The following is a 70299-nucleotide window of genomic DNA, read 5'->3' as shown; positions in this document are numbered from 1 at the left end:
CATACATCATGGTGGGGCCCATAGAGCACCGACCACCAGCTCCGGGGCTGGTGTCAGGGGGAGTAGCCAATCCGTTTCCCTTTTATATTTTAAACTCAGTTGGGCCCACATTGAATTTACTATTCATGCTATCCATCCACTAACGGAAAATTTTAAGGGGTTGAGCCCCATATTGAAGCAGATCAAAAGATCAAATGCGTCATACCACGGGAAACAGTGGGCATAATGATTTCCACCGCCGAAACCACAGTCGGCCCAACAGTGATGTTTGTTTGTTATCAAACCTATTCATAAGATCATACATATATGGATTAATAGAAAACACAATTATAAGCTTGATCCAAAACTTCTGTGGCCCCTAAGAAACGATCACCATTAGAAGTTCAATTCAAAATTTCATGTGGTGTGGTCAATTTCAACATTCCATTTCAACATTGGATATGTTTAAAATTTTCAGCTCCAGCCACGAAATTATTTGTTAAGTTTGCCCCGTTGATTTTCAAAAATCTCCCGTTGATTTTTCTCTTTGCCCCGCTGATTTTCTAGTTTGCCCCGCTAATTTTTCAATTTGCCCTGCTGATCTTCTAGTTTGCCCCGCTGATCTTCTAGTTTGCCCCGCTGATCTTCTAGTCTCCCCCGCTGATCTTCTAGTTTGCCCCGCTGATCTTCTAGTCTCCCCCGCTGATCTTCTAGTTTGCCCCGCTGATCTTCTAGTCTCCCCCGCTGATCTTCTAGTTTGCCCCGTTCAATTTCAGGTTTGTCCCGCTGAATGTCTAGGTGTTCATCCTCAATGTTCAGGTTCCCTTCCACATATGGGGCTTTGGTGTATACATATTGCGATGAAAACGGATGGACATTACATAATCTGATGAACATGATGTATTACAAATGAAACACCATCATAGGGCGTAGCAAGCGTAATCGAATTGCGTACTGAGTTAGTAGTACGTTCCCATTGTACTATGTAAACTCAGTTGGGCCCACAATGAATGTATGTAATATATCCACACCGTCCATCCAATTTTTCATTTATTTTGAGGGGTCTAGCCCCCAAATTGAAGCATATCAAAAGATCAAGTGGATCATACCATGGGAAACAGTGGGCATAATGATTTCTACCACTGAAACCATAGCCGGCCCAACAGTGATGTTTGTTTGTTATCAAACCTATTCACAAGATCATACATATATGGATTAACAGAAAACACAACTGTAAGCTTGAACGGCCTGGCTGTGGCCCCTAAGAAATGATCAACTTCATGTGGTGTGGTCCATTTGAACATTGGATATGTTTAGATTTTTCGGCGCAAGCTACGAAATTATTTGTTAAGTTTGCCCCGCTGATCTTCTAGTTTGCCCCGCTGATCTTCTAGTCTCCCCCGCCGATCTTCTAGTTTGCCCCGTTCAATTTCAGGTTTGTCCCGCTGAATGTCTAGGTTCCCTTCCACATATGGGGCTTTGGTGTATACATATTGCGATGAAAATGGATGGGAATTACATAATCCGATGAACATGATGTATTACAAATAAAACACCATCATGGGGCGTAGCAAGCGTAATCGGATTGCGTACTGAGTTAGTAGTACGTTCCCATTGTATTATGTAAACTCAGTTGGGCCCACAATGAATGTATGTAATATATTCACACCGTCCATCCGTTTTTTCATTTATTTTGAGGGGTCTAGCCCCTAAATCGAAGCATATCAAAAGATCAAGTGGATCATACCATGGGAAAGAGAGCTCGAATTTGTTACCTTTTATCAGCCACACTTCGCATCCACTACAGTAGGACCGAGGTCTCCGACGAATACACCCACACACACTTCGTCCATGTTGCTGGAATTGTTGTAGGAGTGAGTGAAAGAGAGGGGTTAAAGGGTTTTATACCCTGGTTTTGGGTCAGTTGGCCCCGGCTTTCGCTAATTCACCCAAATGGCCTTGTTGGACTTTATTCCGGTCACCATTTCTCAATCACGGGTCAGATTTGACTGCCCCACTGCAAGGACATATCTTCAATATTCAGAGCGGAAATTGAGGTGAAATCTGAAGGCCGAAATGCCCCAGTTGACTGTCCTAATTGGCAGGGCCATTTGTTTAAAAAACACAGTATTTTATTTCATGGCTATAACGATATGCACTTTACAAGTGCCCACTGGTCGATGCGATTCCTTCATTTACGGGTGCGGTCCGGATCTATCGTCCGTGATGTACCACAAGCCCAGTGAGCCCAAAGACCTCCCACGCAGTTAGATTTTTTTGCCCTTCACTGGGCGATGCATAGCCCGATAAGACAGTCGCCAAGTACAATTTGCACCGACACCAGGGATATAGCAATCCCATGGGTCTCAAGACAATCCACTGACAACACCATCATTACCTCGAAATCCATGCCATCAGTGGGGGAAACTATAAGGGCCCGTTTGGCCGGGTGGATTGGAAGGGACTGGATGGTATTGGAAGGGATTGGAAGTTAAATCCCGGGATTGGCCGGGCGTGCCAAACAGAGACGGTGATCTGACCCCAATCCCATAGATCTTAAGACAACCCACTGACAACATCATCATTACCTTTAAATCCCATCCAATCCACGCTAATCCGTTCAAATTTGCCCCGGACGTGTTTGGTTGGAGGGATTGGAAGGGATGGGAAGGCTTAATCTTGGGATTGGCCGGGCGTGCCAAACAGACGGGATATGGCAATTCAGGGATATAGCAATCCCATGGGGCTCAAGACAATCCACTGACAACACCATCATTACCTCGAAATCCATGCCATCCACCGTAATACCATTCAATCCCTTCCAAACCACCCGGCCAAACGGGCCCTAAAATCAGCGGGGGAAACTATAAGGGCCCGTTTGGCCGGGTGGATTGGAAGGGACTGGATGGTATTGGAAGGGATTGGAAGTTAAATCCCGGGATTAGCCGGGCGTGCCAAACAGAGACGGTGATCTGACCCCAATCCCATAGATCTTAAGACAACCCACTGACAACATCATCATTACCTTTAAATCCCATCCAATCCACGATAATCCGTTCAAATTTGCCCGGACGTGTTTGGTTACATGCATAGAAGGGATGGGAAGGCTTAATCTTGGGATTGGCCGGGCGTGCCAAACAGACGGGATATGGCAATTCAGGGATATAGCAATCCCATGGATCTCAAGACAATCCACTGACAACACCAACATTACCTAGAAATCCATGCCATCCACCTTAATACCATTCAATCCCTTCCAATCCACCCGGCCAAACGGGCCCTAAAATTTGCCAGGGACGTATTTGGTTCGAGGGATTGGAAGGGATGGGGAGGTTTAATCCCGGGATTGGCCGGGCGTGCCAAACAGACGGGATATGGCAATTTAGGGATATAGCAATCCCATGGATCTCAAGACAATCCACTGACAACACCAACATTACCTAGAAATCCATGCCATCCACCTTAATACCATTCAATCCCTTCCAATCCACCCAGCCAAACGGGCCCTAAAATTTGTCAGGGACGTGTTTGGTTCGAGGGATTGGAAGGGATGGGGAGGTTTAATCCCGGGATTGGCCGGGCGTGCCAAACAGACTGGATGTAGCATTCCAGTCTAATAGCAATCCCATGGGTCTCAAGACAATCCACTGCCAACACCATCATTACCTCGAAATCCATGCCATCCACCGTAATACCATTCAATCCCTTCCAAACCACCCTGCCAAACGGGCCCTAAATTCAGCGGGGGAAACTATAAGGGCCCGTTTGGCCGGGTGGATTGGAAGGGACTGGATGGTGTTGGAAGGGATGGGGAGGTTTAATCCCGGGATTGGCCGGGCGTGCCAAACAGACTGGATGTAGCATTCCAGTCTAATAGCAATCCCATGGGTCTCAAGACAATCCACTGACAACACCATCATTACCTCGAAATCCATGCCATCCACCGTAATACCATTCAATCCCTTCCAAACCACCCGGCCAGTGGGGGAAACTATAAGGGCCCGTTTGGCCGGGTGGGTTGGAAGGGACTGGATGGTATTGGAAGGGATTGGAAGTTAAATCCCGGGATTGGCCGGGCGTGCCAAACAGAGACGGTGATCTGACCCCAATCCCATAGATCTTAAGACAACCCACTGACAACATCATCATTACCTTTAAATCCCATCCAATCCACGCTAATCCGTTCAAATTTGCCCCGGACGTGTTTGGTTGGAGGGATTGGAAGGGATGGGAAGGCTTAATCTTGGGATTGGCCGGGCGTGCCAAACAGACGGGATATGGCAATTCAGGGATATAGCAATCCCATGGATCTCAAGACAATCCACTGACAACACCAACATTACCTAGAAATCCATGCCATCCACCTTAATACCATTCAATCCCTTCCAATCCACCCGGCCAAACGGGCCCTAAAATTTGCCAAGGACGTGTTTGGTTCGAATGATTGGAAGGGATGGGGAGGTTTAATCCCGGGATTGGCCGGGCGTGCCAAACAGACTGGATGTAGCATTCCAATCTAATAGCAATCCCATGGGTCTCAAGACAATCCACTGCCAACACCATCATTACCTCGAAATCCATGCCATCCACCGTAATACCATTCAATCCCTTCCAAACCACCCGGACAAATGAGCCCTAAAATTAGCGGGGCAAACTAGAATATCAGCGGGGGACACTACAAAAACAGCGGGGCTAACTACAAAATCAGCAGGGAAACTGTAGAATCAGCGGGGTAAACTACAAAATCAGCAGGCCAAACAGAAAAATCAACGGGGCAAACATGAAAATGAGCGGGGCAAACATGAAAATGAGCGGGGGAAACATGAAAATCAGCGGGGCAAACTACTAAATCAGCGAGGCAAGCATGAAAATGAGCGGGGCAAGCATGAAAATGAGCGGGTCAAGCATGAAGATGAGCCGGCCAATCTCAAGCACTGAGTCACAGCAACAACATACTTGATCGATAAGCATAGCGAGGCAAACGAAAAATATAGTGGGACAAAGTATAAAGTTCATTTCATCATCCACCAAAATTACAAGGTATGCTATACATCATAACTTACAATTCCGACGAATATGCCAAAATTTTCTAAAGTATGCTATCTACCAAAATTACAAAGTATGCTATACATCAAAACTCACAAAGTATGCTATACATCATAACTTACAATGTACATTCAACGATGTATATAGTACAATGTATACAACATATTTCAAAAATTCATCCCATGCCCTAAACAAATATCATCTACAAACTAGAGACAAGCAATCATATGCTATTGACTTCCTCCAAACGGCGGTGAATTTTTGCATGTCTATTCCCGCCAAGGTGAGACCGCTACACAAAATGTCGATGTATTTCATTACGAATATACCACAGTCATAACCATTGTCCTGCTTCGGCGCATATTCATCGACTCTGACGGTCCACTTCTTCCCTTCAAGCGCAGTGCTGTCTCCAGTAGCATGGAAGAGGATGGGGAGTGCATCAGTCATCATCTTCATCTTTTGCTTGTACTTCGGCAATAAACGGGTGCACAAGCTATCCACAATAACAATTTCTCTTGCTCTAGGATAGATGACTAGCAGAAACCAATGTGAATTATCGTGATTTATGGGCGCATAGACCTGTTCGTGATTCACAGGATAATATATTAGTCAAACATGATAGAAGACATAACAGTAAGAGATGATGTTCTGCGACAAGTGCATTACCCGTTTATAACACCAAATTGCTTTGGCAAATGGTCTATCTCGCTGTTTGGCAACTGCGTAGGCCTTACCCATCTGACCTATTAGCTCGGCCCGCTCTGACGCTGATATGGAGGCCTGGTATGCAGTCAAAATAGGCAAACACCCCTCAAGGCTTTGCTGTTACAAACATGATGAACGTTCACGTCATGTAAGAAAATCAAATTTTCAAACAGATTATGGATTAGCGCAATAAACAGTTACCGTAAAATACGTAGGACAGAATTTGCAATCTTGAGGATATGCTATTGTAAGGTCGTTATGCCTTCTCTCAAGGAACTCGATGTATGTGTCGATAGCCTAATCAATAGGATAGTACGATTTAGTCATAGATAAATATAACACATAATTATATGTCAAGATTGCATAATATAGAATAAATTAGTAATACTTACCTCGCTATCAACCCACGCATCCTTCATCCATATCGTACCGAACCATTTTTCCGCTGCCCTGGCTTTGTTTGCTTCATACCAGTCCTCTACCTCTTTAACCTCATGTGCGGATAGTATCCTGAAAGGATCCATCTGTAGAGGAAATGGTATCAGAGATGTTGCAAAAGCTGTTACTTGCTCGGGTTTGGGAACCGCCGCAGGGGTTGTTTCGAATGCAGATAGGGACAAGTATGGAGAAATCTTGTAATATGACGGCTTCGGTATCCTTTTGGTTCTCCTTTCATAAACAGGATGAGAAGTGGATGCATTCAATACATTACCTTTGACATTACTATATGACTGCACATCTAGGTCCCCATGTCCATGCTCTTTATCTTCAATATCATTTACTTCCCCTCTCTTCCTCAACTCCTCACCCTCCTTCGTCACAAAACATTCCCTCCGTGTACGACTACATTCTTTTTCCTTAATAAACTCCTCCCTCTCATTCACTAACTTTTCCTTGTCCTCAAAAAACAAATCCTTCTCCCTCTTCAATTGTTCTTTCTCATTCAGCAATCTCTCCCTCTCGGCAAACATTGCTTCTTTCCTTCTCATCTCTTCCCTCTCTTTTCTCAATTCTTCCCTCTCCTTCTTCAATTCCTCTCTCTCCTTCTTCAACTCTTCCCTCTTAATTCGAAATTCCTCCATAAAAACAACATTCTTCATAATACCCCCCCTCGGTCCCTCTCCCTCCACGCCTTTCTCATCGTTATCATCTGACTCATCCTCCTCATGATCAGTCTCATTACCCTCATCATCATTATCTTCCTGGGTCTCGGTAAGCTACAAGATGTATAGATGGATATGTAAGAGTAAGGATAAATTTACAATGACAGAAATTTATAGTTCATTTTTCATGACATCTCACCTGGAAACTGTCACGCACCGAGCGTACGGCATCCGTTTCCCATTCTCGTAGAGTTGGTTCTAATTTCGTAGCTACTAATGTCTGGAAAAGAACAAAGAGTAATGGTAAATAATTAAGCGTATACGTCAACTCAAGCAAAGTAAATACTGTTGATATATAAACTTACCGCTTTACTCTCGAAAATAGCATTTATTCTGTTGTACCTCCAACATTTCCAGCCTCTGTATTGAATGAACCGTGGAATTTGATGGGGAACATATGAAATAATACACTCTTGTAGGGCCGGATATGTCTCTACTGCCCATACCTGTTAGAATGAAATTAATATATGGTTAAAAATCTATAATTGAATATAGAGGGAAAATATAGGAAAGAAAATGTGGTCTTACTTGTAAGGGAAGGACGCAACCACATACAGTGTACCGACGGGACATTGATGCGGCAACGGCAGATTCGATTCCTTGCAACATTGTATAGTATCCCAGGCTACCCCAGGGATATATATAGAAATCATCTAGCGAGTCCACCAGGTGAATATAATCCAAGTTGTACATGGTTTTCGGTTCGGTTCCCCTAAGAAAGCACTCTACAACTAGAAGTAGGGCAACCTTCACGACGTCCTCATGTTTATTGGTATCAACTAATCTCTCAAACACATCCATCAGGTGCTTCTTTAAGATTGGATATTCTTTGAAGTATTTATCTCTTAGTGTACTCGTAGTGCAACGATTCTTTGGTACAGTAAGATCTCCAATCTTAAGACCAGTAATGAGGGCGAAGTCCATCTCCGAAAACTGCAATCGCCTCCCCCTGATCTCAAATACTGAATCACCTTTGTATTTTAATAAAAAAACGTGAAATATAGCCCCTATAAATCTAAAGGATGTAACATGCAATAGAAACGAGAAGGGGGATTGCCTAAACAGATTTAGGCGACTATTGTGTTTTTCCACTCCACCCTTCACCTTCTCAAACCACCATGTCAGTGTACACCTAGATGTTGGGTTGGAGATTACGGCAGAATATTCGTCACCTACAGAAATGAATTGAAAAACATATCAAACAAACAATTCACAAGATAAACATAGTGTACAAACTTGGAATCATTTCTGAAAACAATGTAGCATTTCATTAATTTGAACAAGTTTCATATGAAATATAAATATCAAATGAGCAAGGAAATACCAAAAATTGGACAGAGACAAACAATCAACATAAAGTATACATTGATCGGAGCTAACAAGAAATTGGAAATTGAACAGGGCAAGCTGGACATTTTACCAAGTTCAACGTTTTGGCCAGTTTATTCTCTTTTTTATAGTGGTAGTGTCAACAACAAGATGTTATTTGCAACTACCTTTATAGTTGGTTCATTGGTCATATTTTCTTCTTGAAGAGAGTTGTTCATATTCAAAGAAGCAGGCCGAAATCATTATGCCCACTGTTTTCATCGCAAAATGTATACACCAAAGCCCCATATGTGGAAGGGAACCTAGACATTGAGGGTGGACACCTAGACATTCAGCGGGACAAACCTGAAATTGAACGGGGCAAATTAGAAGATGAGCGGGACAAACCTGAAATTGAACGGGGCAAACTAGAAGATGAGCGGGGGAGACTAGAAGATGAGCGGGGGAGACTAGAAGATCAGCGGAGACTAGAAGATCAGCGGGGGAAACTAGAAGATCAGCGGGGCAAACTTAGCAAATAATTTCGTAGCTTGAGCCGAAAAATCTAAACATATCCAATGTTCAAATGGACTACACCACATGAAATTTTGAGTTGAACTTCTAATGTTGATCATTTCTTAGGGGCCACAGAAGTTTTGGTTCAAGCTTACAGTTGTGTTTTCTGTTAATCCATATATGTATGATCTTGTGGTAGAAATCATTATGCCCACTATTTCCCACGGTATGATCCACTTGATCTTTTGATATGCTTCAATTTGGGGGCTAGACATTACAAAATAAATGAAGAATCGGATGGACTGTGTGGATATATTACATGCATTCATTGTGGGCCCAACTGAGTTTACATAGTACAATGGGAACGTACTACTAACTCAGTACGCAATCCGATTACGCTGGCTACGCCCCATGATGGTGTTTTATTTGTAATACATCATGTTCATCGGATTATGTAATTCCCATCCGTTTTCATCGCAAAATGTATACACCAAAGCCCCATATGTGGAAGGGAACCTAGACATTGAGGGTGGACACCTAGACATTCAGCGGGACAAACCTGAAATTGAACGGGGCAAACTAGAAGATGAGCGGGGGAGACTAGAAGATCAGCGGGGGAAACTAGAAGATCAGCGGGGCAAACTAGAAGATCAGCGGGGGAGACTAGAAGATCAGCGGGGGAGACTAGAAGATCAGCGGGGCACACTAGAAGATCAGCGGGGGAGACTAGAAGATCAGCGGGGCAAACTAGAAGATCAGCGGGGCAAACTTAGCAAATAATTTCGTAGCTTGAGCCGAAAAATCTAAACATATCCAATGTTCAAATGGACTACACCACATGAAATTTTGAGTTGAACTTCTAATGTTGATCATTTCTTAGGGGCCACAGAAGTTTTGGTTCAAGCTTACAGTTGTGTTTTCTGTTAATCCATATATGTATGATCTTGTGGTAGAAATCATTATGTCCACTATTTCCCACGGTATGATCCACTTGATCTTTTGATATGCTTCAATTTGGGGGCTAGACATTACAAAATAAATGAAGAATCGGATGGACTGTGTGGATATATTACATGCATTCATTGTGGGCCCAACTGAGTTTACATAGTACAATGGGAACGTACTACTAACTCAGTACGCAATCCGATTACGCTGGCTACGCCCCATGATGGTGTTTTATTTGTAATACATCATGTTCATCGGATTATGTAATTCCCATCCGTTTTCATCGCAAAATGTATACACCAAAGCCCCATATGTGGAAGGGAACCCAGACATTGAGGGTGGACACCTAGACATTCAGCGGGACAAACCTGAAATTGAACAGGGCAAACTAGAAGATCAGCGGGGGAGACTAGAAGATCAGCGGGGCAAACTAGAAGATCAGCGGGGGAGACTAGAAGATCAGCGGGGGAAACTAGAAGATCAGCGGGGCAAACTAGAAGATCAGCGGGGGAGACTGGAAGATCAGCGGGGCAAACTAGAAGATCAGCGGGGGAGACTAGAAGATCAGCGGGGCAAACTAGAAGATCAGCGGGGCAAACTAGAAGTTCAGCGGGGCAAACTCAACAAATAATTTCGTAGTTTGAGCCGAAAAATCTAAACATATCCAATGTTCAAATGGACCACACCACATGAAATTTTGAGTTGAACTTCTAATGTTGATCATTTCTTAGGGGCCACAGAAGTTTTGGTTCAAGCTTACAATTGTGTTTTCTGTTAATCCATATATGTATGATCTTGTGGTAGAAATCATTATGCCCACTATTTCCCACGATATGATCCACTTGATCTTTTGATATGCTTCAATTTGGGGGCTAGACATTACAAAATAAATGAAGAATCGGATGGACTGTGTGGATATATTACATGCATTCATTGTGGGCCCAACTGAGTTTACATAGTACAATGGGAACGTACTACTAACTCAGTACGCAATCCGATTACGCTTGCTACGCCCCATGATGGTGTTTTATTTGTAATACATCATGTTCATCGGATTATGTAATTTCCATCCGTTTTCATCGCAATATGTATACACCAAAGCCCCATATGTGGAAGGGAACCTAGACATTGAGGGTGGACACCTAGACATTCAGCGGGACAAACCTGAAATTGAACGGGGCAAACTAGAAGATCAGCGGGGCAAACTAGAAGATCAGTGGGGGATACTAGAAGATCAGCGGGGCAAACTAGAAGATCAGCGGGGCAAACTTAACAAATAATTTCGTAGCTTGCGCCGAAAAATCTAAACATATCCAATGTTCAAATGGACCACACCACATGAAGTTGATCATTTCTTAGGGGCCACAGCCAGGCCGTTCAAGCTTACAGTTGTGTTTTCTGTTAATCCATATATGTATGATCTCGTAAATAGGTTTGATAACAAACAAACATCACTGTTGGGCCGGCTATGGTTTCGGTGGTAGAAATCATTATGCCCACTGTTTCCCATGGTATGATCCACTTGATCTTTTGATATGCTTCGATTTGGGGGCTAGACCCCTCAAAATAAATGAAAAAATGGATGGACGGTGTGGATATATTACATACATTCATTGTGGGCCCAACTGAGTTTACATAGTACAATGGGAACGTACTACTAACTCAGTACGCAATCCGATTACGCTTGCTACGCCCCATGATGGTGTTTTATTTGTAATACATCATGTTCATCGGATTATGTAATTCCCATCCGTTTTCATCGCAATATGTATACACCAAAGCCCCATATGTGGAAGGGAACCTAGACATTCAGCGGGACAAACCTGAAATTGAACGGGGCAAACTAGAAGATCGGCGGGGGAGACTAGAAGATCAGCGGGGCAAACTAGAAGATCAGCGGGGGAGACTAGAAGATCAGCGGGGCAAACTAGAAGATCAGCGGGGCAAACTTAACAAATAATTTCGTAGCTTGCGCCGAAAAATCTAAACATATCCAATGTTCAAATGGACCACACCACATGAAGTTGATCATTTCTTAGGGGTCATAGCCAGGCCATTCAAGCTTACAGTTGTGTTTTCTGTTAATCTATATATGTATGATCTTGTGAATAGGTTTGATAACAAACAAACATCACTGTTGGGCCGGCTATGGTTTCGGTGGTAGAAATCATTATGCCCACTGTTTCCCATGGTATGATCCTCTTGATCTTTTGATATGCTTCGATTTGGGGGCTAGACCCCTCAAAATAAATGAAAAAACGGATGGACGGTGTGGATATATTACATACATTCATTGTGGGCCCAATTGAGTTTACATAGTACAATGGGAACGTACTACTAACTCAGTACGCAATCCGATTACGCTTGCTACGCCCTATGATGGTGTTTCATTTGTAATACATCATGTTCATCAGATTATGTAATGTCCATCCGTTTTCATCGCAATATGTATACACCAAAGCCCCATATGTGGAAGGGAACCTAGACATTGAGGGAGGACACCTAGACATTCAGTGGGACAAACATGAAATTGAACGGAGCAAACTAGAAGATCAGCGGGGGAGACTAGAAGATCAGCGGGGCAAACTAGAAGATCAGCGAGGGAAACTAGAAGATCAGCGAGGCAAACTAGAAGATCAGCGGGGGAGACTAGAAGATCAGCGGGGCAAACTAGAAGATCAGCGGGCCAAACTAGAAGATCAGCAGGGCAAATTGAAAAATTAGCGGGGCAAACTAGAAAATCAATGGGGCAAACAGAAAAATCAGTGGGAGATTTTTGAAAATCAACGGGGCAAACATGAAAATCAGTGGGGAAAACTTAACAAATAATTTCGTGGCTGGAGCTGAAAATTTTAAACATATCCAATGTTGAAATGGAATGTTGAAATTGACCACACCACATGAAATTTTGAATTGAACTTCTAATGGTGATCGTTTCTTAGGGGCCACAGAAGTTTTGGATCAAGCTTATAATTGCGTTTTCTATTAATCCATATATGTATGATCTTATGAATAGGTTTGATAACAAACAAACATCACTGTTGGGCCGACTATGGTTTCGGCGGTGGAAATCATTATGCCCACTATTTCTCGTGGTATGATGCATTTGATCTTTTGATCTGCTTCAATATGGGGCTCAACCCCTTAAAATTTTCCGTTAACGGATGGATAACATGAATAGTAAATTCAATGTGGGCCCAACTGAGTTTAAAATATAAAAGGGAACGAATTGGCTACTCCCCTGCCACCAGCTCCGGGGCTGTGGTCAGTGCTCTGTAGGCCCCACCATGATGTATGTATTTCATCCATTCCGTTCATCCATTTTTAAATATCATTTTAGGTTTTAATCCCAAAAATGAGAGGGATATAAATCTCAGGTGGACCACACCACAAGAAAACAATAGTGATTGGAAATCCATCATTTAAGTCCTCCTAAGGCCCACTGTACTGTTTGTTTGACATCCAATATGTTGATTAGGTCATAAATATCCAGATGAAGGGAAAAAAACAAAGGTCAACTTGATCCAATACTTTTATGGCCCCAGAAAGTTTTTAATGGTCGAAGTTCATTTAACATTGTTTCCTGTAATGTGGTCCCCTTGAGACTGATATATATCTCATTTTTTGTTCATTACTATAAATTGATCTTGAAAAATAGATGGACGGAATGGATGAAAAACATACATTATTATGGGGCCCACAGAGCACCGACCACCAGCCATTGGCTGGTGGCAGGGGGAGTAGCCAATCCATTTCCATATAAAAGGTGGGGTCCTTACTCTTGCTTGGGTGGTAACCTCTCAGTAGTTTCAACTCCCGGTCAGGAGTTCGAGTGCCATAGGTGGTGAAATTCCACCAGCGTGAGTGTGCGCGGTGTGTGTGCAGCGTGAGTGTGTGCGGTGTGTGTCTGTCCGTGTGTAATAATAATAAAATAATATATATATATATACCTGTCTTGTGTGCTTTCTTCACTGGACCCACCATTTCAAGAAGAAAAGATGAAATGCTGATAAGGGGCCGACAAAAAGGGTGTTTTTTTGGGTCTTTCTACGGGAAATGCAGTGGGGAAACGGGGGTGACAGCAACGGCAGGGAAAGTGGCAGCAGAAAGGGAGAGGAAAAGCAAAGAGAGGAAACGGAGAGGAAGAGCCGTTTCCGCAGGAGGAGGGGTATTTTCGTCCTGAAATTCCGACTCCATACGAGGAGGTCCAACTGCGTATTCTAACTTTGTATTGCTTCAAAAAAACCGGTGGATAAAAGGTGGGGTCCACAGTCGTAAATTTCTCATGCTCGGAACTCGGATTCGGTAGGGACGCCTCTAGCACCGCCGTCAGTTCTGTTCAGTCTGGAAAAAGATCCGTGGGTCCCAAAATGATGTTTTTGTTTCATCCACACAGTCTTTCTGTTTTTTCAGATCATTTTATGAGATGATACCAAAATTGAGATAGATAAAAATCTCAGGTGGACCACACCACAGGAAACAGTGGAGATTGAACTTCCACCATTTAAAACTTCCTGGGGGCCACAAAACTTTCGCTTGAAGACGATATTTGTGTTTTCCCTTCATCCAAGTTTGTATGACCTAACAAGAAGGTTGGATGGAAAATAAACATTACAGTGGGCCCCAGGTAGTTTTTAACGGTGGGCGTTCAATCTCCACTGTTTCGTGTGCTGCGGATCAACTGAGATTTGATCTACCTCGTTTTTGGTCTCAGCCGTAAAATGAGCTGGCAAGATAGATGGACAGTGTGGATAAAACACATACATCATGGTGGGGTCCACGGAGCCTTTCCAACCGTTTAAGCAGGTGGTAAACAAAATAGACGGTTGAGAGAGAAACTGTAGCATCTAACAAGAACGGAAATAATATTACTGATAGGATCTTCCAGTCTCGGGAAATCTTCGTGCATGGGCCATCCAAGGTGGGGCGCATGCTATGGACGGTTTGGATCAAAGAACGATAGCCATTTCTACATACTAGCCGCCCGAGCATTGTATAGGATCTTAGACACGTTACTATACACGTGCACGGGAAGCTGTGCTTGCCTCACTCGTGTCAACTAGCCGCACGTGTGAAAGATCACAACCTCTTGTTAGGCAGTTCCTACTTGTAGATCGCTTGTCTAAAACATCACCTAGGTTTGATCATCACGCGTGCGTACTCTATACGCAGATTGTAGACCGTTGGCCCACCTGATCAGCATAAGATCGGTCCAAGTGAAAAAAAGGAAAAAAGAAAAAGGAAGCACATAAGGAGTAGGGATGCCTGATGAGCGACTCCGATCTCACACATCTGTGGTACTTCACCACGTGTGAGGCGCAGCAAACGACACTTGCATACACTTCAGAGTATGGTATACTTCGAGCCGTAGAAGTTTTCAACGGTAGACGTTTAATCCCCACTGTTTCCTGTAGTGTGGATTTCTTAAGATTTGGATCTACTTCAATTTTGGGCTCATGCCGTATAATGATCTTGAAAAACATATGGACGGAGTGGATAAAACACATATCTCATGGTGGGCCCCACAGAGCTTCCGCCACGTCGTGCAACATGACTATCCCTGTGGCGGGTGCTGCTGCAATCCGCTTTCAAAGCAAAGTCTCCGCTTGCTGATTCCACGGCCCACACGCGTGCGGAGCCCTGACTATTCAAACCCAAGCACACGTGCCAATACGTAACACGCGTGCTCGATCCACTCTTTCTGATACATGGGCTGCACTGTTTAGAACTTATTGCCTGAAAATCAGGCCATTCGACATCTCAGGTGGACGACAACAACTAGAAAATAGAAAAACTTCGGTACTCTTGTAGTTGCAGTAGATGATACACAGGCACTTAGAAATTGCATTAGTGGCATACAAGTGAGTAGATTCGACTGTCCAGATTATGATTCCCGTTTTTAGATATAACATGAACAAAAAATTTATGCTTACTTGATTCTCCGACTACCAGATTGGTGGACATTTATTAGACGGTTAAAAATGAAAAGAATTCAATGGTCCAATTTAAACAAATAAGTATCCTCCAATCAAAGGTTAAGATCGATCCAACAGTCTGATTTTGGGACTCTGACTTAGTGACAGAGGGTTCAAGAATCATTACACGTATACAATTTCTGGGTGCCTGCGTATCAAGCGTAATAAGTTGCCACATGTACATGGACGGCTAGAAAATTTTCTTTCAATCATACTAAATCAGGACCCACCTGAGCAACTAAACTGCCTACTGTTTTACTCTAAGATCTAAGCAGTATTTCGAACTAGATGGAAAGTTCAGATCTCTCACATGTGCTCCATATGGCACTTATATCTGCACGTGCATGGCCAGGTCTCCCCACGCGTGTGGAGTCAGCAAAGCAAACCGCTGCCTACGCAAGTTCCTAGCCCAAAGCTCTGTGTGGTTCCGTGTGAAATCCAATGCGTCCATCATGTTTGAAATCCCGTGTTAGAATGTCAACCAAAAAACTATAGAGATAGAGATGTCAGGTGGGCCACACCGGAGAAAAAAGTGGGAATTGAATGCCCACCACCGAAACCACCTTCTCACCGACAGAAATTTTTTTATCAGGAAAAAAATATTTCTTTCCTTTCATCTCGATAGGAAACACCTTATGAACGGGTTAGATGGAAAATAAACATCATGGTAGGACCCACGAAAGTTTCAATGGTGATCATTTCCATTGCTAATGTTTGCTTTGGTGTGTTCCAAATGACTGTTGAATCCATATTATTTTTTGGATATCGTTCTAATATGATATTTTGAAACTGATGGACGGATTAGATTTCATCCTCACATCTCTGTGGATCCCACAGCTCTTTGGGTTACAGGAACTACCTATATATAATAGGGTTTACAGAAACCAGCTTCCCAACCGCCGAGAAAACCTCCCTCTCTTGCTCGTCTATAAACCCGTGAAAAAACACAACAGTCTACACGGAGAAAAGAGAGAGTGCGTACACCCAAAACCATACACCGCGACGCACCGAATATTTTCTTCTTTCATCCATGGCGTCTAAGCTGTGGGCTTCAAGAGCAGCTTCATACCTCAAGATCTCTCTTTCTTTCAACAGAGCCTTCTCTTCTGGTATGATCCCTACACTTTTCATCTTTTTCCACATCTGCTCTTCTCCTTTCTTCGTTTTCGCCTCTTTTTTCTTTTGTCTTTTTACCTATCTTTCTCTATCAGATAGATCTTGGTTCGCAGAATGTAAAAATGATAGATCCGGAGGGTATTTTCGTAAAAATATCCTTTTTTTTTTTGTGAATGGTTTTTCTTCGATTCTGTGCTTTGATGTCAGTCGATCAATGCATAGATTAACGTTTTGTAAGCGAAAGTTCGAATTTTTCATTGTGTGGTGTGAGTTTTGGTGGAGTATACGCTGGTTTTCGCTTCTGGAAAGTGGGGCCTGTGGTTGGATAATCCTGACCGTTGGTATGTTGGGTCCTGCTATGGATTGCCGGTAGCCTGAAAATCTCCTTGATTGGAAGATCCCAGCAGCCAATATTAGGACGATTTTGTTTGAACGTGGAAACCCTGTTGTATTTGTCTTTATAATCTTCTATCAGAGGCGATGGATTGAAAGGTGAAGATTTTCCTATCGATGAGGAATTTTGAAGCATAGTCGATCGATGATGAAATGTAACAGATCAATGGTTTGGATTGCCTAATCACGGACCGCAGCTCGTCGGGATTGAAAACCTGTGTATATGGTGCAAAGATGCGATCCGTGTGTGTTCACACAGACGCGTATGTGCGGGTGGGTGCCGCAGGTAGTTAGTGTGTTCAGGCTGAAAGGTTGTTCCACAGTGTTCGGGTTTTCATTTTGTACAAGTGGGGCAAGTGGGGCCCACGGTGCGGTGATGTAATCTAGACTGTTGATACAATAGGCCTTGGCTTGATGACCCATGGACCAAAACTCACCTTGAATGGAAGAATCTAGCTGTTTAATGTTTGGCCTTGTTTGTGATTGAATGTGAATTGTTGCTGTATTTTCTTTCCTAACTGTCTATTTGTTGGGTACCATCGAAGGATTAGGATTCTTTCAATTTGGGAGATTTTTGATGCATAGTCCATTTACATTTAGGCCGACAATATCAACGGTTTGGATCGGTGCTCAATGGGCCCACATGCTCAATTGTACAAAATTGGAAACCGAAACCGCACTATACAGCTTTTCAGCCTGACGGTTGTCTAATACCTCCTTTTTGTATTATGAGATTTTCAGCTGATCATGTGCAGATTAATGGTGATTGTTTATTTATTTATGGGTTTTGTTTGATTTTGCATATTACATGGTTTTCTGCCAAACAATGCATATTTTCTTTCTCAGCTATGTTTGTTTCCAAGATTTTTTTGCTGATTAATGTGTTATTAAGAAAATGATGCCACTTCTATCTATATATTTTTATTTCATTTTGTGTATAACAAGATCTTCAGTTGATATTATGTTTCTTTAAGTGAAAGATCTGATTGTTATTGTTGTTGCTTTTTTCTGATTGGTAAAGATCTGATTGTTGTTAATGGGCTTTCTTTGAATTTTTTATATTACAAGAACTTTCAGACAACTGATCATAGATTAGTGGTCTTTTTAGTTTTTGGAATTTCTGGTATTTTTGTTTGTTGGTATTGGTTTGATAGTGTTGGTATTGGTTCTTTTGTCCATGCATCTATCAATGATCTGAGATGGTAGTTTTAGCAAAAGATCCCATATTTCTTAATTTTTATTTGCTTTTGTTTGCACAAGGTTTTCAGTTGGCTAATGCTCATATTAACATCTTTTAAGCAAAATCTATGACTTTCCTCTATTTTTCTTCTTCTTCTTCTTGTTTTTTATTTTTATTTTTTATTGCAATGTTTTTCCGTTGATTATGCAGAGTTTTTTCCCCCTTACCGTTTGGGATTTCTTATATTTGATTTATTCAGTTGTTTAGGATATTGATTTTGGTAAATGTATCAATCAGCTACTGAATGCGATCATTTTTTTTTTGCTAAAATATCCTCGCTTTTTAATTTTTCGGTTACTATGTTCATACCAAATTTTTAGCTCATTAGAGGGGAGATCTTTTTCTTTTGATTTTTTTTTAATATTATATTTGGGTTTATTACACCACTTTCATCATGACTGTTGCACGTTGCTCTTTTGATGAAGGTTGTTTGCTTAGGTATTTTGTGGATTGGGCAAACATAGTCTATGGTTGCTGATTCAAACAGTCCATCTTAGGTCCTCCTGTGGATTCCCAACAGCACAAAAAATAATACCATCTGGATGATCCAGAATATCTGCTTGGGTAGCATTCAAATGGACGGCTGAAAACAAAGAAAGTGATCTGCATTCTACAAGAGCTATTAATCAGTGGACTAAGATACTGATCAAAATGGGGAAAAAAGATCAGTGGACTGAGATTGTCTGATCAGCTTGATTATGGTGGTGTAATCCACCCATGCACGGCCCCCCTGATGGATGGTTTGGATCACGCAATCATATAGCGATGTGGGTTCCATGCATGGATGGCATCATGATTGAACACAAAACAACCTAAACTGGTCTTTATTTTTTGGTTTGGTGTGTCTGGAAATTTTCTATTGGTTATGAAATACCTGTTCTACTTCTGATGAACTCTGGATTATGCAAAGCAATTGGACAATCCTAACCACACGATGAATGGACTTTTATATTGAATATGGACCATTGCTTGCTTCTGTTTAATTGCCCATTTAGAGCCTACCTAACTTTAGGATCATCCGGTCAGTGCAATTATTTGGCTATGGCCCATGTACTGTGGCACTACCAGATTGACTGATAAAACCATGGTGTCACCCACCAGATGTGAGGTATGACAGACAAAAACTGAATTCTGTATTCAATTTATATTGTTTTTGCTAGAGGAGTTAATTTTCCGAAATGGGGATTGTGCTTTTTGCTCTTTCTGCTCCTTTGTCATCTAATGATGATAATTTTGTTAGCTGCATTTGGTTCGATATCAAAGCCCAATGGCAGGCAGGCTGTTTCAACATTGAGGTCTTGAGCTTGAACCCAGCTTGCTTATTAAAAAAATAGTAGAAATTCCAGGTTGGAGAAGTCAAGATGCTGGTCGGATGGTCAGAATTTCAAGGCATCTCATGTCAAATGTTATTTGTCCCTATCCCACCAACCATCCCACCAACTCTCTCTCTCTCAAAAATAAAAATAAAAATAAAAATAAAAAATTCCACCAACTTCCTGGAGACTACAGGAAGTTTGGTGGTATCACTTGGGTTACCAAACTTTTGTGTGGAAGAATGCCTGGTATTGGCATCATCCTGCAAAAGGAGCTGCAATCTTATTTCACAATGTCATATCACGTGTTTCTTCACTTCTTTGGTACTCATGCAAACTTTCAATGCATAGCATGGTAGCCTGTTTCCCAATTTAAGTGTTGCTACTTTTTTGAGCAGTTTACTTATAAAAAAAAAAAAAAAAGAACAAAAAAAAAAGAAGAAAGAAAGAAAAGATAGGAAAAATATTGGAGGGAATCCCGAGCACCGAGCACGTAGTATGTAACATTTCGAATTAAGACCAAGAATAGATCAGGAACATGCAAGGCGTATCATCCTATTCACCTAGTATATCTGTTGAATTCAATAAAAAAAAAAAGAAAAGAAAAGAAAAGAAAGATGAGAGAGAATAAAAACTCAAGTGGAAAAAATAGGATGGAATATGTAATTTTCTGTACAATTTATTAAGATAATAGTTACCTTTTAAAAAATGTAATTGTTACATATAGAGTACATTGTTTGTGCAATGACTTTTGAAGATAAGAACCTGGCAGTAGCCACATTACACAGGTTTGTATCGTTTTATAACCATGGCTAAAATGACAAATATGGTTCTGGCCAGATGTATCATCTTGGATGATTCTTCAACTCATGGACTCATGGGCTGGAGTGGTGTTAGAACTACCCACCCCAATCTTTAGAAATCCTGAATGTCAAAATTTTTTAGTAATATAGCATAAAATTTTGATAGAATTGATTAAAAAACAGCGGGCTTTCTAGTTCTCCAATGTACTTTGTTTTCTTATGTTTCATCCCACTAATCCTTTGGAGTCTTCTTGGAATCAGTCAAGTTCTTCGAACATTAACTGCAATCTAGTTGTTACTCAATCTTCCATACCTATGAAGTAATTTCGATTTACTGATTGCGAAAGATGCCGATCAAATGAATTCATCTTTATTGAGACTCTTTTTCTACATTTGCAGTTGTGAAGGATTTGAAGTATGCTGACTCTCATGAGTGGGTTAAAGTTAATGGCACTTCTGCTACAGTAGGAATAACGGACCATGCTCAGGTAATTATTGCCTGTGCATAATATACTTGCAACACTGCTATAACCATCTAGATTATACAGTTGTTTGTCGGAATGGATATAGATCCATAATCTAGTCCAGGGTAATAGACATCAACAAATGCACAATACATGATCAAGCATTTGCTCAACTGAATAAGCTGTTCATGTAGGGCCCATCCGATGGTGATCTGAATCGTCCATTTGGTGGGTACTTGGTGGATGGAGATGCCCCGAGAATCTCCCCCATTGGAATCCTGTCTGATTGGACCCTATTAACATTGGTTGTAATTGTGCATTTTCACTGGATGGCTCAGATCATGTCATAGGGCCACAGGGGACACATTTGGGCATTGGGCCATCCTGTCTGGGGTCCAGAAAATCAACGGCTTTGGTTAACAACATGTGGGTCACACATGAACCCTTGATGGGTCAAACAAATGAATAATATTTCTTTCGATGGGGGATATCATAACAGACTTCAATAGATATTCTGATTTTGTACTAACTTATGAACACTTGCAATTTGTAGGGTCTAACATGCCAATTTTCAAAGGGGAATGATCAAATGGAGTTCAACTCATGACAAGTGGCCCATTGTGGTGTGTATGCCCTGCCGTGATTATCCTGCCGTGATTATTGGATGCCCCAAAAATAGGGTAATCCAATCATCAGGCAGCAACAATGTATAAACTATGGGCAATCATGTCCTCATATTACATTCGGTGGCCCACCTAATGATTCGATTAGCCTCATGCTGGAGCGTCCCATTTTCACAGTGCAGCAATCCTTCAGATTGGTTGGAAGCCACAAGCCTGTGCAGACCACCCCCCCCACACACACACACACACATTATTTTTCGAGGCTTTCGGGTGGTTGTCCATTGTTCTCTATGGTGTGACCCACTTGATGATTGAATCGCCCTGATTTTTGGTGCATATCCAGCTGATGATGAGATTGGCCTGTTGGGCAGATTGGCCAGCATGCACACACAATATGAACACCAAAACAGCTCGAGTTGACTCAATGTGATCCTCCCTCTTTGTCAAAATCACTAATAATCAGAGGATAGATGGCCCTTCTCTGCAGCAACAGTGAATAGCCAATTCAATGTTGACTGGAGTCCTGAGCAACTGAAGAAAAGGAAATAAAATCTGCAAATGCATGTGGAGAGAGGAAGGGAGAGAATAGCTACTCCCGTTTAATGTAGAGATTCAATGTGATTTATTTAGATTACCGATCTAATCATTTCCTTCTCATTCAGGATCATTTGGGCGACGTTGTATATGTGGAATTGCCTGAAGTCGGCACCTCTGTAAAGCAAGGAAGCAGCTTTGGCGCAGTTGAGAGTGTCAAGGCCACCAGTGACATTAACTCACCTGTTTCAGGGAAAGTAGTGGAAGTCAACAGCGAACTTAGCGACTCTCCAGGCTTGGTGAGTCATCTGACACCAAAATTTCATTTCAAATCTAGCCAATTGACTTCTTGAAATGAGGTGTGCCTCTTTGAGTTTATACACTGTTGATCCGCATTTGGCGATTTTTGATACATGTAGTCACTTCCATAAACTCTTAGCACTGAATTTGGAAGACAGGTGAGACTTGCAATTGGCAAATAGGATCCTACTTGCGGACGTGCATGTTCAAATGCCAAACAAATGACCCATATGTGCCAACATGGTATACAAGTGTGAAAGATATACAGGTTGTTCACTAGGCGGGCCACATAGTAAATATATTGTATTCCAAGAGTTAGATGGGTCCTTTTAACTGTGCTGCACGTGCATTGAATGTGAACTGCTGGGGATCCTTTTCTAGGAAGAAGATTGTGTCCTGCCTCCGCTTGGACAATAATCTGTCCAGGCAGGGCTCTGTGGGCCCCACTGTGATGAATGGGTTTTATCCATGCCTTCCATCCATTTTTCCAGATCATTATAGGGTATGACCTAAATAACAAGGCAGATCCAAGGCTCTATTGGACCCCATAGTGGGCTTTGAAAGCCCACCATTAAAAATTTCTTGGGAGTCTCAGAAGTTTTGGATCAAGCTGATGTTTGAGTTTTCACTTCATCCAGGCCTATATGATCTTATGAACAGGTTGGATGGCAAATAAACATCATGGTGGACCTTCCTAGGAAGTTTTTGACAGTGGGTGTCATTATCACTGTTGCTTCTGTGGTGTGGTCCACTTGGGCCTTGGATCTACCTCATTTTTGGGCTCAAACCCCAAAATGATCTTGCAAAATGGATGAACGACGTGGATAAAACCCATACATCACGGTGGGCCCCATAGAGCCCTACCTGGATGGATTATTGTCCAGGCAGGGGTAGGACGCCATCCGCTTCCCCTTTTCTTAGTATACGTGTTGCCTACCTGGTGATCACACCGACCTGATATCTGGGCTAGGCCCAGGTGCCTTCAGGCTCACCTGATTATCAATGTAGATCTAGCACACATGTTCCAATCTGGCACATGCAAGTAGTCTCCTCATGACAAGTGTTGTAATTCATTTAAATCTGTCTTTGTTGCATTTGCATCAAGAGTTGAGTCGCCATAGTCATCATCATCTAAGCCGTACATGGAGCACATGGCTGAGATTTACTGTTCATCTGGTGGGCCCTACCAAGGAGGATCAATAGATCAAAAGCCAGACTGATTAGATGAGACGTGCAAAAAAGTCTGGTCACAGGATTTAGTCCCATTGAGCCTCTAAACTGTGGGAGACCACCATATGGCTGTCTCGAGTTGGCTAGACCCATGTCCTAATCTCACTTCATGATTCTATTTTATATATTCACAACCACACTTAATTAAAACTCATTACAATAAACAATATTCATCAAATACAATCTTTAACTATTACAACCTAAACTCACTTCTAAGTTCTTATTATATTTTTTTTTTCATCCGTACAAATAAAAGATAAGTAAATTGATGATTGGATCTTCACTCCACTTTGCCTTTGACTAAACTCTGATGCCCTGAAACACTGTTATTATGGGTATGAGCACAACCGCTCGTGGGATCTTATCCAACCAAATATGAAATTTCTAGATTTATATCAAACGAATAAATAATAAAAGTACTTTCTGAAATTTCAAAACATGAATCAAAATATTAAATATTTCATATGACATGAATGCGATGCTAGAATCATAAAGACGTACTGAATGCCACACTATCATGAATTCAAGAATAAAATTAAATAATCATCACATCTTACAACACCGTACCTAGGTGTATGACCACGTTGCATTAACGCCCACACACCAGTACCTCATGGTGAGGGACTCATTTATACGTTAGCTAGTCAGACTACTGCTCCAGTTGTACCTCTGACGTATGTCCGCGCACACAATTGTACTCATACGCCGTACACAAAGGAGACTCCGAAGGATCCAACGGGTTCTAGGGTCTTTCACCCAAGGGACACGATTGCCCTACTTGCTAGCTTTAGGGTCTCTCACCCAAGGGACACGATTGCCCTACTTGCTGGCTTTAGGGTCTTTCACCCAAGGGACACGATTGCCCTACTTGTTATACCACAATCATTTCCTCAAATTTCTTTCTTTTTCCATAATTCCATAATCAGTAGAGATGAATGCATGTCATGAATTATTCCAAAATCAGTAGCGAAATAATTTAATTATTTAAATCCCGATACAACAATGCAAGTTCTATACAAATGTGCAGAAATTCGATGCCGTAAAAATTCAATTCCTGAAATTTACTGAAACATCAAGTTATTTTCTTTGCCCTTTTTAAAAAAAAAAAAAAAAAGAAAATCAAAATTTAGAATCAAATTATTAATATTATTTTAAACCAATCAATATAAATCAATTACTTTAATACAGATTTAAGGTCTAAATCCTAACACCAAATTTCATAAATAAAAGTTAGATTAAAATCTAACTCTACAAATTAATCAGATTCAGTACATGCTAAAATTTAGAAAAGTAGATATTAGGTATAAAGGAATTTGACAATATTAATTTAAAGTCATTATGTCAAATAAATAAATATTCTAAAATACATAAAATCAGAAAGTTCATAAATGGAGGAGAATCACCCACCTGATATTTGGACCGTCGATTTCTGGACTAAACCATACGCCCACGACCTACTTAGCGTTGCATGCTAGACCTGACCCACGCTTACGCTCTTAACGAGTTTCTCCCACTGACGCAACACATAGCATTAAGTTGCTGTCTACACTCGCTGGATGCGTGAGAAGTTGAGTTTCAGGACACCATCTACCAAAAGAAAATAACACCTAAGTGGTCTATTTAATGAATGGTTTGGATTTCAGGTTAGTCTATTTAACCATAGCTGTTTCCAATCAAGGTTTTCTACTGTTTGTGTTGTTGGGCTGATATGGTATGTAAGATAAATTACTGTTTTACCATCTAAAATATCAACAATATAAATTTTTATTTCTAATTAATAATTTTAGATATCATTTTATTAAAACTTTAATAATTTAAATACTTAAATAAAATATTATTTTTACTATTATTTAATTTAGGAATTACACTGAAATAATGTACAAGAAATTTTATTTAAATTCTAACTTTAATTAAATTATTTTTTTTACTTAAATAATGTTAAATATTAGCATCAAAATATTTATTATTTTTATTCACTAAATTATAAAATTAAAATTTTTATTTTATTTATCACATAAACTTGACAAATACACACACACACACACACACACATATTGAAATAACTTGATTATTTTATAACAAATTTTAATTTCTCTTTGATAATTCATTGTGAATGTATATTTAGGTTTAATCGATAAATTATTTAAATTTTAATTTAAATAAAAATTTTGAACTACAAGGAAAAGATTTTTTTTTTTTAAAGTTAAAAATCTAATATTATACTTTATTAAAATTTTAATTTAATAAAGTTTTAAATATACATTAATCACTAAAATTCCAAAATATAGAAATCTAATCAATTTAGTTTCAATTCCAAAATTTTAAAAATTTTCTTAAACTTAAGTTCATTTAAATTTAATTTAATTAACTCTTCAAATTTTAGAATTAAAATATGGATTTTAATTTTTACAGAACAAAAATTATCACACTGATTTATATAATATAACATTAATAATGTAATTAAATTATTATTTAATAATTTAAAATTTATTATTATTATTATTTTTATCTAACTATTTAAATCTAAATTCAGAATTTTATTATTATTTATTTTTAAATCTAAATTGAATAAGGTTAAGGAAGATATTAGTTTGGACTTTGGATACTATTATTATTATATAAATTATTTGTTACAACATTATTTCAGTATAATTAACCTTGTTTTATAATTGACTATCTAAATTAATAAATTTACTTTTGTTTGATACATTTAATATAATTATTATATTACTTTTATGTTAAATTGTTAATATCATCATTTACATAAATTTTTTTTTTTAAAAAAATAATATTAAATTTTATTTATTACAACTTTTATATATTATCAAATAAAACTTTTCTATTTTGTTACTTATAACATAATCTTATAAATAATATTAAATACTTATGTATTAATTATATAATATAATGTTATCTTACACATATTTACTTTAATTATGTTATATATTTTGTCATTATTTTTTTTTGTAACCTACAATTATATTGTATTACTACTATATTATTATGAAACATAATATTTATATTTTACTATACCTTAATAATCTTATAAACCTTTTTATTTTATTTTATTTTTTTTTATTATATATCTTATTATATGTCATATTAATACTGATTACATATTACAATTATACAATTTATAATTTGTTATTATTATTATTATATATTTTTATTTTTATTTTCATAATCATATGTGCTTATATATACTTATCAATCTTACATCACTTATATTCACAATTCTGCATAATGAATCATCAATACTTTAAATAATTAATTATATATTCTATTTGTATTGTAAAATATTTTAGGATATTATAATTTATTTGAAATTTAATTTAAAATTTTTATTATTTTTTTTTTAACAAAACATTTAAGAATTAATAAATTAATCTTAAATAAACTATTTATTTTATTCTATAAATTTATTTTATTTTATTTTATTTATGTATAAATTATTTCAGTATTAAATATTTAAAATAGAATAAAATAGAAATTCCTAAATGCGTAGATTCCCTACATAAAAAATAAAATTAAATTAACTAACAATAATATTTCTACGAAAATTTGGATTAAATAGATATAATAAAATTGAAAATGGTAAATTTCAGGTTAAGATCACCTACCTTAAAGTCTGACGATCCGGCCTCGCTTTAATCTCTCTCTCTTGATTTACAGCGCTCTCTCTCTCTCCCACTCTAATTTTTTTTTATTTGATTGATTCTTTCAATTCTTTCTCTCTCTCTCTTTTTTTTTTTTTATAAAAGGATGCGTAATGGAATAGAGGAGTGAGAATCATGGAACGGTTTCATTTAGTGGGAGGTTCGGCGGCCATTACCGTACAAAACGGAAGGAAAGTGGAGAAGGTGGTTTAGTCGTGCGGAAGATGTAACTTTCATTTTTTATTTTATTTTTATTTTTTAAGATATAGTGGGTCCCATTAACAATAATTTAAATCTAATCCGTCCATCATCTCGGCCTGGCCAAGAGAAGATATAAAGCAAAAAAATGAGGCTGATCTGAAACTCAGGTGGGCCACACACAAGCGGACGGTGGGGTTGGTTCCCACAAAAAATGGGTTGTTCTCGATTTTTATTTTATTTTTTAACAACAATCTAGTGGTTAAGATCAGATTAATCTCAGTGCACAGTCAATAGTTGATGTTGGCTAGATTTAGATTAGCTAATAATTAAACACGTGGTCTTAAGTATATGAATTGAGAGAGTGCATTATAAATAAACTTAAATATATTCTACCAAAATCATGTAATCATTAATGACATTAATTAATAGTTCACACTAAGCAAAACGATCACACATCAACGGTCACAATTTATATGAGCCGATAGATGCATATGTGCATGGGTGCGTGGATGTATGCATGGGTCTATGTGTGTATACTCCAATGAAGGCAATTGTACATAGTGTTCGAAATATCGATACTATCGGCCGATATATTAGCCGATATTATCGGTATCGGACCCTAGCGAGACGAAACTCCTCCGATAACCCCCGGAAGATACCGAAAATCCAAAACTTCAGATATCGGCCGATATTATCGTCAATATCGCACCTGGGACTGTCATTATCCGAAAAAATTAAAAAAAAAAAAAAAAAACTTTCAACGGTAGATTTCGGTACCTGTAAAGAAGATCGCCCTGATCGGAAGCTGTTTGATGGGCCATTCGAATAGAAGCCTCTGATTTAGAGAGATTTGGGCGCAAAATCCATCGAAATCCCCGAAATCATCGGCCCTCGGGAGAGATTTTAGGGTTCGGAACGCGCCGGAAACCTTGCTGCTTCGAAAAAAAGGGCCCCGAGCCGTTATTCAAAGGGGACGCGGATTTCCTGCGAAAGCCTTTCGCAGGAAGTTCCTGCGCAAGATTTTGTGTGGGGTCCAGTACGACGTTTTTGAGAAATCCACTCCGTCCATCCGTTTTTAGACTTCATTTAAAGGCATGCGACCAAAAATAAGGAGGATCAGACACTCAATTGGGCCACACGAGAGGAAACTGTGGGGATTTAGTGACCACCGTTGAAGCATTTATATGGCCACAAAATTTTGTATCGGTTTAATTTCTTGGCTTTTTCACTTCATCTCAGTGAAAATGACCTTCTAAACGGTTTGGATGGAATATAAACATCAAGGTGGATCCTGGGAAGGTTTCAACGGTAGGAATTCCTTTCCACACTGTTTCATTTAGTATGGCCCACTTGAGTTTTGGATCCTAATAATTTTCGGTCTCATGTCCTAAAATGAGTTCAAAAAACGGATGGACGGGTTGGATTTCTAACAAACTTCACAGTGGGCCCCGTCCAGAATCCTTGCGCAGGAACTTCATGCGAAAGGCTTTCGCAGGAAATCCGCATCCATTCAAAGGAGGCGGACGGACGGTGCCTCGCACGTCACCGATTGGGTTGACGTCATCAAGTTATGTGGGTCCCATCATGAGGTATATATTATATCCAAACCGTTCTTCCATTTGGCGAGCTCGTCGTGAGGCTTTATGAGAAAAATAAGACAAATCCAAGGATCAAGTGGACCACACTGGAAAAAAGCAGCTGGATATTGAACGTCCACCATTGAAACCCTTTTGGGGTTGCAAAAGTTTTGGATCGTATGATATTTGTTTTTCCTATTCATCAAGGTCTTTGTGACCTCATGAACAGATTGGATGGAAAGCTAACGTTATGGTGGACCTACGAATGTTACAACGGTGAGGATCATTGTCCTCACTGCTATTTGTGGTGTGGTCCAGTTGAGGTTTGGATTTCACTCATTTTTGGGTTCACGATCTAAAATGATCTCTCCAAATGGATGAACGGTGTGGATATGATAAATACATTATTGGTGGGGCCATGTAACTCTGATCTCCCTTCAGCTGTTTGTACGACGTGGACGACGGAAGCGGATTGCGTACTGAGTAACTCAGTACCCTTAGCGTACTGAGTAAACTTGTGGGGTCCACTGTTATTTTTTTTATTTTATCCACTCCGCTAATCCATGTTAAAAGATAATTTTATGGCTTGATTCCAAAAATGAGTCAAATTAAAATCTCAAATGGACCACACCACAGGAAACATTTTGATTGAACCTCTACCATTCAAAATTTTTTGGAGGCCAAAGAAGTTTTGGATCAAGCTGATGTTTGTGGTTTCTCTTCATCCATGTCTTTGTGATCTTATGAACAGGTTGGATGACAAATAAAAATTACTTTGGACCTTAGGAAGGTTTCAACGGTGGAAATCATTATTCCACACTGTTTCCTGTGTAATGGTCCACTTGAACTTTGGCTTTACTTCAATTTTGGTATAAACCCCTAAAATTAGCAGTAAAAATGGATGAACGGTGTGGATAAACCACATACATTCACAGTGGGTCCAACTGAGTTTACTCAATATGATAAAAGCGCACCTAGTAACTAAGTACCCATTCCGATTTCGTGGGACGCTCGTCCAGGCTTCGCATGAAGTTCATGCGCTGGAAACTTAGGTAGGGTCCACCTTGATGTTTGTGAGAAATCCACTCCATCCATCCATTTTTTGAACACATTTTAAGACATAGGGCTAAGAATGAGCCGGATCCAAGACTAAAGTAGGCCAAAAACGTGAGGATTGAAGGTCCACAGTTGAAATATTCGAGCGGCCACAGGTTTTGAATCAGTCTAATATTTGGTTTTTCAATTCATCCCAGTAGTGATGACGTAATGAACGGTATGGATGGAATGTAAACATCACTGTCGACCCAGGAAGGTTTCAACGGTAGGAATTTCCCTACCCACCTTTTTCTTTAGTGCGGCCCACTTGAGTCTTGGATCCTGCTCAATTTTTGCCTCAAGTCTTAAAATAATCCCACAAAACTGATGGATGGAGTAGATTTCTCACAAACATCACGGTGTGCCCCACTCTTGCGAAAGGATTTAGTAGGAAATTTGCATCCCATCTTCGCACGACACGTGCTCATACCTCGTGTGGTACACCAGCCAATCCACACCCTCCATCCATTTTCATAAGTAATTTTAAGGCATGAGGCCAAAAAGGAGACAAATGAAAGATCAAGTGTACCACACTACAAGAAATGTGGTGGCAATGATGTCCACCATTGAAGCTTTTTAGGGTCCACCGTAATGTTTATTTCACATCCAATCTATCCATGAGGTTTGACAAACCTGGATGGGAAAACATAAATATTAGCTTTATCCAAAAAAATTATAGGCCCAAAATAGTTTAATGATGATCATTCAATGAACACTATTTTGTGTGGTGTGGTCCACCTTAGATTTGGATCTACCTCTTTTTCGGCCCATGCCCTAAAATGATATGTTAAAATGAATTCCAATTGATGTTTGGATGTTCATACATATCTTTATACATTTATAAATGGTATGCATCATATTTAAATATATTTACCTTAGTTTAATCAGATAACACGCATAACTTAGTACCTTATACAAAGGAACTTTATTATGTGCACTTCTTTTTTGATATTTTATGATTTAAAAGTGTGCATTAAGGTTTTTTTAAATAATCCTCAAAGTTTCATAAAAAAATTCAACCATTTTGCTAATGTTTCCCCATGTTTCCCAAAAAGTGCGATAAACTATGCGATACAAACGATATATCCCGTGCGATAACCGATACGTATCTGTATCCCAAGGGTGCGATACATTGTGCGATACCGATATTTCGAACACTGATCCCTCCTAATCCCATCTATTTTGCCTGGTAGTCCCATTGAGCCTCTAAACTGTGGGAGACCACCATATGGCTGTCTTAATGACGAATCTGTAATGTGGTCTTGTATACATGGTTATTCTGTCTCTAGTATTTTCTTATGCCCAGTTTAGGGGTGGCAATGGCCCACCTTGGCCTGAGTGTCTTATCCTGTCGGGTCAGTTCTCGGCTCTAAATTGGCCTGAGGGCTGGGCCCGGGCTAATGATGAATGGCCCGGTCCAATCATCAAATTGGCCACCATTATACAAAAAGAATGGATGGTTAAAAGACATGCTTGTGAGCAGTTTCCATTCATCATACGTGTAGTTTAAACATATTCATTGGATTTGGGTCATGCTTCCATGATCCAAACCGTTTTATATGATGGGACTTGTTGTAGATTGAGAATACCTACAAAAAAGAAAAAAGAAAAAGAAAAAAAGATTGACTATTTTAAACCTTTGGCCATTTGTTCTTACAAGGTCAGCCCGATTAGGCCAGTGCCAGGGCTTATGTGAGTAGGGTCTGGCAAGGCCCAACCTAGCCTGTTGCATTGCCACCCCAATCCTAATGCTGACAAAATGTCACTCTTTGATGTAGAACTCTTTTCACTTTTCAGAGCTTTCCTCACAAAACAGCATTTGTCTAAGCTTGCATTCAAACAAATGCTTTCTTGAAATTTCACATTTTGGAGAATTTAGATGCCAATACTCGCAGCATTTATCTCTTGGTATTTGTAGGGGCTGGATCATAACGTGAGGTTTCGTCTCTTTCCTGATCCAGGTGAACGCAAGTCCGTACGAAAACGGATGGATTATAAAGGTGGAAATGAGTGACTCGGGTGAGGTGAATTCCTTGATGGACTCGGAGAAGTACACAAAGTTCTGCGAAGAAGAAGATGCTAAGCACTGAGTGGAGTGGAATGCGGCCTGGTGTCGCATCTATACAGATCCGTACGTAGTTTTCCTTTGTGGGTCTTGATCCTTTCGTGCCTATGCGGACCCGGATGGGTTTCAATTGACCCATCTGGAGCACAAGTTAATAATCCAAGACAATGTCTTGAGTTCCATTTAAATGCCAGTAATTGAAGTATTCTCAGCCACTGCATTCTCTTTCACTAGGCTTTGAATTGTTAGTTTTCTTCCATTCAAATGTAACGTGCTTTCCATCGTCGGATTGTTGCGATGGTGATGTGTCGAAATACAATACATGGTCGAAGCTTTTGATTGCAGAGTTATCTGACATGTTCCATATTTCAACTTAGATTTGAATGCAGGGATTTCTACTGTTAGAGCCCAAGTTAACATTGCAGATCAGTGTTCTAAATCTCATCAGGAACAGAATAGATGGTTGCGGGCCCCACATGCACCTCTACCTGCGGACGACGTGCATGTTGGTCTGGGATTAGCATTCCTCATTTATCTTTGTAACTTGTTGCCAATCACTGATGAGAAATACACCTTTCGATTTCGTGATTGGACAGTGATAGGAAGTGGGACTGCACTCAATCACAACACATCGTGAATGGTTAAAAGCGATTGCGATCCCTTTGACATCTGCTTCTTTCATCTTCTTCTTCCTATGCACGTTGTTCTTAACAGTCACAAGCCAACTCAACGGACGGATTCACATTGGATGTGGGGACCCGTCGATCGATCTTGTGGGCCCCACCACGTATTGCCCATACTCGAAAATTGATGTGGCCCCTTCTTTTAAAAAAAAAAAAAAAAATCCTAAATGTGAATGTGAATTGATACTTGTGTGGATGTGAATCTATACCACATATGACACAAGTGTCGTTGACAATTTTGCCCCTGCAGTTCGTTTCTGGTGGGAGGAATATGTGGCAAGACTTTTTGAAGAAGTTAGGGTTATTTTGGGAATAGAAAATGTATCTGCAATTAGCTGTAAGTTTTCCTTTTTAAGTAATAATCAAGCAAGGCTGTATGTTGTTTTGAATTGAAAACCAAATTACAGTCCCAGGGCCCACAATGGAGGGTGGTGATGGGCTAGGTAGAGGGCTTGGACCTACTATCTCGACTTGTGGCCCAGGCTTGTGTATTGTATACATGGCCCACCAATTTTCATTTTGGTCTTGGACTCAGGTCAATTTTAGCATGACCCAACATCATATGTACTGTCATATCCTACACATGAGGTAGTTACCCTAAGTTGGAATGCACATGATCATTCCCCCAATTCATACTCTGGTAGACTATGACACTTGATACACAGGCATTCAGAAATTGTACACGTGGCATGCATGAACTCAAATGGTAGGACCCACTGTCTCTTATTCAGCCCTAAAATCAGATTGGTTGAACAATTCTAACCTCCAATTTTTGGAAACTCGTTTGTTGAGATAAGGCCATTCAATGTTTTTCATCTGAACCGTCCAAAAATAATCCAAAAATCAGATAACCAAGCGAACATACATTTTGGTCCATGACTCTGACCCAAAAATCTGGACAGTTTAATTTTGAGGAGTAGAAATGCTCTGATGCTTTCATAGCACTGTAAGTTATAGTGCTCCTAGATGCAGTGGGACAATTAACCACTGATCCAGACCGTTCGTTAGGTCTAAGACACGTTTCATAGGCTACCATGAAAACATCACATCGATCGCAAACAAATATTTATCCATTTGATCAATGGCTTTAATTTGGACGGTCAAGATTGTTTACACAAAAAAAAGGTCAGAATCAACGATTTTATCCATCTATTTGTCAGGGCCCATCATGGATTGCTTATGATTCTAAACAATCACTTTTCTTAGGCAATATTAACCGTTCATTCCATCCATGGGTTGGAAAAGAGATGGTTATAGAAAATAAGCCGAATCAATGATGTATTGGATCATCCGATCAGTACGATTGTTGCCCTCAATAGACGGCTTGGATCGATCGATTGGACTGTCCAAGTGAATCGATGCAACCGGGGGCATGTAACCGTGGGTTATCGTAGTCCCCCGTAACCCCAACCCCGGTAGGGCCCACCGTGATGTTTGTGTTATATCCACTCCGTCCATCCGTTTTGCGAGCTCATTTTAAGATATGAAGCCAAGCATGAGGGAGATATAAACATCAAGTGGCCCGCACCATAGGTACATTGAGGATGGAAAAACCCACCATTGAAACCTTTTTGGGGCCCACCAAGATTTTTATATTCCATCCAACACGTTCATAAAAGTGATTCTCACCTGGATGGAAGGGAAAACGCAAATATCAGCCCGATCCAAAACTAACGTGGCCCCCAGATGGTTTCAACGGTGGATATTCAATCCATATTGTTTCTTGTGGTGTGACCCAATTTAGTCTTGGATGTCCCTCATGAAAATAGTATGGTGAAACAGATGGACGGGTTGGGTATAATACAAACATTAGGTTGGGCACCACAGTGCTTGGAGTTAAGTGCCGGCGTATCATCCATCCCACTCTGCTAGAGTATCAAAGCATCAAAGCACTTTCACCAACAAAAACCCCCGACTTTTGAAAAATCTCCCAATCTTTCAACACAGCAATGCTCAGCGCCACCGGACTCTCTCCGTTCTTCACTGTAAGACTCTCTCTCTCTCTCTCTCTCTCTCTCTCTCCCCCCCCCCCCTCTAATCCAATCTCTACATTCTCAGAGCCGCCATGAAACCAAAAGGGTGCTCAAATCCTCAAGAAATCTCCAGATTGGTAGGGTTTTTACTGTCAGAGCTGGGCCCAAGAAGATTTCTTTCGATGGAGAATGCAGGAAATCATTGCAAGCTGGTATAGATAAGCTTGCTGATGCCGTGTCTGTAACCTTAGGACCCAAAGGTATATATGTTCATTGGAATTTCTATGCATTTTAGTTGGTTTTTTACTTTGTACCGATTGTATTTTTTTATTTTTTTTTGGTTGATATTGATTCAGTTTGGTATTGATTATATATTTTCTTAGTTAAGAATGGATTTTTTTTTTTTTTTAAAATTTATTTTTAAAGTATCGTTTTGTTGGGAAGTGTGAATTTTGACGATGATTTGTTATGGCGGGAATTGGGTTTGTTACAAAAGCATGGATTTTGGTTGTAGCTTGTCAATTGGGTAAGTTAGGTATGTGGTGCCTGCCTTTTGGCAATGTGGACTGTTCATCTGGTGGGGTCTGTCACGAATGGGTCATGCCCTGGGGACTGACTTTGTGACTTTCTTTAATTCCATTTCCGTCTTCTTCTGACATGATATAAGTAGAGGTGTACACGAACCAAGCTACCTCGGTTAGCTCGCTTGACTCGAAAAAGCTCGATTCGACTCGGTTCGAAGCTGAGTTCGAGCTGATTTTTTGAGCTCGAAAATGAATTCGAGCCGAGTTTGAGCTGGCCCCAGCTCGACTCAGATCGAACATGGCTTGAATTGAACACGGATCGAACCAGTTCAGTGACTCGGTTACTTTGATATTGATGTTGCTCACCAAGTGTTTGATGAAATGACTTAACGAAGTGTGGCTGGTGGCAAGGAAGGTATGTATATGAAACCAATACCTTTTTTTCTTGATTTTTATGTTGCTTAGAAGGTGTTTGATAAAATACCTGGAAAACCATTGCTATTGTCTCAGACTCTCAAATACGATGAGATTTTGAAGGTGCAGTCCAGGTGTTTGTGAAAATGCTGCACAGACGAACTTGGCTCGAACTGGCCCGAGCTGCTGACCGAACCGAGCTGAGCAGGCCAGTCAGGCTCGAGGACCGAGCCGAGCCGAGGCCAGCTCAACTCGGTTCGACTCGACGTACACCCCTAGATATAAGATAGTTTTTTTTTTTTTTTCCTTTGAAGAAGAGTGATTCTTGTGTTCTAGCGGTTTTAACCCTAGATGGCTGTTGGGATCTCTTGTAGTAGTCCCCTTGCCCCCATCTGGGGGTTTCTTCTATATTTCTGGTTCTCAAAATCAGAAGGCTGCCGGAATTTCTATTCCACAACCTGTTACATCAGTCTAGGGGGTGCAACTCGGTCGGGTTGGGTCAACCCAAGCCCGACCCGACCTCAAGAGGACTCAACTGACAACCCAACCCAACCTAGGTTCCAACCTGAGTTGCCCAACTTGAACCAAGCCCAATTTCCTCTATACTCAACCCAAGCCAGCTCAACCCGACCAAAACATGTGATTATTCCTAGCCTGATCTAACCCGACCTAAATTTGCCCAACTTGAACCCAATCAATTTCAAATCGGGTTGCTTGACCCCTTGACCTGGACAACCTGACCCAAACTTGGGTTGGGTCAAAGAGTTTTGGGTTAACCCAAACTGAAGTTGCAGGCTTACATAGGTCCAAGACTGGATTTGATCATTGCAAGTGGTATGATTTGACTCTTTTCACTGTAACTTCAATTCTTCAGTTGGGCTACAACAATTGGAGGAAGCTCAAGATATATATAGTTTTATGTTCAGGATCAAATGTTGTAACTTCTGTTTGCATTAGTCCTGCAGTATTCTCTGTGTAGGTTTGCTAATTCCACATTTTGTATGTGGATCCCAGCTCCTCCACATGCTCTTGCATTTCCAACCTGAGTTGCCCAACTTGAACCAAGCCCAATTTCCTCTATACTCAACCCAAGCCAGCTCAACCCGACCAAAACATGTGATTATTCCTAGCCCGATCTAACCCGACCTAAATTTGCCCAACTTGAACCCAATCAATTTCAAATCAGGTTTCTTGACCCCTTGACCTGGACAACCTGACCCAAACTTGGGTTGGGTCAAAGAGTTTTGGGTTAACCCAAACTGAAGTTGCAGGCTTACATAGGTCCAAGACTGGATTTGATCATTGCAAGTGGTATGATTTGACTCTTTTCACTGTAACTTCAATTCTTCAGTTGGGCTACAACAATTGGAGGAAGCTCAAGATATATATAGTTTTATGTTCAGGATCAAATGTTGTAACTTCTGTTTGCATTAGTCCTGCAGTATTCTCTGTGTAGGTTTGCTAATTCCACATTTTGTATGTGGATCCCAGCTCCTCCACATGCTCCTGCATTTCCAACCTGAGTTGCCCAACTTGAACCAAGCCCAATTTCCTCTATACTCAACCCAAGCCAGCTCAACCCGACCAAAACATGTGATTATTCCTAGCCCGATCTAACCCGACCTAAATTTGCCCAACTTGAACCCAATCAATTTCAAATCAGGTTTCTTGACCCCTTGACCTGGACAACCTGACCCAAACTTGGGTTGGGTCAAAGAGTTTTGGGTTAACCCAAACTGAAGTTGCAGGCTTACATAGGTCCAAGACTGGATTTGATCATTGCAAGTGGTATGATTTGACTCTTTTCACTGTAACTTCAATTCTTCAGTTGGGCTATAACAATTGGAGGAAGCTCAAGATATATATATATATATATATATATAGTTTTATGTTCAGGATCAAATGTTGTAACTTCTGTTTGCATTAGTCCTGCAGTATTCTCTGTGTAGGTTTGCTAATTCCACATTTTGTATGTGGATCCCAGCTCCTCCACATGCTCCTGCATTTGCCAACCTCGCGACTTGTTTGAGATCCAAGTTTTCCGTCAGGTGGGTGCTACTGTATTTGTGCCCTGGCCCAAGAATTAGGCTGGAAACTCATCTTGTGGACCGCGATGTATGAAAGAAAATGGTTAAAATGCCATGGCCAAGTTTTTACATTCTGTTTGTTTGTTTGGTTCACCATTGGCACCCGGTGAATGAAGTGCCCTGAGCAGCAAGGGTGCAGTGGTCAAATGTTCCATACCTGGATGTGGCTGGGATGTAGACATATTCAAATGACCATGCCTTTTCTTTGTCTATGTTTGCCTCACTAAGTGAGCGAGCTGGATTTTTATTTGCATGATGCAGGTCGTAACGTTGTTCTAGATGGACCTGACATACCAAAAGTAATTAATGATGGAGTGACAATTGCTCGGTCCATTGAGCTCTCCGATGCCATTGAGAATGCAGGGGCAATGCTCATTCAAGAGGTCATGCTTTCTGCATTATTCTGTTCAATGTGTTGTTATTTATACTGTCGGTACATAAACGACTTGAAAGCTATTATCCTGTGAGGCACTGTTTGATGCTTGATCAGAAGAAAGTGAGCTTTTTTGGTCGACATAGAAATTGTATGGGTGGTACCTACTTTTCAGTAATATAAGCTGTTGGATGGTGAAATTCATGATGGGATGGGCCATGCCACCATTATCTCCCCGTAAGATGATCCTAGGCAATGCAATGAAAATGAAAAATTGCCAGTGGTCCACATTTAGTGGGCCCTATTTGGATGGTTAGAATCATACGAATGGGGAGTTTTTTGGGGTATTTGGGACATTTGTAGTTTGTCCCAGGCCAATGCCCAATCAAACATTTTATATTATCTCCAACTTTATCTGAATGGGAATTTCTTATTACAGGTTGCACTTAAGACAAATGATTTAGCAGGCGATGGGACTACTACGGCAATCATTTTGGCTCGCGAGATGGTTAAGTTAGGGTTATTAGCTGTTGCTTCTGGGGCTAATCCAGTTTCTTTGAAGAAAGGCATTGATAAAACTGCTCATGAGCTGGTTAAGGTCCTAAAGACTAGATGTAGACCTGTTAAAGGGAGGGAGGATATAAAAGGTACCACATATTCTTGGGAAGCATTCCACTAGTTTGTACAATTGGGTCCAATGCTTCAGTACCTGATCATTGGTATATGGAACCTAGCCATACAATTTTCATGCCACAAATCAAAGGGTTAGGATTGTCTCGTCAAGGTGTCTTCTGGGGCATCAGATGAACAATTTGGATCCCCAAACTGTGGGTCCCACTTGTACAAAGTGAGGACCTGACCATACTGTACATATCATCTAGTCGAGTATCATATAATTCCTCATGTTCATGATCTGAATTTTCTTCAGCATGCCATCTCGTATTTGGAAGAAATTCATGACAAGTGGGATTGTTTTTCAGCTGTGGCCTCAATTTCTGCTGGAAATGATGATTTCGTTGGAAATTTGATTGCGGAAGCCATAGATAAGATTGGCCCTGACGGAGTCATCACAATCGAATCATCCAAAACTTTCGAAACTACTATTGAAGTTGAAGAAGGAATGAAGGTAGTTTAATATATCTTAAATATGATTATAAGATGCATGAACACTCTCCTAAGAGAGATGTGGATAAGATTTGCACAAGAGGATTGAATAGAATTTTCATGGCACAAGTAGCATAAGCATTCAAAGTCTGTGCCATTCATTGGGTAGGCCCCACGGCCCACAGTGAACTTGCCCTGGCCCAAAATTGTGGTTGGTATAAAATTGATGGTTTGTAAATAAAAATAAAAATTTGACGAACGTCATGTAGTCAAGTATGCATGAGCCTGTGCCACACCAAACTCCACCATATGAATGGCTCAGGTATCACATTTCACAAAGATCTTCAATCTTCTTCACATCTATCTCCTTAGCAGGACTCACCTTTTGAAGTTCCTTTTGTTTATGGGTCATATGTTATGTTGTCTACAGATTGACAAGGGCTATGTATCTCCCCAATTCATCACAAACCAGGATAAATCGATTGTGGAGTTTCAGAATGCTAAAGTTCTAGTAACCGACCAAAAGATTTCAAACATTAAACACATCCTTCCTCTATTAGAAAAGACAACTCAGTTAAGCGTCCCGCTGTTGATAATTGCCGAAGACATCTCACGGGAAGTGCTGGCGACGCTGGTCATGAACAAGCTGAGCGGCGTACTTAATGTTGCAGCTATTGGGTGTCCGGGATTTGGTGACGGAAAGAAGGCTCTTCTGCAAGATATTGCTCTTATGACAGGTATCCATGTGCATGCTTTTGTCTTAATGGGTTCAGCAGTGATCTTGATTCTTGATGCTGTATTAGAAATGAGGGCTTGTGGTTTCAGCATTTTGTTTAGGCCATCTTTGGGTGTTCACGGTTCCCAAGGTTGGCATGATGCGCTTGCATCATATAATGGTTGAGATAAGAATGAGACCTTCCGTCCTTCCCGTTCCCCAACCCCCAGGGTGCAAGTCAGGCAGGTTGGGTCAGTTTGAGGGTCAACCCGAGCCCAACCCAACTTCAAGAGGGCCCAACCTGCAATCCAAATTGACCTGCATTCGAACCCGAGGTGCCAACCTGAAGTCCTCTATAGTAGACCCAACCTGACTCAAATTCATATGATTATTCCCTACCTGGCCTAACTTGACCCAAATTTGTTCAACCTGAACCCAACTGGACTTCAAATTGGGTTGGTGTTTTTCAACCCGAACCCAACCTCAAGACTTTGACAACCCGACCCAACCTGACCCAAACTCTGGTTGGGTCGGTTAGGTTTGGGTTGACCCGAATCCAAGCTTCAGCCCTATGGCTTGCATTTTCTGTACCTCAAACACAAAGTGCACTTAGTTTGCTTGGGTCGCTTGCCGAGCGAGATTTAGCTGTATAGACAAATCTCCATGGTTATGTAGTTCAATTTTGTGAGGAATCATCTACTACCTACATGTGTTTGCAGCATAAAGTCATCAGCAATAGTGTGACAAATATCGCAATAATATTGCGAAAATAAACTAAATGACATTATCATGAGATTTTTAAAATCTTCCAAGATTTTAAAATATTGCGTTTTATCACGAGATATTAACTTAAAAGATGATAAAAACCTTAAGAATTTTGTTATATAAATATATATTTAACTTTTACATTTATTTAGTAATTTGCAATAAAGATTTTTAAATATTTTTATTTTCAGCGAGATTTTCCTGATAATATCCCGAGAAAAACCTCGAAATTTGAAGATCTCTCGAGAAATTTCTGGGTTGAGAAATTGCCGAAAATAGGATTTGTCACATGGATCAGCGATATGTTTGTTGATCCACTTAGGATTAAAGTATGTGATTCATTGATTTGTCATGGGTTGGGCCATGGTGTGCATTTGCTACTGTTTAATCATGTGTATGTCAAAATACAAAATTTCCTAATCATGCGCACCATTTTTGGAGGGTAACCCAAAAATCCATTGAATGGATGATCCTAATCCTCGGATTTTGCCCGTTTAACCATTGAGAGATTGACCATTTCTAGTGTTGTCATAATCGTTATCGTATTGTAAATTGTAATTGTGTATAAATCGTATCGTTTCGTAAATTGTAAGATTTTTTCTGACTTTCTTAAAATATCATAAATTTTGAAAAAAAATTGTAAGTAAAATAGAAAAATAAAAAACACATCAACCACCCATTCTCTCATGAACATGCACAAAAAATACTAATCTTGAACTATCATGATCAATTGTATACAGTGTATCTGTAAGTGTATAAACATCAACCCTTTGTTCATGTACATGTATTCAAAATTCATTTGTATAATTCAAAAAGAAAAATCCTTTGCCCATTGACATGTACTCACTATTTATTTCTATAATTCAAAGATAACAAAATGTGCAAAAAATGTTCAATAAATCTATTCTGGGCTCTCCCTTTGGCCATCAAAGTTGGCGTCATCATCATCCTCATCATCACCAAGAAAAAGATCAATTCCCACATCCTCTTCTTCAGAATTTGATGTTGAAACAAATTTATCTTCCTCCTCTTCTCTTGCTTTTGCTTTTCCCTTTGCTTTACTTCTAATAGAAAGTTTACTAGGACCTACAAAATAGTTTATGCTTATCAGTTTAATATAACTACATGACACAATTAATTGTAATTGTGTAAGTCTACAATAGTACAAAACAAAACAATCATACCATGTCGCCCTTCTGGTTATGAGGTAGTTCCTATTACCTCAATCACCCTTTAATGCCTCAATAATACATCCACCAATGTTCATCTAGTTGTTAGGAAAGGCAACATCCTCCTTTTTGGTGATCCACTCATCATTAGATTTCATATCCGATGAGCAAATTGGATTGATGCCCTGATTTTTCTCTCTTTTTGCATGGACTTCAAGTTGAAGATTGTACTTTACAAAAAAACAAGAGCATTCAATCTTTGTTGCTTGATTTTGTTCCTCTTTTTATAGTGTATCTGTATAAACATATAGTTTCATAATTTATTTTGGTTTACTAGTATATAATTATTAAATAAGTCTATAAATAATTAACAATGAGATTCATGAAATTAATTCAATAATTTTTCACTTGCTCAAAAAGTTCTCTAGTTGCACTCACAACCAATATCACTGCATGTTGGACTCTAACTACGAATGATTGGCTTTTGTAATTCTGGACATCATCCGTGTAAAATCTTTATAAAAAAAAATCTCCCACCATAAACCTATGAATCATGTAATATAAAGATTAAATAATTAAATATTAAACTAAATAACCTGAAAATCAAAATAGACACACAACTAGTTAAAGTCAACACACAATTAAAAAGCAAAATAATTTAAAAGTTGCCAAGTTGCTTTGTCATTCTTGTTAACTTTGCAGTTTCTCTTTCAAACAAACCATAGGTCCTTTTGAACTTGTTCATTTATTTGTCAATAATGACCCTTTACCTTGAATTTGGAATTATTCTTTCAATACAATCATATGGGCCAGTTTTGATTTCTAAATCCGCTTGGTGGTTCTCATCATGCTAAAACCTTGGATTTAAAAAGGAAGCCACTTGCATGTAAGGACCCGTGGAGCTGAAAATTCCACTGCTCGTCTATTATGTACCAAGTTGCTAAATACTGTTTCTTAACTTCCCCCAAATCTTTGCTAGTCTGTTTTGCCCAATCCATAATTTCATAAATGTATCCTATGGCCGGCTTCTCATCTGAGTGAGCTAATCTTAGTACCTTAACCAATGGAGAGTAGTCTTTAAAAAATACTTGATGGATGGCCAAAAGCTACATCGGCCAAGAGTATATCACGCACATGCTTTCCCTTTGAGGCCTTGGACAAATTGTGTTCTTTTCATTCCTATTGGGTAAACATCAGCCGCAAGCCAATCCTCCTCTCATGTATACTCTTCAATGCTAAATAATACGTTAAAAATCGTGTCACGGCCAGTCTAGTCAATTCACCTTTTGTATGCTTTTTCAACAAGTTCAAGACTCAACAATGCATGTAAATGTAGACTATTATAGCTCTTGCCTTTTCCATGTCATTGCATGAACTTGCAATTTTCCAATCTTTGCAAACATAAGATCTATACAATAGCCTGCACATAGAGACAAACAACTTCTCTTCTCCATTAATATGTGACTTGCTTTTACATATGTGGATGCATTATCTGTAACAACTTTTACAATATTCTGCTCACCTTTCTCATCAATAACAGATTCAAGTAAAGCTAACAAATTGTCCACATTCTTGAAAATGCCAGATGTATGAACAAATTTTAAAAAACTGTACCACTCGGACCATTAAACAAAAAGTTGGTAATAGACCGATTCACTCCATCTGTCCACCCGTCTGATGTGATCGTGTTTCTTATTTCGACCAATTCTTTTTTTTACACTAAAAGTAACTTCTCTATGTCGTTAACCTTCAACTTCAAAATCTTGTTTTACACTTATGGTAACTTGGTAGCTTCAACCCAGGGTTTGAATGTGCTAACTGCTTTCATCATTGGTGCAAAAAGGGGCTTTTCACAAGATTAAATGGTAGAGCATTCGCATAAAGGAAGCGAGCAATAGTAAGAGATACAATTTTTTATTTTTTATTTCCATCTCTTTTGTTCCAAATTCTATTTAGAGTGGCCTGTTATTTTTCTTTTCCTCCAATCTTTTTTCTAACAAAATCATCCATAGACATCCTCTTCCTTTTTTCTCTATCACCCTTGCCCAATTCGTCCACAATATGTACGATTGAAACTCTTCCAACATTGTAGATAACTTCTTGTTGTTGTTTCTTTTCACTATAATTGTTTTCTAACAGCTTAAATTTCTCGACAACATCATCACCCATTTGTGATACATGCCGCTACATTTTTTTTTTTTTTTTTTTTGAAGTTCTGGTTAGGTGATGTTTCGGAATACACCTTCCCCCAACCATTCTTGCTCACGAAATTGCATTTGAGGAGAAGGTTATTATTCTGATCCACCTTTGAGCAATAGTCCCACGCTGGGTTTGTTATTCATTGCCTTGGACTTCTTCTGCATCTTCAACAACAATCAATACACCCCCACCTATTAGGAAAAAAAATTTCTTTAGCTAAAAAATAAGTATATAAAACATTAAGAGTGAAAATAATCTTGAAGTAACAAAAAAGAAAAAGAAAAAAAGAAAACACAATTATCGAACATTTTCAATGCACTTATCCTATGGGGGGAAGATAGGAGAGAGAAGATTAGATGAGTTTATGTTATATTGTACCTATTTTGTGTAGAATCCGAATGGAGAAAGTGACATTCGATTCCATTGACCGACAAAAAAGATATGTTGCTTTCTTTCTCTAGGTTTTTTAAGGCTAAAAAAACTCCAAAATCCTTCTCTTTATTAAAAGAAACAAAAAAGTATTTTATTTATATTTATTTATTTCGGTTTTTAATGTGGGCGACCAACTTCATTGCATTACCAGAATCCATATTGTATATTTGAAACAAGTTGACCTTCTTGCTTCTCTCATGGTACAATCCTCTTCCCTTGGTGCTATCAACTAGTGGAGAGAAGGGACTCTCCTAAAAAAGGCCCGAGAAAAACGGCTTCAGCAGCATTAAGGTGGTTGGTTCCCCCACCGTGGCTTAGGAGGGACTTTCTATGACTCCCCGGTTGGTGATCTAGTCTCCCTTTCCTCCTTGTTGCCTTTGGAGAAGACCACTCCAGTAATGTCTATCCTTCGGGTGGGTCTTAGAAAACTTGAAAAAAAAAACAAAAGAATTAAAAAAAAGGGGGGGAAATATGTTAAAAATAAAAACGAAGAGGATTTTTCAACTTTTTTTTTTCTTCAGTGAATTACAATGGGAGTCAAATCGCATGATTCAAATCCAAGTCATGAATCATAGATTCAGATAACACTGCCCATTTCCATTGGATGGCTGCCAATTTGATTGTTAGGATCTTCCGATCAGTGTGATTCATTCCATCAACATGGTGAACAATGTTCATGCAGTATGGATTCTGGATTGATGTACGTTATGCCACACCCATGGCAGATGGATTGCCGCCATCTGATAACGTACACCATACTCAGTTATAGTCTTGTCAATTTATGGTTGTTTAATGTGATAATGCTTGTATGCTGCTGCTCAAATGTCCTTGTTTGTGAATGCATGAGTATTCCTTTTTGTTGCTAATATTGGTAGTGACCACAAACAGGTGCAGATTTTATAGCGGGTGATCTGGGCTTGACGCTTGAAAGCGCAACATCAGACCAGCTTGGTATTGCTCAAAAGATTACTATAACAAACAATTCAACGACCATCGTCGCTGACTCCACTACTAGAGCTGAGATTCGAGCAAGGATCTCACAGATAAAGAAAGATCTGGCTGAAACAGACAGCGCATACCAGTCAAGGAAGCTCTCTGAGAGGATTGCAAAACTCTCTGGTGGTGTTGCTGTAATCAAGGTGACCTGCCTTGCATCTCTTTCATTTGCTATGGAAATTATCAGAAGAAGATTGATAGTAAAAAAGAGAGACTATCTCCACCTTGCCATCGGTTGAAGGCATGAGGCCATTTGAGAAAACCTGAAAATTGATAGGACCCTCCTGTTTTGTGGGGCTCTTTATTTCAAGGTTGCCTAGAAAGTGAAAATTATAGTTCTTGTGGCCCAACTAAACTGGGTCTTGAAAACTAGATTCTAGTTTTTAGCTGTGCATTTCGAATCACTTGTTCAATTTTTGTATCAATTTCCACACAATAAATCACTCAAATAGCTATGGGGGTTAGAAAATTTTCATAGCCCATTTGTTTAGAATGCAAAATGCAGACATGGAGAACCCCTGTGGATCCATAGTAGCTGGTAAACTGCAGAATCCAACAATTGTTCCGTTGTTTGGTTTGGGTTTATTCGTTTTTGGATGGAAAGCTAGGAAAAGGGAATTGATTTCCCCCTCTTTTGGTTTCTCAAACAAGGCAACTGTCACATCAGGGGAATTGTATTGTTTTCCACCTAAACAAACAGGAATTATATGATCTCGACCTACGTATATCTACAGTATTCTTGAGCCTTGGATTTATACAACTGAGCCCATGGTTCACTGATCCTGATCATTGTTCTGATGACTCCTGCAGTGGATGGACCATGCCTGAAAACTCTTCTGATGGGACAATCCTATCCCTTCAATCCGTGGCCAGAAATAGATGGTTAAGAAGGAAAACAACGATGGTCTACGTTCAACAGAAATAAGAAAGCTGAACATTGGGCTGTGAGATTCATCCAGTCTGGGAATTTTTCTGGATCAATCCATCCATGTTTGTCCTATCAGATCAATGGATGGGTTGCTGAAACATAGGACGATAGTCTCTTAGGCATTGTATAATTCCTCAACTTTCTTATATTCTCTCTGCCCCAGAATTTTAGACTTCTGATAGTCTTTTATACCCCGATTCTTGTGATTCATGTTAGGGTGTTGCTGTGGGTTCTGAGAAATGCACATGAAATTTAGGTAGGAGCGCCCACTGAGACCGAACTCGAAGATAGGAAGCTCAGAATCGAGGACGCGAAGAGTGCTACTTTTGCTGCCATTGATGAAGGTATAGCACCAGGTGGTGGGGCGACATTCGTACATCTGTCGAAGCATATTCCAGTCATAAAGGATCTGATGGAAGATCCAGAAGAGCAGATTGGTGCTGACATAGTCAGGAAGGTGATTGTGTCTTTCCCTTTACAAAGTAGATCATTTATGTTAACTTGCTTTTCAGGTTCACGAGAACAATATGCATATTTTGTAATTTATACCTTTTGAAATATGGAAGACTCTCCGTGATTATTATTATTATTATTATTATTACTTCTTTAAAAATAAAAATAAAAAATCCAACATTTGGATGCACTATCAAATTGAATTGCAATTACTAGCATAATTTAATGGCCATAACCAGATTGTAAATTTCTTTGGCATTTGTATTGGATTTTGGGCTCCCAATTGTAGTTACGTCACTTTTGAGTTGGAAAAATGTAATTGCAATTTTGCGGACTAGAATACTTCCTCATTATAAATGCTAGATATTGATTGAACTGAATATTTGCAACTCAATTCTCCAAACACAGCTTTAGGGACTCACATGAAGTTATGTGGATGGAGATTTGGGGTAGTGATGCAGGGGCATCTTGGTGTTATTCCAAGGATGCACCGTATCTTCACGCTGGGGTGGGGTGGCCCACGAGGTGGGGTCTGTGAGCTACAGAATGGTCACGAGGTGGAGCCCACTGTGGGCCCGTGCGATTCGGGGACCCGTGCACAGCGGGAATTGCCCACGGGAAGGTCTTGCTTGGGTTTGCTTGGGAGAGCTTGCATATAAGGATAAACCGGTCCTTCCCCATCAGCTCTGGAGCTTTTGGTGCATTGGTCGGTTATCCGCTATCAGAGTGTGAGCCCAGGGATTGAGTTTCCTCACCGGTGTGGGTGGATGATGCGGGAGCATCTTGGCCACCCCACCAGGTGGGGTCTATGAGATGCAGAATGTCCACGGGGTGGGGCCTATGTAGGACTGTGCGATTCGGGGACCCGTGTGATGCGGGGGCTGTCCACGGGGAGATCTCACCTGGGTTTGCCCGGGAAGGCCTGCATATAGGGATAAACCGGTCCTTCCCCATTAGCTCTAGAGCTTTTGGTGTGTTGGTCGGTTGTCCGCTATTAGTTGGAAACCAAGGAATATAGTCTAGGAGTGCAACTTGGGCTGGTTGTGTCGGGTTGAGGGTCAACCTGAGCCCGGCCTGACCTGACTTCAAGAGACCCAACCCGCAGGCTGAACTGATCGAATTCCAACCCGAGTAGTCTAACTTGAAGCCAACCCGAATTCCTCTATACTCAAACGCTAAACCAATCCAAACCTACCAACTACATGTGTTTAGTCTCAACGCAACATAAGCTGACCCAAATTTGCTCGACCCGAACTCAACCTGATCTCAAATCGGTTGTAGTTTTCCAACCCTAACCTGACACAAGGACCTTGACAACTGAATGTGAACTCGAATTGGGTCAATCGGGTTTACGATGACCCAAATCCAAGTTGCAGCTCTAGAACACACCCGTTCTAGATGTTTTTTCTGTTGTTGTTATTGTTATTATTATTAGTTTTTTGGGACATGATTTTTGGCAATGTTACCTAAAACACGAAACATTTTGATTTTAGCACTTGTTTCATTGATTCCATTGTTCAAAAAATGATTGAGCATTTTGGATTATGGGTCATTTGCGATCCAAATCGTTATTTTTAGCAACCCAAATTGGTGCTCTTGTTTTTATTATTGATTAATTTAATGCAAAAATGATGTAGAGATTTATACCTTTATTTATTTAGTTATAATATAACACTCACTATGCAGGTTCTATATCAATAACATTCATCATTTCATATATAAATTTCTATATGAATTCACTTCATACATAAAACTATCTTGCATACTCAGTTTATGCATTGATATGTATGATCCTACCCCTAATGTACTACGTATTGGAGGAAGTAGCGTTCTGGGTACCTGTTTTCGTATCACATAACAAAGTGACCCATGATCCTGGTAACCTTGGTTTTGGGGAAAGATAACCACCCCAAACGGCTTTGATTTTGAATTTTTGACTCAAAACACCATGTGTTGCTGATCAAATGGTGATTTAATGCACATCCACACGGTCCCGTGTTTTCCTTCAATTATGATTTTTGTCCATAGGGAAGTAATGATGGTAGATCATTTAGTACTTGTTTTGGTTTTGGTTGGAATATTTTAAAATTCTGCCCTTAACATGAGTATTGCACCATTCAGAAATTCTTTTCCAATCGAAAGTTTTAAATGTTGCAACATTTGGTGGAAAACAATGCAAAATTTTTGTGCCTGTTTAGCTTCTGGTATGAAATTATTTAATATTTTTTCTGCAGTAAGTGGTGCATCCAAGTTCCAAACGCATTAGCAATTGGACAGCTTCCGTCACATTTTATGCATTTTTAATATGAGTGGCCCATCTTAACAAGAGCATTCACATCTTCTCACTGGAGCTGTACAGAGGGGCCAACCCACTTGCAAAAAAACCAGCCAAGGCCACGTGGGTGGGCCCCACTGTGCATGGCTTCAGTAAGAAATCATGCATTCCAATCAGACGGATCTGACAGTATGAAGATTCCTGTGTTATCACTGCAAGCAGTCTTGAAGTGCACAAGATATTATGCCATGTTGCTGAGGCTGAAAATTTTCCATGATGATTATCAGGCACTGCTTGTACCTGCATCATTAATCGCTGTGAATGCGGGAGTCGAAGGATCAATTGTCGTGGAGAAGCTTCTAGCTTGTGACTGGGAGATTGGTTACAACGCGATGACCGATGTGTATGAAGATCTTATGAATGCAGGTGTCATAGATCCTTGCAGAGTTTTGAGGTGCGCACTCCAAAATGCAGCTTCTATTGCTGGGGTGATTCTGATGACCCAAGCTGTCCTTGTGGAGAAAACAAAGCAGCCCAAACCAGCTGTTCCTTATGTTCCTGGAATAACTCCTTAGCAACGACAAGAAAGAGGTACAACTGATTACTGGGTGCTACAGGCCATTGATCTGATGGGCCCCACTTGGATCTTTCTCAGAATATCTCGTGATGGTATGATTCTAATCCATCATCACTATGTAGTTTGGCAAAATCGATGAGAAAAGGTCAGAGATTGGACTCCTAGGATCTTCCAATCTTGGAGATTTTCCGAGCAGGTTACATCCAAAGTGGGCCCATCAGATCAGTGGTCCAGATTTCAGAACTGTTTGGCCTCACTTGTAGGAACAGTGCCCGAGGACATTATACAAACAGACCACACTGAGATCATATAATTCCTCGACCAATAATAGGAGACGTGATTCAGTGAGTTCCAAATCATAGACTCGGGTGGGGCCCACATCAGTATGCGGCGGATTGTACTTAGATGACTTTATTGGTCATGAGTGAGAATTTTGGCAAGAATGTAGTGTTTTTTTTTAGAGGCAGCTACTCTCTAAGGCTTGATCTACACAGTTTCTTGTGGAATTTATTTCATTTGATTGAAGAAGTTGGACAGGAATGTTATATGCACTGTTTTCGTTCCTGCCCATGTCTCACTTGTCTAGAACATCTGAGCCATGAAAAGGGTGGGCCACACCATAAAGATCACCTAGGATGAAAGCTGAAATGATCCATTCATTAGTCAGGGTACATGATAAGGGTGTGGCCCACGTAATGAGTGGATTTGTCTGCTTTTTACATCAGGTCCTCTTCATGGTGTTGCCCACATTTTGCACGGCTCGGATGTTCTACGCAAGTGACACATTGTCCGGAAAGAAAGCATTTGTGCGCCTGTTTCACATGGGTGGAAATGTGCGGACGTGCAAGATCGAAGCAGCTCATCAGATGGGTCCTGCTGTGTAGAGGCCTTAGTCTCATAAAAAGGAAAAAAAAAGGGATGATCTAATCATCAGGTGGGCCATACATGTACATTGAATTTGGACGGTGGTTATTATTTTGTACTTGAGCAGATCTCACTTTATGACTGACTCTGTTTGATTGAATTTTAAGTAGAGGCCTCAAACGTTATGGAAGAAAAGAAAGGAAAAAATATGACATTTCACTCTTTTAAGTAGGCCAAAATGTTAAAAAATTCATATGGTTACAATGATCTTTTTCTGACGGTCCATTTGCTTTGTATGTTGTGGCCCACCGGATGGAAAGCTTAGATTTCATCCCATCATTCCATATTGGTACATGGTATGGTGCCCATGTCAGGTAGACATGGGTAGGGTGCAACTTGGGCCGGTTGGGTCGGGTCGAGGGTCAACGGAAGCCTGACCCGACCTGGGGAGGACCCAACCCAACCTGAATTCCATCCCAAGGTGCCCAACTTGAATTCCTTTAGACTCGGCCGACCCTACCTGACCTAAACACGTGTGATTATTCCAACCCGAACCCAGCAATTTCAAATTGGGTTGGCGTCTTACAGTCCCAGCCCGACCCGAGGACCTTGATGAATCCTGGGTTGGGTCAATTTGTACAGGGGTTGGCCCGAACCCAACTTGAAGACCTTGCCTTATGTGCGGGCTGTACACGAACCAAGTTAGCTCGGTTAGCTCGATTCGACTCAAAAAAGCTTGACTTGACTCAGTTCGAAACTGAGTTTGAGCCGAGTAGAGCTGATTTTTTGAGCTCAAAAAAGTTTCGAACCAAGTTCGAGCTTGCTCGAGCTTGACTTAACTCAAATGGAACCCAACTTGAATCGAACTTGGATCGAACCAGTTCGGTGACTTGATTACTTTGATATTGATGTTGCTCAAATTGTTTGATGAAATGACTCAACGAAGTGTTAGCTGGTGGTAAGGATGGTATGTTTCATCAAACAAGTTCTTTTTTTTCTTGATTTTGATGTTGCCTACAAGGTGTTTGATGAAATACATGTAAAACCGCCGCTTGTGATGTACATTCAGTGAGGTCCATGTGTTTGTGAAAATGCTGCATTGGTGAACTCGGCTCAATCTTGGCTCGAACTGGCCCGAGCTGCTGACCGAACCAAACCAAGCTGGCCAGTCAAGCTGGAACTGGCCTGAGCTGCTGACCGAACCAAGCCAAGCTGGCCAATCAGGCTCGAGCACTGAACTGAGCTGAGGTCAGCTAGTGGCACAGCTCGACTCAGTTAGACTCGTGTACACCTCGTGCAGTAATCATGGGCGGCATGAGCCCTACAAGGGTAGGTTGTTAACGGGCTGGGCTTGGGGTAGGTCTCGGCCCAGATTTTGAACTGTTTTGGGCTGGGCCTATTCAAAATTCAGATTTTTCAGGCCAAGACCAGCCCATTGCACTCAGATTGGGTACCACCCTAACCATGACCTAGTTAGAGACAAACGGTCGTGTCAGGTGCTCTGTGGGGTCTACTGTGGTATATGTGTTTTATCCTATCCCTCATCCATTTTGAAAGATAATTTTAGGGCATGAGTCCAAAAAGAGGCAGATCGAAGGCTCAAGTGGACCACACCACACGAAGTGGTGACAATGACCCCACCATTGAAACCTTCTCAGTGCCCACCCTCATGTTTATTTTCCATCCAACTTGTTCATAAGGTCACATAGACATGGATGAAGAGAAAACATAAATATCAGCTTGATCCAAAACTTATATGGCCTCCAAGAGGTTTTCAGCCGTAGGCATTCAATCCTCACTGTTAAATGTCGTATGGTCCACATGAGCATTCCATTTGCCCCATTTTTTAGCTCATCGCCCATAAGGATATGTCAAAATGGATAGACGGTGTGGATAAAACACAGACATCACGATGGACCGTCCGTCTCTATCTAGGTCCTGGCCCATTGACACTCCTAGGTGGCACCATATCAACCGTCTAAATCACTAAAGTATGGGCCCCATTGGTACATTATCACAACTTATTCGTATGATTCGTCATATAATTTTGATCAAGCGTTCTTGGTCCATTTAGACTGTTTAATAGGCGGTACACCTCTTGGATTGTCTAATCCAAATGCTTCTCCAAAAAGAATGATCCTAAGAGGTGGAGAATCTGATGAACGGTCTAGATTGATGAGCAGTTGAGCAGATACACAAATCGTGTGTAGCTATGTTGTGCATCATACACGTTGGTGGGATTACTCTATTAGTCATCAAAGACGTCGACGAGTGTTAAATCTGGACCGTCCAATTGATAGGCCACTAGTTGAACATGTCGTTACTTAAACAGTGATTGAATCATCCTAACCGTTCAATTAATTACATACCTAGCGGTCGAACTTGGATTCGGACCGTCCAATATTTAGCCCATCTCTTAGATGGCCACAACTCTGAAATCACAACGGTTAAAAGCAACTATTCAATCTCACCCATTTTCGAGCGGTCGAGAAAAAAAAAAGTCTATAGATGGAATGATCAAATGCATCCGGTCACAATTAGTCTAATCATCAGTGTGGCCTACCAATTGAACGGTCTGGATTGATTGGCATTTTTTCCAATATCATGATCCGTAAGGATGCTACCATTTTATAAGTGTCATGAAATATCCATCGGATCTGCCGGGTACCCCGAAGGACCCGACCTGATTTAAATAGGCCTATGACATGGAATGGCGACTTGTCCGAGTTGACTCGGACTCAGTTGGTACTGGTAGCGAGTCGGGCTTAGCCCAACACGGTGTAGAGCTGTCAATGGGACAGGTAGGGCCGGGCCGAGCTCTGTCCAAGCCCGGCCTGTAATTCTAACCTAAGCCCAAATCCAGCCAGAGCCCGTGGCGGGCTGAAATAGTCTAGTCCAAGTCCGGCCCGGGACATTTATAGAAAGCCCGACCCGAGTCCGCCTGAGCCCGAGCCCTGAATATCTCTGTGGATGAATGATATTTTGGTGTGCCTCATTTGTGAGAGAGAGGGAGAGAATGAAACAAAAGCGAGAAAAGTACGTTTAGTAAAAACCTATCGGGTAGGGCTGGGTTTATGGGCTTTTGGGGAGTTAAGCTTGATTTAAGCCCGAGCCCGACCATCAGGCCTCATACACCACCCCAAACCTGGCCCAATACGGGTCAAGCCTGACGGCCCGTCGGAACTACCTGGCCCATTGATAGCCCTACTGGGACCTTGCCAAGTCTAAAACCATTTTAGGTACATATGCTATAATGATTAAGCAACTAAGACTTGGGAGAAAATGCCTGATACTCTGGCCCATTAGTCAATACTCAGGTAGTATTTTGGTTTTGGACCCAACCACTTAAATTTTAGGTCGAGTTCGGTTGAACCCAACCGTCCTCATCAAAATAAGCCAATCCATTTATTAAATGGGCTATGCCTAGGTATAAGAGTATTCTAACTCTACTCTAGAAGTTCACTGATGGAGTCTGGGTCGAGCCAAGGTTGTAATCCTTACATGATGGATGGTCTAGATCTTGTACAAGCATTGCATGCCCATGCGACCGGCGGGTAGACGAGGAAAATCAAATCCCGCGAACTTTCACACCCACCCATTAATTAATTACAATTTCCCAATTCATACTTTCCTTAATTAGACTTAGTAAAAATATACAATTTTATAATCCCTACCTTGCTTGGACTTGTAGTAATTAGGGTTTAAGTAGGTTTTATTTTACGATGGCTCAAATTGGACCCATTTAAAAATTAGTTTTCAATTTGGGTCTGGTTGGATTGATTTTGGGAGGCCCCAAACCCAGCCCATTTGGCATTTGGGTTTATCTTTTGGGCTTAGATCCACTCCAACGAGTCAAATGACCCATCGAGCCAATCCAACCCATTTTGCAACCCTACTTCTAAAGGATATGGTGTCTTGGGGATTATGTTTATTGTTTTTTGGCCTTTTTGGTTGCTACTTAAAAAATGATTTCATCTGTTTTTAGTTAATAGTAATTATGTATTAAAGATCATAGTTTGGGGTGTGTTTGGTTGATCCAAATATCATGAAATTTCATGACTAATTAGTCTAATTTGATGAAAAATATTATGATATTTCATGAATTTTGTGCAACCAAACACATCCTTATTTGTGATTTATCTAGATTGTTTCTAAACCTTTTAATTTTTTTATCTACCTAGGAATGGGCCTAAGTACTACAAATGGACAACCAAAGTCATGTCACTCGAATCTTTCTTGATCTGCCTTTTCTACTTTTACGACGGGAAAAAAGAAGGAAAAAAAAAAACCTGGACCCTTACCAAGGACTAAGTCGATCCCTCAAAAAATAAAAATAAAAATTCAAGGCTTGAGGAAAAACTTGGTCAAGACTATGAACTTGGAAAAATATAATAGGACTAAGTACTGATTTTTGGGTTAAAGACCTGAGAAAACTCGACCGTGTTACTTGACTCAAGTCGAATTTTCAAGTTTTAAAACTCATGTGGGTCTCACTTATCAAGCTTTAGGTCTTTCATTTTGTCTAAATTGAGCATCATGATGTGAATTAGGGTTTGATGAATTGTAATATATAGCACCTTGATCATGAGACATATGATTGTCCCCATAAATGAGAACCATGATTCCGACTGTCGTGATTAACATCTATACTATATATAACCCATCATAATTAGTTTCCACAAGGCTGAGAACTTTAAAGGGCATAAGAAGATATTTTAAATGAAGTTTGGAGTATTTTGAGAACTAAAAAAGGTAAATTTTGTTCAAGATATGGTTAATATTTTATTTACAAAAGCTTTTAAACAGCTTACATTTTGTCTGTAACCAGCATTAGTCTAATCTACCTTTGCAATAGTACTATGAAGAGACAATAACTTTAATTTTCTCAAGGTTCCTCCGCATGGGTGGCCTACACCCACCTCTCCTTTTGTTTGAATGAATCTAATTATTAGAGAGCATGTGTAACAAAGGCTCTTTGGAGCCCATCCTAATGATTATATGATATCCATTATGTACATTTGTTGTGTTTGCTAATGTTAGGATTATCTTTATCACCACCTAACCTTTTCCCCAATTAATTAGTGTCAGATACATAAATCTTGTTATGTCATTCCACCTTACTAAGGCCATAACTTCAATTATACCATGTTGGCTTATGTTAGGATGTTTGCCAAAAAACTATGCAAATCGGAGACTCTAGTCACCCACTATTAAAGTCATTTTGTACCCTTCTCTCTTTACATGCGTCAAGCACCTGCCTATTGGCCGCACCTTTTCTTCCATCTCTCCCTTATCCTCTTCACATGCATTGTAAGTGGCATGCCCCCTACTTGGCTTCAATGATTTAACTCTCCCCTCTCCTCTTAACATGAATCGGTTGATACATCGATTGATGCAATCAGCGGGATACGAAATTATGGGGGAGTTATCAAACTCCCCCTTATTGCTAAAATTATCACCAAATATACTAAAATATTGCAATGTATCAATGATATATGGATAAAAAATGAATCACTTAATTTGGCTATTTGACCCCATATTTTAGGGTAGATATTAAAAGATATGAACGATCTCCCTCCTAGCCTTACGTACGACTTACATCAGCTTTTGATTGAATTCTAAGGATGCTTATTTGATTCTTTTCCCTAATGTAGTTAAGTGATCCTTACCGTAATATGTTGAATGTATTACAATATAAAATTCTCCAATGTAGTTGGTACATGCAATATACATTGAGGATATTGATCTCGGGATAAATTCTTTTATTTATTTATTTATTTATTTTTATTTTTTTTGGGGGGGGGGGGGGGGAAATCGAGATTAGAGAGTGGTGATGGGATAAAACTGAATGTAATTTGGGGAAATCGAGATTAGAGAGTGGTGATGGGATAAAACTCAATGTAATTTAAAGTTTTCTTTTCCTTATTTGACTAATCCATAATTTTGTATGTTTTGCATGCTAAATGATGTTTTTTTTCCCCGCTAAATTTCAATTTTAGGGAAATTAGAGGAATTTTGAGAACATTCTTTTTTAAAAAAAAAAAATAAATAAATTTTGCCAATTAAACGTGCAATTAGTGGAAAAAAATCATTTGAAACTTCTAGTAGGTTGATCTATAGATTTATGGATTTTTTTATAAATTTTTTGTAAAAAATTTTTTAATTTAAAAATATAAACAATTAATAATTTTTTTAAAATTTTTTTTGAAAACAATTAAAATTCATTCATAATTTATTTGTATGTTGACAATGTATATTGATTTTATTATAAAACATAATCTTATTTATTTTTTTAAAAATAAGTTTAATTTTTAATATGTTGACACCCCTCGGGGGAAGCAGACCGTCAGCTGTTCATCAACCGACGACCATTTGGCGCTACAAATCTTGCCTCAGAATTTCTTGCTAGATTTTTAACAAATCCTACATGAATTATTATTTTTTAACATGTGTCCATTGATTGTCCATTAGCTGACAAATTTCAAGCCTATATAAGCAGGCATTTGCTCCCTGTCCCAACGAGGCAAAAATGACAGAAGGAATACTATAAAAGTTTTTTTTTTTTTTTTTCTTGGCTCCCGCTCTCCGACAATGAGGAGATTCTGCTGCCTAGGCTCCCCTACAACAACTATACCTATGCCTTCATTCTGCATTAGCCAACAATAGCAATCTAACTCAGCAAAGTCAATCTTTTTACATCAAGAATAGAGTTAGGATTAGGAACATCCGATTATCCCTTTTTTTATCACAGAAAAGGGTATTTGACTTCTCTTTTCTCTTTCTTACATCTCAACCAAGCTCAAAACTTGCTCCATTCCGCACATTCTATTACAAGCTAACCCTGCTTCTTGTTCATTTCTTTTCTGTAATGTATTTATTTTCTATTGCTCTATTTGATTCAGTTTGCTCGCGCGGGGCCTCGGCTTTGCGAAGCAAGGCTATGACCTTTTACTTTTCCTACATATATTATTTTATTATGTTTGCCTACCCATTGTCTTTCGACTTTGTGAAACATGGCTAGGATTTGTGTACTTTTTTCTTTGCCTGCCCGATCCTCTTGTAAGATTATATGAAGCATGGCTATATGACTAACATTTCTTACAAATATACGATTTCCCTGAAAAATGTGTCCCTTAAAGTAGAGACTGCATGTGAGTGCGGGCCAGAGAAGGTCCCGAACCCCTTCTTCTCTCATAATCAAGGCACTTACACAGATCTCTAAGATCACAAACCAATCACAGGAGTCATTCAGGTCGAAGGATTTTCACGATTCTTTGGCTTTACCAGGTGAGTTTCGGTACTAACTTACTATGAACTGTTACATTGCCAAATCATTTAATGGCGACTATAACCATTTTAAACATATTATTCTGGCCATCTTATAAAGGTAAGGGACAACCAAGGAAGCCAAGATGAAATAAATAAACTATATACATCGAGCCGTCATCTCCCCAAAAAAGATCAACCGCGCACGATAACAAAAACACCATCCAATGAAAAGTAATCTTCCACCGCGTGTTGCACATTCCAGCACTGCGCGTACAAGCATCGAGGGGAGGGCATTTGCATAATGGTGATTCCATTGGGGACTTGGTAGTGCCTACCATCTTAAGGTTTGACTCAAAACAAGGGATGTTCAATCTTCATGAAAAACATGGTATCTGCAACACCAACATTCATTGTATCTAGTTCTGTACTAACTAATCCGTAACATCCAGTGCATGCTGGTCCTACACTAACTAAGCTAACTTGCTAACTTTCCAGTTCCACACTGATCCATTTACTTTTCTACGAGCATTCTGTATTCCAGTTCCGCACTAGTCCAGTTACTTTACTATGAGCATTCCGCATCCAATTCTGTACTAGTCCATTATTTTCTGCCTATATTTTGATACTCCAGTGTGCATTGGTCCCCTTTACTTGCTAACCCTTGTATGTCAAGACATATTTCTATTGAATAGTAAAACAGGAGACATGAGAGAACTGACAAGGAAAAGGTAAGATGATCAGTCATCATTGTGTCCAAAGGTACCGTGCGAGTCCCCCACCCTTTGAAGTCAGCACCAACATACCAAATCATCATTCGTACTGGCACCTACGCAGTTATGGCAACACACGGAGAAGCTCAGGCATCCCCTTTAGAATCGTTTAGGTGACAACCACCACCACCTGTGGTCACGCCTTCAATGGCCGATCTAACACAAGACATAAGTAGGATTAAGGACATGAGCGCATGCCTCCTTCAGGTCAAGACAACCCCCACAGTTTAAAACACACAACCACCCAACACACAGTTAAGACTCTCTAATCCTACCAACAACCAGTTTCCCGTCACACCCATGGAAGGGAATAGAGTCCACATCTAGTATCCTCCGATCTTGATCCCGACACATCCTGGAGAGAATCAACTTGCACCTCAGCAGGCCTAGTCTAACTAGTCACAATCAAGCCAATTCCAATAGCCACCCATGTACCCTGGCCATAATCAACCATCGCCTACCCACATGCAACATCAGCCTGTGGTTGAAATCTCATTCCCACCTCAGCTAACCGCCTATCAACAAACTCAACCCACATCAGTGCCTGAACAATGCACAAAGGTGGACCACTATGAAGAGGAGGCGAGTCGAGTCTATAAGAGGGCACGACTACCACCTTAGTAGGCTTCTGAAATAGACCAACTCCTTGAGCATTTCGACGGCCAACTCAAAGCCATGCGAAATGAACTGCAATGACAACATGGGATGAAACTCCCCCCACTAAGTTCAAGGATCTCTGTCCCTTCCAAGATATTAGGGTACCCACCAACTTTGAGGTGCTAAAATTACAAAAGTATGACGGAACGGGATGTCTCACCATGCACTTCAAAGCCTTTTACAATGAGTTTGATGTCATGGCTAGAGACGAGGGAGCCTTAATTCGGTTGTTCCAAAAATTCCTAAGGGGTAATACACTCGACTGGTATACATCAATGGATTACCACAAAATCAGAACCTGGGAAGATCTATCCCAAGTTTTCGTGGACCACTTTGCATACAATCTCAACGCAACACCCCAGGCAAACTTAGCCACCTTTGGGAAAAGAAGCAACGAGTCCTTGCTTGCCTATGTTGGCCGATGGAGAGCCATGACTGCAATAATGAAAACACCAATCAATGACGAAGAATAAAGTTTCATGATTGTTCATTCGGCTAACCCAATTATATTTGGCTATTTAATCTCCTACTTGTACACCAATTTCGCACAATTGTTCCGCACGGGGGAGCAAGTACAAGCGGAAATTAGAATCAACATAATAGCATCTTGGCCCCACCAGTCTACCTCTATGCTGAGAAACAAGCCAGACTAAAGAACGAAAAATATGAGAATCAAGGGAAGGTCACGACCGCTCCTCATCCAACATAGGCTAACAACCTTGTAGCCTCTACGTAAGGGACACCAGCTGACATTCCAAAGGGACAACAATTGCATCAACAAGCGCAACCCCAATAACCTCGATGGATATCCATAAAATTCTATCTAGAATCAACAAACGGGAACAATGTGGCCCTTTAGGCAATTAACTCATCTGGCCCAATTATACAGTGACGTGCTAGCCACACTCATTCAAAGGCAACTGATGTACCACCCTAGCCTAGGCCACTACCGAACTACAATGAAAATGAATAATGCGCATTCCATCGAAGTAGGGGATGTACAACAAAACGATGCTTCTCTTTGAAGCATACAGTACAAGATCCGATTGACCAAAACAAGATCACTATCGCTTTTCCTGAGCTGACAACTCTAGGCAACAAAATATACTCCAGAATCCCTTGGCACAGCATCGGGTTGGCACCAATTATCCACCCAATGTATGTTACATAAATACAACTTTGAATAACACCCAAGTGTTTATACTACTTGTCTTGCAAGGGGCTTCTTCCCCTTCCCCCATGGGTTCTCAAAGGAAAAGCCCCTCAGCCAACCCACAATCAAATCAGCAAAGCATCCCAACCCTGGAGTCAACCACTGATTTTATAGGAAGCCACACCGACATTCCACCTTGTCAGCAGCCCCCGTCAGTCTCAAAATCAACAACCACTAGTTCTTATGTGGAGAGCTCCGAGTCCACCCTCCACGAGTCAACCATCAAATCACCGTTCCAGGAGAATCTCTCCCTCCCTTCCGCAAGTTACATGAGCTAGCTCATTCAGCACAAAGCACTCAACTTGAACAACCTCTTGTTCTATTAAGGACAAGCCTAATAGCCTGACCAGCCTCCCAGGGTCCTCCATCTCTACCATCACAGCCTTCTTGCTCCTTCGAAGAAAGGCGATGCCAGTCTGCGATAACAATGCAGTCCCGTGGCACTACCCTGAGTGCTTATAAATAGGAAACATGCATCCAAATAGTAGATGCTTTCGAAAGGATGTGCCTTAAGGAGATCCTAAAGGACCACTATAAAAACTAACCACCGAGGCCAAAAAGACCTCTGGCATGACCACTTAACTTAAGACCATTCTAGCCCAGATATCCATTTGGGAACTCCTTTGCATGATCGAAGCCCATCGGGAAACGTTCGTGAAGACATTGAATGATGTGCATATCTCTTGGGAAGCACCACCCGAGATGGTTACACACATGATAGGGAAGCTCCACCCGTAAAAAAAAATAGGTTTTTGGACAAACCTCGACGGTGCCACTTCCAAAATTAGACAGCAGCTGGCAATGCCACTGTCACCCCCTTGTTCAACACTACTACATGTTCAACAACTAGCATTTTCTGTACACTGACGTTAAAAATTCATATATATTTTTTCATAAATTCTATTGAGGTGATTCGAAAGCCAAAATGAAGCTTGATGAGTTTAGTTTTATTAAAAAAAATAAAAACAAAACTCAAAGGATGTTAATTTTAGGATGTTTTGCAAACTATATATAGAAAATCATTGGTTTTAGGCAGATGATACTTCTAGAATTTTAAGAATTTGTTTGAAACTCAAAATTGAATGAAATTTGGTTGGGCTAAAATAAACTTGATGAGTTATTAGAAAAATTAATCCAATGATTAAAAAGTGCTAAAAAAATTATAAGCAATAAACCTATTGCTTTTAAAAAAAATTTCCAATTGCATGTTGTCGATGAATCGCACACATCTTTTTCATCTTACAGTTTTTGTATTCTATGTCTTTTTAAGAATTACTTTTAATCATGCTAGGAATCATCCTATACTATTAAATCAAGATTTTCTATTTTTAGTACATTTTACTAATTCAAGTAGTTTATAGTATAGTTGAATTAGGGTTCTTGATTAAGCTGATTATTCTATTTACCTATCCGGGACATCGGCTCTATGAAGCAAGGTCATGACCTTTTTCTTTTCCTGCGTATGTTATGTTATTCTATTTGCCTACCCATTGTCTTTTGACTTTGTGAAGAAATGCTAGGATTTGTTTACTTTTTTCTTTTATCTACCTACCCCTCTTGTAGGGTTATGCAAAGAATGACCATATGACTAACATTTCTTGCAAATACATGATTTTCCTGAAAAATATGTGTCCCTTAAAGTAGAGACTGCACTTGAGTGTTGGCGAGAGAAGGTACTTACCCCATTCTTCTCTCATAATCGAGATCCATACCTAGATCTCCAGGATTGTAGAACAATCACATGAGTCATTTAAGCCAAAGAATTTTTACGATTCTTCAACCTTACTAGACGAGTTTACGACCTTGGTTGACCATAAACTGTTACAGTGCCAAATCAGTTAGCGGTGACTCCAACGGTTTTAAATGTATTATTCTTACCATCTTGAAAAGGTACTACAAGGCCACATCCTTGGAAGGCAAGACAAGCTAAACAAACCATATACATAGAGCCGTCAACACCCAAAAAAGATCAACTACACACGATAACGAAAACGCCATCCAGTGAAAAGCAATCTTCTACCACATGTCACACATTTTAGCATTGTGCGGACGCGGGAAGCTTATTTTAAATATAATCACATCACTTTTGCTAGACAACATATAGTTTAAGACTCGTGCAAAAGAAACTTATTACCCATACTTTTTCTTATTATTATTTTTTTAATCTTAATCTTTTAACTTGGAAATGTGCAGTAATATATTTTCAAAAATATCCTGAAATTTCATTGAAAACTTGGATAAGTTTTTCAATGCTTTTCAAATCTCAGAATAATCTATGATACATGCATGCCCATATGTTCACGTATCCCAAAGATGAGAGACATGCATCCATACGGATATTTAAATCATTATTTATAATAGGAAAAATAACTATTTAAATTCTAAGGTAGGTTACAACATTTTTCCTAGTAATTAAACTCAATAAAAGTAAGTGGGTCAATCAAGTTACAGCCTGTGAATCACATCAAATATGCAGCCATCCAATGCCAAAATTCCAAGATTCAATCTTTCATTTGTCCAATCATACACTTCGCACTTTTAGCCCTACCACCCTGATTTTTTTTGGTCGAGGAAGAAGTTCTAAGATATTAACAACACACAGGCCAATTGTGAAACACGTGTGAGATCCAAGCATTTATCAGGTGGGCCACACATATAATCGGAAAATAGAAAATTAGAAATCAACCATGTAGGTTCAACATGCAAGTGTGGCCCATGTGATGAGTGTACAAAATTGATTTTTGGACTAGTGTTTGTTTATTATCAACCCCACCTAATGACTGGCTTGGATCTTGCACATGGCATACCACATTGGCACGTGTGCTGCAAAAGTTTTAGCTTTTTTCTTGTTCTTCTATCAGAAATTAAAGATTTTAAAAATTAGGAACATAATGGGGTGCGTGCAGGATACTGTGTCACTTTTTTGTGGAGAAAAAAAAAAAGGAGGTGGGCCCCACCTCCTACAAAGTACTGTAGAATTGTAATCTGATGGCAGACCCTTAAAAAGAAAAGGGATGTGACGTAGGATCTTGTCCAACACTATATCATGTTTGTCCTTTTGATTACAAATTACAAATTCGATATTAGTTGATATGACACGTGAAGTTCACGTGGAGGGTGGTGTGCAAGATGTGGGAGACATGGTGGAGAGGTAGTTTTAAAAGAGGAGTTGTCTGATGGGCATTACAAGCAGGTTCACAACACATGCCAACTGTTGAAATTTTGTGCAATTCAAGGTATGGACCTGAACTTGGATTGATATCATGTGGACACTGATTGTAAGACACCTAATGGTGCTGCTGTTTAATCATATACTAGATCATGTGTTCACAAACTGCCCATATTGGGCCAAACATGTATGATTAAGATAGTGTTAGGCCCAAACATGCATGATTAAGATAGTGTTAGGTATGCCAGAGTCATACTTGACTTGAATCGATTGAATACCAGTGGCTCCGGATGTTAAATTAGCTGTAGAGTCAGAACTATGAAGGTTGACTTGATTGTCCAATCACCAATGTTATAGCGATCACCAGATTTAGAAGGAAGGAATTAGTCCTTTGAATGTGATTATTATTTTTTTATTTTTATTTTTAATTTTTTTTACCTTGAGCTAAGGATTTTTTCTTTCAACGGTGATCGCGGGCCTTAGGTTTCTAAGTAATATAATAATGGACAATGAAAATTAAAAATTAAAAATATAAAAATTAATTACCAGTTGTATTGATTTGAATCTGGATTTTTTGCTTGACATAAGTAGGAAAATCATGCTTGTTGCAATCTAATTGGGCCACATCATCACACACTGCATTTAATGCAGCATTGTTGGCAATGTCAGTGATGAAGTGGACCAATTACGATGCAGGAAAATGAGATTTTCCTACTTGTGCCAAGCAAAGGATCCGAATTCTATTGATTTATAATGAAGATCAATACAGTCGATGAGAACATAAAAATAAACAGAGAAAATAAAAGATAAATACATTAGATCATCTGGATGAATAAACAATTGAGGTGAATGACCAACAAGATGTGACTGGTATGATCTTCCAAGTATGGACTCGGTTTAACAGGGATCCGACAACGATGAGTCGTGGATATTTACACTACTCCTACTTGTACTACAGCGATGGCGTTGGACAACAACAATCTATACTATAAACTTTAGACTTTCTGCAGCGAGGATAGATAGAAGCGGATGAACTAAAGTTAAAACTAAGATAAGATAATGTTGCATTGTGAGAGGTTATGTATGATGACTTGGTTTGTCACGCCCCAAATCTAGAGATCGGACTCACAGGAATCCCGATTGCCGAATCTGGTGCCGACAGCCTCCGTAGTACCCCATTCTCGGCCCCCAGCGCCCATACATCAGATTCCGATCCTGAGATCCTATCAGGAGGATTTTCCAACATATATTTATCTCGTAAGAAGCATAATCACAACTTTACCCAAATCACAAAGGCAACATCATCATCACATATCCACTAATATAATCATTTGAATACAGTGCTGAAAGGGAAATAGATATGTCAAAAATCAAAGCTCCAAAAGTCTGCTACACGCTCCAAGCTTAACGCTGCTGCAACCTGATGCCACCTACACACATCTATCGTGCATAAGCTTATAGAAAGCTTAGAGGGTGGTGAAAGTGTGTGCGCAAGATAAGTGCCAAGCACACAAATACAATGCCGTAATCATACAATATCGAAAATACTGGCAGGATCACAAATCATATGATATCAGAGTAAGCGGAAATACTTACAAGTCCATGAGTCATATAATATCAGAGTACGCAATACGGATCAGCTATACAAATGAGGAGTCATAAAGAGTTAAATATCAAATGCTGAAGATGTAATGCAATATACAGTGCGAATGGAATGACCATGCTGGAGTGTGAAGTCGGGATGATAGTACGTAATATCGCAGGCTGTGAAGTCCATCACAAGGGACTTCTATCTAAACCAGACCCATACCTAAATTTAGATAGTCAGACTCAATGTGGTAAACTCCTGATCTCAGGTTAGTCGCGCGCCCCAACCGAAATCCTGGCCATTGAAAAGGTACACGTAACAAATATTTGCACACCACCAGTCCGAGTGGATAGTGAATGGATGAATGAATGAGTATGCAACTCCTGCTCAATAAGTCCACATATTAGTACAGTTCATCTCTGGGATCATCACCGGGGTCTAGTATACTCTACACGCAAATCGCCGCCTACTCGCGCGACCATGCAAGTGGAAAAGACTTCACTATCCGCCTGGCCAGTAGTAAGCCAATATCTACCCGACACGTCGATAGCGGACCCATTCATGAGCTGGCCAAACTCAGCCTAGCTATGCCCTCTTCTCTCGGGCGAGTAAGGCCACACCCCCTCTCAACCGACCACGACATAGTGAGAGACGCGGCCTCCTGGTATTTGGCACTCAGACGCTCATGTATCCACTCGGTCTCGACGTTGGGGCGTCTCTTGGCCTCGGAGGTTTAGGAATTTTCACCCAGGGCCATTTATGGCAGCCCGATGCTAATAACGAATTTTCGGTGTCCCATTTGACCATACACAATGTGCCTTGAAGGCTATGGCCCTGATGTCGCTAGGGCGTACAGTAATCACAACACACAATGCAAGATGCATGAGTCATACAATTCAGTCATGCATTAATCCTGCGCATACCGTGCACTCATATGAGATAACCTCTGCCTATTAGGGAGTCTCATAACAACCTGCCCAATAACATATGCAATGGTTAATCACATCTCATAACAAATATGCAGATGATGCGTATGGGTATGTATCATGATGTTATGTAGTCACATACTCATAATCGGTATCAATAACTGGTATCGACAATCAACCCCGACAATGTGGACATTTAACCAACATTTTCCCCAAGGAATGACCCATATAAAGCCTAACATATAATGGACCCATGACCTCATACAAGGACCAAATGTACAACACCATGGGCCTCACTCAAGAGCTTAATACACATCACGATGGGCCTAACATACATCATAATGGGCTTCATTACCTGGCCCTCAAATGCATCACATAGGCCTCATATACATCACATTGGGCCTTAAACACGGGCTGAATACACATCACAACGGGCCTCGAATACGAGACGCATATACATCACATTGGGCCTCAAACACAGGCCAAATGCACATCACAATGGGCCTCAAACACAAGCCGAATGCACATCACAATAGGCCTCAAATACAAGTCGCATATGCATCACATTGGGCCTCGACAATCGGCCTTGATATCCAGCCTCGACAATCAGAATCATCCTTGATAATTGACCTCGACAATCGGCCTACACAGTCGGCCTCAACAATCGGAATTGGCCTCGACAATCGGAATCGGTATCAACAATCGAAATCGGTATCGACAATCGAAATTGACAATCGGAATCGACCTTGATGATCGGCCTCGACAATCGAATTCAAAATCGACCTCAACAATCGGCCTCTTCACTCGGAATCGGAATCGGCCTCAACAATCGGCCTTGATAATCAGAGTCGGAATCGATAATTGGAATTGGCCTCAATAATCAGAATCGGAATCGGCCTCAACAATTGGCCTTGACACTCAGAATCGGAATCGGCTTCGACAATCAGCCTCGACAATCGGAGTCGGAATCGATAATCAGAATCGGCCTCGATAATCGGAATCGACCTGAGCAATCGGAATCGGCCTCAACAATTAGCCTCGATAATCGGAATCGGAATCGGCCTCAATAATCAGATTCGATAATCGAAATCGGCTTCGGCAATCAGAATTGGCCTCGACAATCAACCTTGTCAATCGAAATCGAAATCGACCTCAACAATTGGCCTCGATAATCAGAATCGGCCTCGACAATCGATGAGAATGGGCCTAACAAGGCCTAAGGGAAGGTCATAATGTGGACATTCAACCATCATTGCCTATCAATGTGGACATTTAACTAACATTACTCCTAAGGAGTGACCCATATGAATATCATTACATACATTACAGTGAAATGTAACATCCTGTCCAGCTAAAACAGTGTCTTGGGGCGTCCACGTAGGATTTGCGCAGGACTGTTCGATTATACTACTTGTGGTGAGGTTCCACAAATAAATTAGTCCAGGATTAGCTAAATTGAGTGGACCAGATGGGTCATGGCATGACCAAGTGTGGGCCACCAAGCTGGATGACCGTTAACACTTAGCAACAGCCCGTGTGGGCTATACCGCGACGCGGGAAGGTCAGCAAAATCTAAAAATTTAGGGAACCATAGAGCTCATTGGGCTTGTGGACCATCACGGATCACGGACCACGGACCCGGTAGACACCCAGAAGTGGGATCTGACACTGACTAAATGCACCCTACCAATGCCAGGATCAGAATCTGGCACTTGCAAATGAAATTGAGACCAAGCTATCTAATCGTCGGATCTCTTCTACATTTATGGTGGAGGTCTAATGAATTTTTCTACACCCGTCCACAAACTCTGGGACCCGATCGAGGAACGGTGACCATTGATCACAAATCGAACCCGTACGACTAAACCGCAGACCCGATCGTCCCCAAATTTTGTATGGCCCTTCATCGGGTCATAGAGCAACTATCCTATGAATTTCATGGCCAGAGGGCTACCAGAACCGCTCTAATCACCGGAATGGCCCCCACAGGGCCATTTAAAGATCGAAACCGTTGACTCAAACCCCATAACCGTTCATCTGTTTGTTCCCAAACTTTATATGACCCCTCAATGGGCCATAAGGCACCTACCCACCAAATTTGGTGGCCGGAGGAGTGTTAGGGCCGGCCTTAGACCAATAGGGAGCCCTAGAGGGCCATTGTAGGCATTTAACGAAACTTAAGGCCAAATGGCCCAAGTTTAGGAAACAAAACGCTAGCTCTCTCATAACTTCCTCCTTTACTACAACCACCAAGGGTAGAGAGAGAGAGAGAGAGAGAGAGAGAGAGAGAGAGAGAGAGAGAGCAAAGGAGCAAAGGAGAGAGAAAAGAGTATGAAGGAGAGCTAAGAGGACCCTAAATCAAGGTGGGGCCCAACGAAATCCACCCCATAACTCCCTACATCTTCTCCAACAAGTACCCATCATCCTCGGCCACACTTTTCACTCCGTTGATTATCTAAGTAAGACCCATCCCCCATTTTTGTTGAAACCCATGTGAATGAGAAGGGATTTGCTTGGGTTCTAACGTATAAATGTTGTATTAGGGATTCCGGCCAATCAACCCCCGTAATCCACCCTCCTAGATTGATCCCTCGCCTTCTATAAATCCGAAGGTGTGGACTATTATTCTTAGGTGGCTTAGCACCAATTTTAGTATAAGCTTAATGATTTTGATTGTTTGGATGCAATATTTGAAATTCTAGAGAAACCCTAGGAAGTATATGTTTATGAAATTGTATGGATTTGCATGTTTGACTCTCTTGATGTCGTTCTTGCCTCTCACATGATTTTGTATATGTATAATTACATGATTATGCCTTGTTTGATTTCTTCATGCATTGTGCCTCATAGTATATATGATGTCATTTCGCTTGTGCATATGATTTCGTAATATGGGGGAAGTGCTTAACTTCCTCATAGGCCCACACAACTCACATGCACTTGTTCATGATAGCAATAGCTTGCTCGTTAAGAATATGTGATTTGTATGATTGAGATGCATGAAAACATGATGTGATATGCTAGTTGATAACTTGGATTGTTGGTATGTCATGGATCACCAACACAGTATTGGGTTGGTCAGGAACAGGATGAGAGATGGTATTCCCATCGGTAGGACTATACTATGGCAAGACCTGTGGGTTTGGGCGGGTGTGTTCGGGTGGCTGTAGTTCGACTACATGGGTCTCTTATGCCCAATGTCACTCGTCCCTCGCTCGCCTGACTCGCGTGGTCTAGCCTACTGTCTAACCAACCTTGTTTGTTAACCCTGTTTACTCACACATGTATGGAACCTGAAACACCCTACAACCGTTGTAGCTCATTAATAACCCACTTAAAATTGTTCCATAGCCTCGTGAGCCAGGCATGGTGGAATGAGACACTGTGTCCGAGCTGTCGGCTTACGCTCGGGTACCGTGCCTTCCCGTAGTGACCGCGAGTGATCCCTTCTCTCGGCACTCCTCATGTTCTTGAAGTCGGGGATGAGGAACCTGACGGGATCACGGATCCCAGGGTCTCGGCCTCACGCATTGGGGGGTCATGGCCTATCATCCAGTTTAGGGCATTAATACGTGGGGTGTACCAGATTTCTCAATCTGCTGGATGAATGGACCTAACTAATAACTCGGCTAACACGATTGCATTGCATCGCACTAGTTAGGGTGGTGACTCGGCAGTCGAGGTCGCACTGAGGGAGTGTTGTCATACGCGATCGTTAGATAGAGTTACTCGAGGGAGCGTTATGGCGAGGGCATGCATCGTATCATCCTGCATGCATGCGCATTAATAAGATTAGTGAGATGTTTATGCTTGACTGCTTTTCATTGAGGTCATATTATAATTGATGCCTATAATAACTTAAGATTAATAGCACCCACTGAGTTGATCACTCACTCCCACTCTGGGATAGTGCTTTAAAACACCAA

The 70299-nt window shown here is 40.3% G+C and overlaps 2 protein-coding genes across 4 annotated transcripts; both read left to right on the top strand.

Moving 5' to 3' along the window:
* Positions 1–16536: 16536 nt before the first annotated feature.
* Positions 16537–32662, top strand: LOC131221015 (glycine cleavage system H protein 2, mitochondrial). Of its 2 annotated transcripts, none has more exons than XM_058216080.1 (4): positions 16537–16749; positions 20905–20993; positions 22255–22485; positions 32147–32311. In XM_058216080.1, exons 1-3 carry the CDS (start codon positions 16671–16673, stop codon positions 22477–22479), a joined length of 393 nt encoding a protein of 130 aa, XP_058072063.1. In that variant the 5' UTR covers positions 16537–16670; the 3' UTR covers positions 22480–22485; positions 32147–32311. The 2 variants fall into 2 exon arrangements, with proteins under 2 accessions (XP_058072063.1, XP_058072062.1); XM_058216079.1 differs by having other exon boundaries at positions 16543–16749; positions 22255–22425; positions 32147–32662.
* Positions 32663–34336: 1674 nt separating this feature from the next.
* On the top strand, positions 34337–50432 carry LOC131221014 (ruBisCO large subunit-binding protein subunit alpha-like). 2 transcript variants are annotated; one of them, XM_058216076.1, is made up of 9 exons: positions 34346–34918; positions 34992–35166; positions 38193–38314; positions 38744–38951; positions 39285–39430; positions 39839–40145; positions 45577–45827; positions 46869–47069; positions 49628–50432. In XM_058216076.1, exons 1-9 carry the CDS (start codon positions 34883–34885, stop codon positions 49913–49915), a joined length of 1734 nt encoding a protein of 577 aa, XP_058072059.1. In that variant the 5' UTR covers positions 34346–34882; the 3' UTR covers positions 49916–50432. The 2 variants fall into 2 exon arrangements, with proteins under 2 accessions (XP_058072060.1, XP_058072059.1); XM_058216077.1 differs by lacking the exon at positions 49628–50432 and having other exon boundaries at positions 34337–34918; positions 46829–47012.
* The last annotated feature ends 19867 nt before the right edge of the window (positions 50433–70299 follow it).

The sequence above is a fragment of the Magnolia sinica genome, chromosome 12 (genome assembly GCF_029962835.1).
Source record: "Magnolia sinica isolate HGM2019 chromosome 12, MsV1, whole genome shotgun sequence".
NCBI classification, from domain to species: Eukaryota; Viridiplantae; Streptophyta; class Magnoliopsida; order Magnoliales; family Magnoliaceae; genus Magnolia; species Magnolia sinica.
The sequence above is the reverse complement of the archived record's forward strand: the minus strand, read 5'-3'. Positions and strand labels throughout refer to the sequence as shown.

Excerpts from the sequence above, each read along its gene's own strand:
- LOC131221015 (XM_058216079.1), top strand. The coding sequence starts at position 16,671 with ATGGCGTCTAAGCTGTGGGCTTCAAGAGCAGCTTCATACCTCAAGATC. Across the intron at positions 16,750-20,904 it reads CAACAGAGCCTTCTCTTCTG|TTGTGAAGGATTTGAAGTAT; the intron begins GTATGATCCCTA and ends CTACATTTGCAG. Across the intron at positions 20,994-22,254 it reads GAATAACGGACCATGCTCAG|GATCATTTGGGCGACGTTGT; the intron begins GTAATTATTGCC and ends CTTCTCATTCAG.
- LOC131221014 (XM_058216076.1), top strand. The coding sequence starts at position 34,883 with ATGCTCAGCGCCACCGGACTCTCTCCGTTCTTCACT. Across the intron at positions 38,952-39,284 it reads AGGGAGGGAGGATATAAAAG|CTGTGGCCTCAATTTCTGCT; the intron begins GTACCACATATT and ends ATTGTTTTTCAG. Across the intron at positions 40,146-45,576 it reads AGATATTGCTCTTATGACAG|GTGCAGATTTTATAGCGGGT; the intron begins GTATCCATGTGC and ends GACCACAAACAG.